Source organism: Xenopus laevis, chromosome 3S, assembly GCF_017654675.1.
Source record: "Xenopus laevis strain J_2021 chromosome 3S, Xenopus_laevis_v10.1, whole genome shotgun sequence".
Lineage (NCBI taxonomy): Eukaryota > Metazoa > Chordata > Amphibia > Anura > Pipidae > Xenopus > Xenopus laevis.
Genome location: NC_054376.1, coordinates 37,382,509 through 37,454,597, shown reverse-complemented (window position 1 = coordinate 37,454,597; position 72,089 = coordinate 37,382,509). Strand labels below are relative to the sequence as shown.

Below are 72,089 nucleotides of genomic sequence, written 5' to 3'. Positions count from 1 at the left end.
AAATACTTCGTATTCTACTCACGGAAACCAATAATTTTTTAGTTGAAAACCACAAATTAATTTCTTGTGATGTTTCGTGTGGGCATAGTAATAATATTTTAGATATAAAGATGCAGATAAGACATAATAATAAGTATAGGATTGGCACCACATTAGAAACACCCGCACACACAACTCAATGCACTATAAGATGGAATACCAGTAATCATGAAATCTGTTAACTCTTATAAATATAGTTCCCATTTACTGCACTCTCTTTGATGCAAAAGTTACCATTATTTATCAATTAGAGCCAATAATCACACAGTTTTTTCTAAATTTGGATTTACTAGAAATCAGTAAAGAGAGGCATATTAAATTTTTTTTCATACAGGAAAATACCGTGCCATCTCAGCCTACTACACGTTAATTTTGCGCATTTTCCAAAAATACCTATGTCTGCATCATTGTTATCACTGTATGTTACCTGAAGCCCACTGGGTTTTATCCATACGGTCACATTCTGTGCATAACTCCTCTTTGACTTGGGAAGCAGAGGGAAGGGACTTTTGTTGTCTTCTTCTCCATATGGATTTTCTTTTGCATCTTTTTAAAGTAAAACATCCCATAGTAAATATATATATATATATATATATATATATATATATATATATATACACACACATACACACACAGTTCAACGTATGTTCATGTTAGTATAGTTAAAACACTGCTATAATATACAGAAGAAGAGTTTTTCTTAAGGCAAAGGCTCAAAAAGACTTGTTTGGGAATAGTATGTTCTACTTTTTCCCCTTACGGTAGGTAAATTGTTGTGGATGGGGTTCCAGTCCCCTGAAACTATAACAGGCTAATTTATTAGTTATTAATAACACATTTATTATGTGGTTTGAGAATGTGTTTTAATGTTTTTAACACTGCTATATTTAAAGAGGACCTGACCAAATTGTGTGTTGCAAAGGAAGCAAAGGGGTATTTAAACCCAAAAATCTCAAAGCCACGGCTATAAAGTATGGTATTAACCCATGGTCAAGATAGCCATTAATGACCTCCCTGTGATCATTAAAAATGTTTAGTTTTACCTGATATGGGTCCCAGCTGAATCATTTTTCCAAGCCAAGGCAAAGGCTCAGGCCCAGGTTCAAAAAGAGACATCATTAAGTTAGATTTCTTCTTGCTGTCTGCTTGGGAATAGAGTATTCCATGCCACTCCGGACTAGGGACAAGAAGAATCAGAGGCTTAAATCACCCATAGGATAGGACTTCATCAGATTTTCTCTTCTCCCTTTGTTGCTTTTATTAGGAATGGAGGTCATATTTTACTGAACTTACCCCAACTGCACTAAAGCCACCATCCCTTCCACTTTAAGGCTGCCATGGAGGAGGACACAGAAATTTGGAATTTTCCCAGCAATTTGATTGGCTGAATTCTCATCCTCGATATCATCAGCAAGACCAGTTCCAACTTCATCTCCCTCTATTCAGCAAAGGACAAGACAGATATTTTATAGTTGTTTTATAGTCTTCCATATTAACAGCACCAGTGGGGGGTTGGGTCCACCAGGGTTGGGCCCTCAAAACCACCCTCTATGGCCCCTTGCCCCAGCCACAACCCCATTCTGCCTTTTACCCCCCGCAGGCTCATGCACCTTTTATCTTCTCTTCGCAAACAGGGTGGGGTGGGACAGCAATCGTGTGCAGGCAGCTCACAATCTAATGCTCCAATGAGGAGCAGGTCCGGTCCAGTCTGACCTTGAACATAACATACTGACACACACACTGCACACAAGATCCAATTTGCTCACCTTTGTTTAAGGCAATGGGTAGGACTAGGTGACGGGACAGGACAGGAGGACTGGAAATATCAGCAATATCAATGAATCCCACAACTTCAAGGTCTAAAAAAAGATGAGGACAAGTTAAACCAAGTTTATTTAAAACGCAGAATTTTCATCCAACTCTGGTGTCTGTACCATTGTGGCATTCAAATCAACCACCATTTAAAAAAGTCATAATACAATACACGAAAAGCAGTCTGTGTCAGTTAATCAGCTCTCATATCTGACAATACTGAAATGTAACAAATGGGTACATTAAAGGAGAATTCAACCGTTAGGGACATTCTGGACTATTTATGCCAATAAAAAAATATTTGTAATTTTTAATTTCCCATGAAATATGCCATGGTCAACAGGACACACAACTTAATGTAACTTTACGTCTCTAAGATTAGATATTAACCATTTAGCTGATGCATTCAGGTCCAACCGTTTACCTGTGTTAATAGTTTTTGGGACAGGATCAATTTCTTCATCTGTGATGAAAGGTTCAGGCCTGGGAAATACCTGCACATCTGACGAAAGGTTCCCACACTTAAGTACAGCATGAAACGGGGTGTATGCCACATCTATCAATTTCCTGTAAGGCCAAAGAGCTGTGTGTGTCAATTTTAAGCACTAACAATACTGAATTGATATTTTTGAGGGAACTTAAAGCAGCATTGTAAAGACTAAGATACTTAAATTATAATAAAACAGGGTAATGTACTTTACGTTGTAAGCCAGCAAAACAGTTCAGACTTACCCCTGTTCCACTCACTATAACTATCGGACTGCAGAGGATTCAGTTTCTATATTCATGCAGAACTCCTAATACTGCGTTCATCCAAAGCAAAAAATATATATGGTACACTGCCTGAGTAAAAACTACTGTTTATGGAAAAAAAACCCACAGATGGCTGCTGTGAAAGGGAAACCAAAAGCGTTTCGGGAACACCCCTTAATCATAGGCTCATCCCACAGCAGCCCCTGTGTTCTTTAATGTTTCAATAAACATTTGTTTTTACTTTATGAGGCAGTGTGTCAAATATATTTTTTTCTCTTCGCTTCTGATGTACTTTACAGGTAAGAAAATTACCATTTTGTGAACCAGGATTCCCATGTTAATATAACAAGCCTTTTGCCAGACTTTAATTTAATAAGTCTCGGACGAAATGAAAATTGAAGAGGAGGCAGCCAAAAATATACTCACCCAAACATGGATTGTACATTCTTGAGACAAAGAGGCCCATCAATAGTGAAGATCTGACCCTCTCCATTATTCAGATCAATCAGCCTCTCAAGGTAATCTAAAGAATCTGAGCTCTGCAGCTGTGGAGGCAGAGCAAAGGGAAGGGTCATTTTAACATTCACTTTTAGTTTTATTTGGAGACAATCAACACTAACAGTTGACTTAAAGGTGAACTATGCACAGCACACTGTGCTCTACCATTCAGTTTGCCCCAAAGACTTAGTAAACAGAACAATAGGAACATCATTTATTTATTTATTTATTAAAGGAGAAGGAAACCCAGTCGGCGCAAAAACCCTCCTCCCTCCCGTGTGTTGCCCACCCTCCCTCCTCCCCCCTGGCCTACCTGTCCCGCTACTTACCCTTCTGCGCAGGTCCAGTCCACGGAGTTCACAGGCACCATCTTCTTCCACGCGATCTTCTTCCTGCTTTGACCGGCGTTTTGGCGCATGCGCAGTAGGAGCTTTTCTCCGGTACGGGTCTACTGCGCATGCGCCAAAAGTCACGAAGTTTTCCGATTTCACTTCGTGACTTCTGGCGCATGCGCGGTAGATCGTACCGGCGAAATGCTCCTACTGTGCATGCGCCGGTCAAAGCAGGAAGAAGATCGCGTGGAAGAAGATGGCGTCGGTGAACTCCGTAGACTGGACCTGCGCAGAAGGGTAACAAGTTAGGGGGCATTTGCCCAGCGTGACGGGTAGGCCAGGGGGGAGGAGGGAGGGTGGGCAACACACGGGAGGGGGGGAGGGATTTTGCGCCGACTAGGTTTCCTTCTCCTTTAACGGTGAGTATTAAAAATCCTGTTTTCTCTGTCATCTTAGGGGGACACAGGGGACTTAAATCAGTCCCAGAACAGCAGGGTGGGAAAGAGCTTAGACACATTAGTGCAAAACGGACTGCAACACTCTGCGACTGAGGGAGGCCTCAGACAAGGAAAAGCGTAGAGTCTGTAAAATCTTGTAGGTAATGCGTAGACCACCAGGTAGTCGCTTTGCAGATCTGGTCCAACCTCCTGGTAGCAGAACACTTGAAAAACTGAATCGTAGAGCACAGTGTGCGGGGTTAAGCCTAACAGGGCACGCCCCTTAATTAATTATCATCAAGTGTCCTGCCTCCTGGATGGTGGAGCTTAAACCCATCGTCCCTGTGTCCCCCTAAGACGACAGAGAAACTTTATTTCTTCCCATTGTAAACTTTGCCCTAGAAAGATCTATTAGAAAAACAACCACAGAATTTATTGTATGGGCCCTTAATATATACTTATATATAGTGATTACATATCCACAGCTTTCTTTCCAGTGTAGACAATGCCAGCTTGACCTGCATTACTTTAAAGCTTACAAAATCCATATCCTTTGGTGGTTTAGTTGCCCTTCTCTGGATTCAATATCAGTAATGGCCCTTTTTGCATTCTAAAACTCCATTTGTGGCCTTCCTAATGCTTTATAAAGGGTAAGAATGAAAACACCTGCAGTGATTCTATATTCCCTTTAACAATCTTGCTAGATCTAGCTACTTAAGACTGGTACTGTCTGCATATTATATAATGTATACTCAAAATAATTAAATTCATTAAGAAAGATCTAGCCCAAAAAAAATCGCTGCCTGGTTTCTTGGGTCACTGACATTAGGCTGGAGAAAGAGAAGGAAATATCATTCAAACAATAATTTTAAAAAAAAAATAATAAAAAAAACAAGTGCTTGAATTGTCTTAGTCTTCTACGTGCTAAAACCTCATTTTAGGATTTTTTGCCAATTTTACAATAAAAATAAGCTAAATGTTGCCAACAGGCCCTAGTACTTATCCAGGGAAATACAAATTCACAAGGTTTAAACAAGGCCACATATAGTACCATGTGCATTGGCAGCTATTATAAAGCCTCTGGACCTGCTCACTTACCTCTTCCAGATTTGCCATGCACATTATATAGAGCTTGGAGGGAAAAGGAAAGGGCAAAGGGAATCTGTTGCTTTCACCCCGCTGATTAAGAGTTGCTAGAGAGTGTTGCAATGAACCTTTCCCAATGCCGAGGCAGCCATCAGTAACCAGCACAATCTGAGAAAGGAAAGATTAGGGATCTCAGCTCAAGTGAAACAGTGGTTGCATCCTTAAATGCAGATCAGTTTGGCAATAAGAGTCTTTAAAAAAGAGTAAAGCTGTGCTTCAACAATTGAACATTTTCAGATCAAACCAATACATTTTTATTTCAAATATTTACATACATAAGAGCCATGTAAGTTTGAAAGTTTGAATGATGGTTGGGAACCCTATTCTGCAGTGCACATCATCACTCAACTGCTTCCAATAAACTGCTCTCAGACTGATAGGAAAGATTAAACAGTTTTATTCTGCCTGCTAGTCCAGTGCCATGACTCAATGCTTTAACACCTTGGTGCCTCTGGTCAAAGTCCCCAATGGAGACTGACCATCCATTACTTTGGAAAAATATAGGAGACAATATAAAAACAAAATATAAACATTTTTATTTGGGCAGCACATAAACAGGCTTTATAATCCTTAATTTAGGTAAGGGTTTTCTGACTTCTTGAATTCAGGACCCCAGAGAAATCCAACACTTATCTCTGTGTAGCTCACAACAGGACTAAACATAAACAACAAATTGGTGTCACCATGCAATAGTGTTCCACAGACATGCAAAACAGCAAATTAGCATGTATTCCAAATGTTATTCTGATTACCTTTCAGGTTGTATCACCATGTAATGGTTTGTGGCCCTAAGAGACGTTCTTCAAGTGCATGTACCACCCATGTACATAAAATGCTATCCTAGGAGAAGCATCTCAGAAATCAGGATCCAACCTTTTATGCTTGAGCCACATACTTATAACACTTTAAAGGAAAAAAATGAAAAGGCTCAACCACTAAGGGTGGTATTTTGTTAGGCACTCCCCCCAGTGAGTATAGTCGCTAACCTCAGATCCCTGGGACCAGTACTCAAGCATTCTTTCCCGATGTGAAAAAATACAAATTTTTTCTTCTAGTTTCTGAGCTACAAATGGTTTATTAGTGTGCTTAATACATGGCATTAATTCAAGTGAACATAATGCTTAAATCAGGGAGCTATTGCAGGTGAAATATGTTAGCATCTCACAGCATAAAGGCTGAACTCTACAAGCGTTTTCCATAGGATCGCGTCGGAATGGCGAAACGCAGACGACAAGTCGAATGTAGTGGCACGAGTCAAAATAAAATGGGACTGAATGAAAAATTGCAAGTATAAACTACTGGCGATAAGACTGTCGGATGAACATGCAGCTTTGCTGCATTCTCATCTGACAGATGTGTCATGTTGAATGAAATGTAGTTTATACCTGCAATTTTTCGTTCAGTCCCATTATAATTTGGCGGGTGCCACTACATCCAATGTGTCGCCTGTGTTTTGTCGTTCCGACACGATCCGACAGAAAACGCTTATGGAGTTCAGCCCTAAGGGTCTTGTTTGCTGTCAGAAAATAAAGTCATATCAAAGCATGAATGGCAAAAGAAATATCTGGTGTGAAACACATATATATTAAAACGTCTACAACAATTTAGTGGATATTTTTTAAAATTATCCACTAAACCCTTTAAGCAAAAATGATCAGCCCACCCTTATTTTTCCCCAGTAGCAATCAGTAATAGCAAATTACCTGGGAGGGAATAGATGCACCCCATTCCTGCTGCACAACACTGGAAACTCCTTGCAGAGCTGATTCTAGACAAGTTTTGTCATGGTCATCTATGTTACTTAAAGCTTCCTGATCAACAGAAATAAAAGCGATTGACTGGACACAAATTACTCATAATCTCAGTGGCAAACATATTGTTTTAATTAAAAAAAAAAAAAAACTCAAGAGTTTCTTTTATTTCTTGAGCTAAACAAGGAGAACAGGAAATTGAAACGACTCCATGTTTGATCCTTGAGAGGTATATAATTAGATTACCAGTGCACAGTGAATCCTGCTAGTAAACTGTACTTTTAATATAATCACACTTTTTTCAAATAAAAATGTAAGCTCTATATATTTCAAGTTTCTAAGCAATTTTCATGACCAATATTTAAGGTTAAAGAATGAAAGAGAGTTTAATCGTTACCTGGTATGAAAATAAGCATTTTCAACTCTGACTACCATTGAAAGCAATATTACATAATACAATCCAGCTTTCTAAACATTTGTATGAATGAATACATGTATGTTTACTGAACTACAAGGAGAAACCTGGTTACAACACTGTGACTGCTAGTCAGCATCAATCCAGCCACCCCCAGTCTGAATTTTAGAAAATCTAACTAGGTGTAGGCCAGCAGAAGAGGTATATGCCTACCGTCCCCCACAGTTTCGCTCAAAGCGCACTGCTCTGCTGTTAAATGAAGAAATGCAGTACCTGAAGGGTGTTATAATCCCTGGTAAAAGGAACCATTAGTTCCCACAATGAAGAGAAGACGACCATTGAAGTAAACTCCAGTTTGTAGTTAGTGGCCATGTGTTCAAAAAGCATTGTAAGGCCATGAACTGCCAGGTGTTTGCGCTGGAATTCTTCTGTCCCCTCCACTGGGACTGGCCTTGTCATTGAAAGGGACACATCCATCACCACTACGGTGGGCATGATGGCTCTGATGTGATTGAAAAACTGCAAGAAATAATAAATGACTGCTTATTCAAAGCAAAAAAAAAAAGTACACAGCATTATACACACAAAAACTATGTATTTTAAAATGAATATAACAAAAACTTGGTTTTATAACAGTGAATGTCTATAGCATTTTACAGCCAGCCCTCTGGTATTTGGCAGAATGTGGAGATGGCTAGTTTAGGCCTGCCTATCCACTTTCATCTTAATCCATTAGGCACCTCTTTGGACCAACCAGGACAGAAAAAGTGCTGCCCACTACAAATCAGGTAAGGGCTGGTTGCTGGGCTCATCCCCCCATCTCAATATATAGGGTGTACGTTGGGTGAAGTCTTTAACTTTTAATATGGTATGTATGGTGCTGCTACAAAAGAACCCCAGGCTGGTGCAGTTTTCAACAAAACATTTCACCGGCTCATACTATCTAGTAAGTAATTATTAGAGATGCACCGAATCCAGGATTCGGTTCGGGATTCAGCCTTTTTCAGCAGGATTCGGATTCAGCCGAATCCTTCTGCCAGGCCGAACCAAATCCAAATCCTAATAATAAATAAATTAGGGGCGGGGAGGGAACTTGTGTGACTTTTTGTCACAAAACAAGGAAGTAAAAAATGTTTTCCCCTTCCCACAGATTTGGTTCGGTATTCGGCCGAACCTTTCGCAAAGGATTCGGGGGTTCAGCCGAATTCAAAATAGTGGATTCGGTGCATCCCTAGTAATTATAATGTGTGTGTGAGAGGGGGGGGGTTCTGAACATTTGGTACCGCAGTGATTTTACTTGCCCTTTAATCCAGCCTAGGGTTTCTAGCAGAGGCATAAGCGGATCAGTCCGTTTTAAATGTCCCAAAAAAAATAGTTGCCGTGCTGAATGTTAAAGGGGTTTTTCACCTCTCAGTTAAAGGAGAAATAAACTCCTTACCAAAAAAAAAAACCCGTAACCTAAAACCCCAAAGACATGGAAGATGGCTGCGGTGAACTCTGATGCTCTGCACCAGAGGGCTAAATGAAAAGTTAGGGGCATTTCCCTGGCAGGCAGCTAGGCTAGGGGGCCTACGTGGGGTGGGGGTAGGGTTTTTTTGGTAAAGGGTTTGTTTCTCCTTTAACTTTTAGTATGATGTAGAGCAGGGGTCCCCAACCTTTTTTACCCATGAGCCACATTCAGATGTAAAAAGAATTGGGGAGCTACACAAGCATGAAAAAAAGTTCCTGGGTGATAAATAAGGGCTGTGATTGGCTATTTGGTAGCCCCTATGTAGACTGGCAGCCTACAGGAGACTTTACTTGGCACTATACTTATTTTTTATGCAATTAAAACTTGCTTCAAAGCCAGGAATTAAAAAATAAGCTCCTGCTTTGAGGACACTGAGAGCAACATCCAAGGAGTTGGAGAGCAACATGTTGCTCACGAGCTACTGGTTGGGGATCACTGATGTAGAGAGTGATATTCTGAGACAACTTGCAGTTGGTTTTCGTTTTTTATTATTTGTGGTTTTGGAGTTATTTAGATTTTTATTCAGCAACTCTCCAGTCTGCAGTTTCTGCATAAGGGTTGCTAGGGTCTAAATTCCCCTAGCAACCATGCACTGCTTTGAAGAAGAGACTGGATTATGAAGAGGAGAGGGCCTTGAATAGAAAGATGAGTAAATAAAAGTAGCAATAATAATAACAATAATATGTAAAGCTTTACAGAGCATTTCTTTTTAGATGGGGGTCAGTGACCCCATTTGAAAGCTGGAAAGAGTCAAGAAAAAAAGGCAAATAAATCAAAAACTATAAAAAAAAAATAGATAACGAAGACCAATTGAAAAGTTGCTAAGAACTTGCCATTCTATAACATACTAAAAGTGAAAGGTGAACTACCCGTTTAAGGCTGAAATTTCTTATTATTTTTGTAAGCGTTCCATCATTCCGACTGCCTAAAACTCTATGACAAGTACAGCACTGGGGGGAGCTCAGCCTGAATCATTTCTATTCACTGGCATCTGCTGCACAATCACCACATTCCTACCGAAACAGTCGCACGACCGCCAGATCACTAAATACAGACCGACAATGCCGATTTTGCTTTCGCAAATGTCCAGCTCCCTGGCTCCTGGCGGACGACTAATCCAGACGGACCAAATCTAATCTCGCGAGACTATGACAACGCGTCCGTAGTTTTAGTTTAGTAGCGAGTTGGGGCGCAGTACCTCAGTGTTACACAAGTAGCCGCTGCTGGCAACTGGGTCTGTCATAGGAAAGTCCGCTCACAACGTCTATTCTCTGCTTGCAGCTGCTAATTATATCAGGGAGAATAAAAGAGAAACAGTTTTAAAGGAACAGTTCAGTGTGAAAATAAAAAACTGGTTAAAGGCGAAGGAAACCCTTTCGGCGCAAAACCCCTCCCCCGTAGGTCACCCTCCCTCCTCCTCCTGCCTACCATCCCCCCTGGGCAAATGCCCCTAAGTTGCTACTTACCCCTCGGCGCAGGTCCTCTCCCTAGACTCCTGTGGAGTTCGCAGGCGCCATCTTCTCCCATGCGATCTTCCTGGATTCCCCGGCGTTCTGCGGTGCATGCGCAGTAGGAGCATTTGCCGGTTGGAAGCTACTGCGCATGCGCCGAAAGTCACAAAGTTGGCGAAAAAAGAAATCGGAAAACGTTGTGATTTTCAGCGCATGCGCAGTAGAGCTGAACCGGCAAATGCTCCTACTGCGCATGCGCCGCCAAACGCCGGGGAATCCAGGAAGAAGACCACACAGGAGAAGAAGGCGCTTGCGAACTCCACGGGAGAGGACCTGCGCTGGGGGGTAAGTAGCAACTAAGGGGCATTTGCTTAGGGGGGGAGGTAGGCCAGGGGGAGGAGGGAGGGGGTTTGCGCATAAAGGGGTTCCATCTCCTTTAAATAGATAGGCTGTGCAAATATATATTTTTTCGAATAGAGTAAAAATGTAATATATAAAGGCTGGAGTGACTGGATGACTAACATAATAGCCAGAACACTACTTCCTGCTTTGCAGCTCTCTAACTCTGAGTTAGTCAGCGACTTGAAGAGGGGCCACATGGTACAGTTCAGTGAGTTTGCAATTGAGCATTAGCATTCAGCTCAGATTCAAAAGCAACAGATATGACCCAATGTGCCCCCCTCAAGTCTCTGATTGGTTACTGCCTGGTAACCAGGGTAACCAGTCAGTGTAAACCAAGAGAGCTGCAAAGCAGGAAGTAGTGTTCTGGCTATTATGTTAGACATCCAGTCACTCCAGCCTTTATACATTACATTTTGGGCTAACTAACTATATTAGAAACATTTTTTATTTTGCACAGCCTATCTATTTATACAGTTTTTATTTTTACACTGAACTATTCCTTTAATTTCGTGGTGATTTCCAACCATGCCCATTGCGACCAGAAACTCAGCTCCTAATATCTGAACAAGACTAAGACATTAAGTGTGTGATATTACACATCTTGGTGACAGGAAACCAGAAACACTTTTTCCTTGTGGATTCCTGCATTAGTTCAACATCTGCCACTGTAGTCTCTAGGGTTGCTATCTGTTTGGTTTTAACGAGAACAGTTAGTGTATTTTTATAGGGGTGTTCAGGTTTCAACCCTAATAATAATCTGACCAATAACCACCTCTGATGTCAAAGCTCCGCCCAGTGCCTACAAGAGGCACAAACGCCCCAAATGTCGCTGCTTCACCATCTAGTGGTGTAACTTACTGGGCCCCACAGCAAATTATATTTAGGGCCCCAACATATCCATAGGTTTATTCATTAATTAGGGCCCCCTATACCCCTGGGCCTAGGGTTGCCATCTGTCCGGTTTTGACCTGGACAGTTTTTTGAAGGGCTGCCCAGGTCAAAACTGCCTGCAAATTAGGAAAACCGGGCAGGATTTCCAGTGATTGACGCGGCATCTGACCAATCGCCATATCATAGCCCTGCCCCTGACGTCCCAGCCCAGTTGTGTCATTAGCTTGCCCCTGCTGTGTTACGGCCCTGGTTTCTTAGGCTGAAAAGGTGGCAACCCTACCTGTGCCCCCTGCAGTCACAGGGTCTACTTTCCTTTGCAGTCACGCCCCTGCCGAATACAATCATTCCACCCTCATTCGGTTTTTGTGGGTCTCAAAGGTGCCAATCCTAGGGTCGTACTGGGCCCTAAAAAACCCAGTGGGGCCAGGTCCTTGTGGGCCTATCAGCACAGAAACGCTCCTGCCTCATACTAATTCCATTGCCCCCACGGCTCCAATTGCAGCTGTAAGAAAGAAGGTATGTGCAGGAGGGCCAGAGGGGGATTGCGACTGCGGAGGGGGGCCCGGTAGGGGTGTGGGGGCCCTTGAGACACCAGCCCAATGGGTCCCAGGGCCCCAGTCCTTCTTGTTAACAAGGGACAATTTATGGACAGAAAAAGGGTTAATTTAGCAGAAGACAATGGGTGAAATTAAAAAGTATTCTTTTATTCTTCCTTTACTCTGGTCTTAATTTAGGAGTATGCAGATTCCCTGTCCTGCGGCAGAAAGTTCAAGGGCTCAAAAGGGCATCAGATGAAGACTAGCACCGGCGGGGGGCTCCTCCTGTTTCACAGAAGGTTGGACAGAACTAGCTGTCACCCACAGTTACGCCATGGACCGTTTTTTTGTGAAGACTAAGGCAATATTTTTTCACAATTTAGGGACAAAAACATGATTGCAAATTTAGGAGAATATAATTAGTGACTACCAAAAGTAATCTTGAGTTTTTAGATTTTTTTATTGACTTTGGCATTAGAGGGTCCTGGCTCTATATGTTCAAACTAGAGCCAATTGTTTAACAATTCAGGGACAAAAAAAGGAGGGGGGATTGAGAACACAATCTGTGAAAATCACTTTTAAAGGTCAAAAAAGTTACATTCACAAGGTGATTGCCAACTGTTAGTGATTGTAATATAATATCTTGATATTATCCTGATACCCTGGGCTCCTGTTTGCTGATAAGTGCCCGGCGGGGGTTCTTTTGTAGAAAAATGACATTAAAGCGCACCTGTTGGGTAAAAATGTTATCCCCAACCAAAGGTTTTTTTTTTTTTAAACATGCCCCTGTCATAGAGAGCTATATTGTTTTGTTAAGCTACCGCCTGATTGCTAGAGTTTATTTACCCTACCAACTAGGCAGTAGTTTGGAATTAGGAATGGTAGATGGAAAGTATTAAAAATTAGAAAACAAAAAAAACCTCAAATCTTATCTTTTGTTTCCTGGTTTAAGTGACCCAGACAAATAAGAGGGCATTATAAGTTGCAGGCTAGAAGCAGGCAGAAAATTAAGGCAAAAAAACTAAATAATAAATCAAGACTAATTAAAAAATGAATTACAATAAGTCCATCTTTATCATAATACAGTCTCTGAACAGCCCTGTACACAGTTCATGTGTGTTATGACATGTGTTTGGTTTCCCTGCCACTTGTGGGTCCCCCTAGCAGTCAAATGGTTCTATTCCTGTAGAGTCAAACATTTATGCTCAGTCTACTTAGTTTCAGTAAAGCAGTGGTGGTTCCTAGACTGTGTTTAGCCTTCTTCCATTGGCATGAAGCATAATTTTTATTAGCCAAGATGGCTAAATAGAGACTGGATAGAGCTCTGCTGTTGGGCATATTGATGTAAGAATACAGCAAGCCAATGGTAAAGGCAGGTAACATAGAATTATGAGGCAAGAGAGCACACAATAGTCCTTTAGGCAGGCTAAAGGTCAGGGCAGGCGACAAACAATAGCAAGTCTGTTTGACAGGCAAGATGTCAGGCCAAGTGGCAGACAATAATAACTGCAGGCAAGAGGTCACACCAAGAGGCAGTAAAGATAGGAAACAGGTCACCTAATAGCAAGTCCATGTGGCAGACAAGAGGTCAGGCCAAGTGGCAGAGCCGCCGAAGTTCAGACACATATGCATCTTTTTTTTATTCTCCACATGCACATCAGACGCGACTTTGACATCACTTCTTTTTACTTCCTGTCCCCTCACCTTTCTGTCACACATGGCTGCTGTGTTTTAGTTTTTTTTTTGCACCGTTCCTGTCACTATTTAATAATGCCTCCTATGCTATGCACAGGGCAGCCATCAGGGGGGACATGGGGGAGAGTTGTAGGGCGCCCCAAGGATAAGGGGGGGCCCGGCCACACCACACTTACTTGATTAGTCGGGCCCCCCATCTTTCTGAAAGCTGCTGACTTCGGGATATTTTTTGTTTTTTTACTGTGTGGTGGGGGGTGGACCTGTGGGGTGGGGAGGGCGGACCTGTAGGTGGGGCTTGCGGTGGGTGCAGCCCAGGTGGCCCAGGAAATTTTGTCGCATGGAGCCCTGCAATTTCTGATGGCGGTCCTGGCTATGCACATACATCTGCAGCACCTCCACCCTTGAAAAAGTTGGAAGAAGCAGTCGAAAACACGTTGGGTTTCCAATTACTGATGAACACTTATTTAACTGCAAATCTGTAAGTGAAATATTTATATATGTTGATTAAAGTGCTTAAATGGTTTTACACTATGGGAGCATGCCCCTTCTTTTATGCTTGATTCACCAGCAGACATTAACAAGCATGTTTGCCAGGCAAGAGCTCAAGGCAGACAGCAGATTAGTTTGGCAGAGGTCAGAGAATGGGGCAAAAAAAATCCAAAGGACTTTGGATAGGGCTAAACAGCCAAGGGAACTTAAGAATTAAGCAGTGTAGGAAGATGTAGGCTTACGTTAACTATTTTAGACCCAGGAGAAACAAGTAAAGGGTGGGTGTGCCAAGCTTTAGATCACATAGAGCTGGAACTCCATATCTGAGATAGTTATTGCTATAATTACAGGGTTTGTTTAATATGTTATCAACTGTACTCAGATAAGACTGTTTTGTTCCTGATGATTTGTTCCTGCACCATACTGCTATGCCAGTTTGTGTCTCATGTAACTACTATTTCATCTGAGACTAAACCCCTAAGCCAGAATACCTCTTTGTCCGGACGCAGCAAGCTCTACTATTAAGTAGGGGCTACCAACCACAAACAAACAAAGGATTCAACACTGCATATACCGGGCAACTACAATTACGACCAAACACCAGAGGATATTGCAGTCTACAGCATTAAGATGATGATTATTTTCAATCTGCCACCTTCCATTACAGAGCAAATAGTTTAAAGCCTATGCGGTGTGCAAGGTGATTCTCAACTGTAGATTAGAGATCACCATAAACCTAGAGATGACAAGTTCTATACAAATCCCCATAAGCTGTCTCCAGTCTAAATGTAGAAAATGTTTCAATAAAGAACAATTCTTCTCAATTCCTCCCACATGCAGCAGCATCTCCCCTGGGAGCGAGGAAAGTACACTGTTTTATATAATCTTCTTAATACTGCAGGTATTAGTGTGGATTGGGAACTCCTCTTGCCGTGTGTCCTTCATACCTGACCCTCAGCAGATTTGAGCTGGTGGAGATTTGCTGGTGATGGGGACATTACCTACTCACTTGTTCTTAGCCTTTCAAGTCCAAGTCAGTTCACTGAAGACTGCGGAGGCAAATGGTTCCACCAAATTACCTGATAGCTGCTATGTTAAGGTATGTTAGAGAGTCTTGGCCAAGGATCACAGGTTTTATTAATGCATTGCACAAAACAGTTGGCTGAAGTTTAACAAATGTTATAGAAATGCTCATTTATTTTACTTGATAGATTAGATAGATTCTGTAGATAGATAGATAGATAGATAGATAGATAGATAGATAGATAGTTATCGTGGGGTTTGTAGTTCAGCAGCATATGCAGGCCCATGCTGTAGCACATTAGTCTTAATATTATGAAAATCTGGCAAGTATGTAAAATTTTTAGTGCAGAAGAGACTGATTTCCTAACACAGGTGTTAAACTGCACCACTGCTTGTAACAACCAATCAGATCCTTGCTTTTCTTAACTAGTTCAAAAAATACAAATTGCTTATTGGTCGATACTGACAACTTCACTGGTGCATTTGTGGTAGTAAATTAACCCCTCAATTTCCTTGCCTACTATTACAATAATATTGCTGTTCAAATGGTCTGTGCACAGAACTTTGCTCTAACCATGCTAAAAAACATGCCGCAATAAGGCAAATCCAGTAAAAAAACAAAGCTTGCTAGTGACATTAATCTTTTTAATTAAGTGGTTCATTTTAGGGCCAGGCCAATGACAATAGCAAATTTCTCACTGCTTAAGTGTCTTACTGACAGTGATCTGTTTAGGGAGTTATTGCGTCTTAGGATCAAGATGCACTAATGCCAGTGGTGTGTCTCAGGGATCAGTGCCTATTAATATGATAGCCTAACAATTACAATGATATGTTAAAGGGATACTGTAATGGGAAAACATGTTTTAATAGTTAATAGTGTTACTCCAGCAGACTTCTGCACTGAAATCCGATTCTCAAAAGAGCAAACAGATTTCTTTATGTTTAATTTTGAAATCTGACATAGGGCTAGACATATGGTCAGTTTCTCAGCTGCCCCAGTCAGAACGAAAAGCCGAACTTTAACTAAAAAGTCGTCTATTTTGTTTAACTGCACGTGCGTTTGCCCTGGGAAATTTGAAGAAAGAAGAAGCTGGAAGAGGAACGCTCCGTGGTGCTCACTGGTATAACCCCAGGCCGGTGCAGTTTTCTGCTGAAAGGAGCACTGGGCCGGGGTTTCAGGTAAGTCAATACAATCACTTGGGGGTGCCTAACATTTGGCACCCCAAGTGCACAAAGCCTTTCTTTCTCTTTTAATATAGTTTTAATTATTTTAAATACTTATAATATAATTGCTTAAACTCTGGTAATCAAGGGAGAAAACACAAAGAAATGGATTCATATTTAATTGAAATAAATTAAAACAAGCAAAAAACATATATATTCAATATACAGTATATTAATTGTATATAAACGAATATTAAGTGCAAATTGTTACATCACAGACGCAAGGAGGTCCCTGTCCGTAGAGCTTAAGCTAGGCAATAGTAGAGTTTCTCTTTTCTCTACTGTGCACTATAATTTTCCTCCATCTTTAAATAACAGGAGTTCTTAAAAACTGTTTCCCTTCCATCAATCACACTTTTTCCATAGTCAAGAATACTACTAAGTTAGCAGTGCTCTTTCACCATGTGAACCCAATTATTAATCCATTGGTCAACTGGCTCCGAGAGGAGGGCCATGAAAGGAGGGACTTGAAAGGAGCATGTACTGCCCATGATCCAACCAAATCCTTCTCATATGCCTGCAAGCCCCAGCACAAATCACAGTTTTACATCTCTTAGGGCTCCTTATGCCACATAGCCCCTGACTGCAGTACCCCTCATGACAGCCCTGTTTTTGAGAGCCCGGACCAGATTGACTTTTGCTGTCTGAGAAAGCCTTTTATAACTAAGCAAAATGTTATACCTTTTATAAACCAAACAAAAAAAATTACATAACTATACAAGTACATGTACAAAAGAAAAGGGAAAAACTTCCTATTTAGACAAAGTTACAGCTATTACTATGCCAATACCTGGGGCTTGGAAAAATTGGCTAAACATTATGTTATACTATAAATAGTAAGCCCTGTTTTATGCAAGACTTTGCTTTAATAGCCACACAATGGCAATGCCTAGAATTGGACAACATGTTATCTACAAAAATCACCAAATTCTTCCAAAATCCAGTGGGAGAGGAATGTTTGCAACAGGGGAGGGGCCTACATGGCAGGGGTTAGGACTCCATGTCTGAGGCGGTGAGCCTTTGGTTGATGACCCAGAGTGTGCCCCGTGCAATCAAGTCTGAAGTAATATGTTTTATATCTGAGAAATATGTTGTACAGATGATAAGCAATGGAGAGAATTGTAAAGAGAGAATTTCAAACAACATAACTCTGTTACAACTTTACAAAATTATGTTTCATAAATGGCATACAGTTGCCATATAGCTGTCCAAATGTGATTTATAAACTGAAAAAATGTTGTCAACACTGTGAGGTACTGAATTATGTTTTGTTCTCCAGGATTTCCAGTGATGCCTGGCTGATATCTACAGATCTGACAAGTAGTATGACCCAAGCGTGCAATGCAGCAATACAAAGACAAGAAAATATGACAAAACATCTATAACAAAAGACGTCCTTGTATTGAGCAGCCTGGAGAATACTGCATTTTCCCCTGCAAAAAAGCTGCTATAGTCCACAAACTATTAAAATGCCTTTCCGAAGGAGAAAAAGGCTGCAGTGGAACAGAATTTTGTTCCTAGTATCTGTGATGTTTCTCTGCTCACTATACCAGCTGTCTGTCAACCATAATGTAGATACAGGACCTTGGACAGAGAAGGAACTAGATGATCCCATCTCTGTGAGGGAGATACAAGAAAAGGAGCTTATTAGTGTGTCTGTTAAAGACCTAGGAAATCAGTCAGTCCCAATAACCGCCACTACTTCTACTACCTCTACCCCTACTCCAGAAAAGATAACAGAAAGGACTAAAATTAGGCACTGTATTTTATGGGACCCAGATCCAATAACACCCCCCATCAAACCAAGACCTACTACCACTTTAACACCAACCACAGAAAAGACTAAAAGTTCCACAAAACCCCCTTTGCCTCATGCCAAGGGAGAGTACCCAGCGGACTTGTTCAGCATAGAGGACCGCAGGAAAGGTTGGGTGTCACTTCACATCTTTGGAATGATGTATGTATTTGTGGCCCTTGCCATTGTTTGTGATGAATTCTTTGTCCCAGCTTTGGGGGTGATCACTGAGAAGTTACAGATTTCTGAAGATGTTGCTGGTGCAACTTTCATGGCAGCTGGAGGGTCTGCACCTGAACTCTTCACATCTCTTATTGGTGTATTCATTTCTCACAGCAATGTTGGCATTGGCACCATTGTGGGCTCTGCTGTTTTTAACATATTGTTTGTTATAGGCACATGTGCCCTTTTCTCAAGGGAGATCCTTCGTCTGACTTGGTGGCCCCTCTTTAGGGATGTCTCCTTCTATATCCTTGACTTGATCATGCTCATCATTTTCTTCCTGGATAACGTGATCGAGTGGTGGGAGAGCATGCTGCTGCTACTTGCCTATGGGCTATATGTTGGCTTCATGAAGTTAAATGTACAGGTGGAGTCATGGGTGAAAGGGCACCTCTACAAACAAAGACGTCTTGTTAAAGTCATGGCCTTGGAAGACACATCCAAGGTTTGTCAGGTTTGTTAGTTTTATCATGTAAACTATAATACTATATTAATTACAAATAATTTGATGTTTGAAAAGGATCAATGATGTCAAATTGATGTCAGATTATTTTTCCATAAAAGGTTTAGTATTTATTTTAGGATAATGACTGGAAAATTTTGATCCGGTGCCTTTGGCACCCAAACATCGGCAACTGTTAATGCTGAATTGTCAGATACAAGTAGAATTCTATTGTTTCTACATGTATATCTGATGATTCAGCTCGAACACATTTGAATTGAAAATTAAAAATTGTATTTGTAATCATCTGTCGCCTTTACTCCCTGCTATTGACATGACTGGAAATTGCCTGTCATATACTGTAGATTCCTTCTATATTTAAAAGAGTATCATGCATTGCACATTCCTGTTTTTCACATAATATGTCTACTTTAACAGAAACACCCTGTCTATCTTTGGTCACAGGTAGGCTGTTTCAGTTAAGCTTATGGAATATACATTTCTAATAATGTACAGGATAAAAACATCTGTAGAGAAACGACATTTCTCTTATGTGCCCACAGTAGGGCTGTATTTACAGTTTCTGCTGCTCTAGGCATTCTTGATTGATGGTGCCCCCTACCCCCCTCAGTTTTGACATTGTTTTTGCTATGAACCTACAGTTAGATTATCTGATTCTCAGAATGAAAATTGTAAAGGGAAGAATTGTGGCGCCGCTGCAATTTTTTTAGGCCACACCCACTTTGGGAGACACGTCTCCTATAAACCACTACCCATTTTTCAGATACACCCTCAGGAAATATATGAATGAACGCAGTGGCAATTTCATGTATAAATAACCCAAAACTCACAGCAGGATGGCACAGAGAATATTTCATGTACAAATACCCCCAGATCTTATAGCAGGATGGCACAGAGACAATTTAATTTATAAATACACCCAGAACTCATAGCAGGCTGGCACAGTGGCAATTTCATTTATAAATACCCCCAGATCTTATAGCAGGATGGCACAGAGACAATTTTATTTATAAATACACCCAGAACTCATAGCAGGATGACACAGTGAAAATTTAATTTATAAACACCCCCAGAACTCATAGAAGAATGACACAGAGGCAATTTCATTTATAAACACCCCCAGAACTCATAGCAGAATGACACAGGGGCAATTTCATTTATAAACACCCCCAGAACTCATTGCAGAATGACACAGAGGCAATTTTTGCTAATTAAGACAATGAAAAGGTTAACTGTATTACAGAGGGAGAAATGAGAAGAACAGCAAAATCCCTGTATTTTTCTGCACTGATAAGGAGGGGAGAGAGGGAGAATCTCCAGGATCCATCCATTCTTCCTACTTGTCTGTCAGCCAAGTCCTGGATGCTTGTGTAGCAATACTGGTGCCTTTTTGGCTCAAATGCTATAAGTTTGCCTCTAGCCGATTTCACGCAGGGCACGCACAAAGCAATGTTCGTGCTTGAACCCCCACCCCCTACCCCCCTTCGTTTTCCACCTGTTTTAGGCTCTAAATCCAGTGACCATCCACGATCCACTCTAGGCACAGGCCTTTTTGTGTCTTATGGAAGATACAGCCATATTGTATTTATCAGGTTCCTCTAGCTAAACATGCACACACTTGAGGTGGCTATATACAGGGTCCACCTGTGCACCCAAGGGCAGTTCAGCTAAAATATGCACTCCTGAGCATTTTTGGGCTAAGGGAATGGTCAAGTTGCGCTTCTTGAGTTATGAAGGATTTTTTCCCCCTCCAAGGCAAGTTAGAGACTTGGCATATTTTTATCTACTATGCAGTATATGTAACTTTGACAAGCCAAGAAAATATGTAAATTAATTCCTTACCAGTGCCAGCAGGCTTGGGTATTCTAACACCCTAGGAATAATGCCACTAACCCTGCTGCATACATACTATATGATCCACAATACACTGTTTACATACTGCTGTATAATTGTTTCTTACCATTACCATTACTATTTTAACTTTCTATCACACATTACTTAAGAAATATCTTATTTTTCATCCTATATATAAGAGGCATGTTTATTATGTTTTGAGTTCACCACAGTTTGCCAGAGAAGAAATCCACAGCTCACCATGTACTTGTGTAATATTTTTAGTGGTATATTCTAAATGAAATGCAAACAATTTACCACAATTCACCAGAACAGCAATCTTAAATCCCATTGTACTGTAACTGTGATTTCCTAGTGTTGGGCCTATGTGCAAGTTGGCACAAGCTGGAAATCCTTCTGATTAATTCAGAGCCACTGATGCTCTGTAGGCTTCAGTGTATATATATATATACTGATTCGTCTGATAAGTCACGAGTGTGAATATAGCCAAAGTGGATTAGCATTAAGTTCCATGCAGGATATTTATAAAAATGCATGGGGTGGAGTTGAGGTTGGAGATGTAGTTGAACAGCAGCCAGAAGATGGAAGGTTTAAAGTCCCTACTGAGTGCAACATATATTCTGAGTACCTCAATCCTTTAAAACATCTATTTTTTAGGGATGCACCAAATCCAGGATTCGGTTCGGGATTCGGCCAGGATTCGGCCTTTTTCATCAGGATTCGGATTCGGCCGAATCCTTCTGCCTGGCCGAACCGAATCCGAACCCTAATTTGCATATGCAAATTAGGGGCGGGGGGAAATCACATGACTTTTTGTCAGAAAACGAGGAAGTAAAAAATGTTTTCCCCTTCCCACCCCTAATTTGCATATGCAAATTAGGGTTCGGATTTGTTTCGGTATTCGGCCGAATCTTTCACAAAGGATTCGGGGGTTCGGCCGAATCCAAAATAGTGGATTCGGTGCATCCCTACTATTTTTAAATGCTCAGTATATCGACAGATAAAATAAAATCTAAGGGGCAGATTTATCAGATCAGAGCTCACCAGAGAAAAATTCACCCACTCTCTATTTATTCTTATGGGATTTTTAGAAGTGTACTGTATTTAGAATTAGTGATAGAAGTGTTTTATTTTGCCATTCATCGGCATTCATACAGCTTTAATTTACAAGGGAGCTGTGGATTGAGGGTCTTTCCTGAAGGATACTAATTTCCTAAATAATTTTGTAAACCTGAAGCTTCAGTTTGAGTTAAAGGAAAAGTAACACCAAAAAATAAAAGCGTTTTAAAGTAATTTAGATATGTTACTGTTGCTTTGCATGGTGAAAGTTGTGTTTGCTTTAGCAAGACTACTATAGTTTATATAAATAGGTCACTGTGCAGCTATGGGGACAGCCATTCAAGCTAAAAAAAGGAGAAAAGTTTCAGGTTACTTAGCAGATAAGAGATAAGCTCTGTAATAGAATACAATAGAATTCTACAGAGTGCATTTGTTATCTGCTATGTAACCTATGCTTCTCCCATTGCTACACAGCAGCTTGTTTATATGAACTATGGTAGAGTTTCTGAAGCAAACACATCAGTTGTACCAGTGCAGGGAAACAGTACATTATGGGGGTTATTTATCAAAATCCGGAAAGTTCTCACTATTTTCTGAAAACAACTCCAACCAAATCAGCAGGGACTTTCCTCCCTATTTAACGATAAATGTATCCGAAAATTTCTTGTGCACGATAAAATCTTGAAAAAAATCGTACAAAATCGTACAAAATTTTGGGATTTGTCGCTGAAAACTGAGACATTTTTAGATTTGATGCCTGAAACCTCTGACTTTTTCGGATTTGACGCCCAAAAAAACGCAAAATCTTCAGATTATTGAACAAAACCCAGCGCAGATCAGGATATCAATGGGCCATTGGCTTCTACATGAACTCGGCTGGGCTGAGTTGGATTACTTTTTTATTCAGACTTTTAACACCATCAGAGTTTAATAAATCTCTAAGGTTTTTTCCTAAGAAAAAAATGGACTTTAATAAATAATCCCCTGAATATCAATTACTTAATTTTGTGGTGTTACTCTCCCTTTAAGATGGCCATACACAGGCTGATAACAACTGTCGACTTCTCCCCACTTAGAGTTGGCAACTTATTGGCCTGTGTATAGAGCAGTCCTGATGTCAGGAGATATTATTGATATAATTGTGTGGCTTAGAACATCCCAGCAGACAAGAGTTCTATCATTTATCTGGTCAGCTTTAGATAATCGTGGCTCAGGGACCATCACACAAACAATTTCTAGAAATGTATGTGTTTTTTAGGGTTGCCAGGTGATTTTAAAAAGTTCATCTGGGTTTTAGAGGTCTGAAATCGGCACAAAACTCTACCACTGGGACCCCCAACATCATTGCTCCTGACGGCTGCCCCATCACCATTATCACTCCCACCCCCTTGCCGTCATTGCCGGGTGAACGGTGGCACAATTTCTATTTTCTATTTGATTAACCAGCTCCTAAATGGATTTATTTGTTTACTATTGTTTAAACCTATCCGATGGGCTAAGTGTTAAAAGTCATTTTTTATTTTATCCACTATGCAGAAAGGCAATGGAGCAGTTGCACCGGAAGAACCAAAGCCGCCAGAAGACAACAACAGGTTAAAAGTAAGTAGAACAATATCCACAATCTGTCATGATCTGTCCCAATTTAAATTAAATGAAGGGTTAACTACTAAATCTTCTTCATTGCACCTATTAGTAAATAATGGCTAGTATAAAAAATACACATTATGTACGTACATATAACTACATAGGACAAAACAGCATTTCAGAACAATGTGTGTTTCATTTCTTCCTAGCTGAAACCATTCCTTACTAGAGGTGGGAGCTCAGCCTCACTGCACAACAGCACCATGCGCAGCACCATCTTCCAACTTATGATCCATACCTTGGACCCTCTCGGAGAAAGTGAGTGGGCTAATTCTTGTACTATTTACCACTATCTTCATCATCTTGGCAACTAAATAGACAGTTTGTTCCTATCCTGTTTATTCAAACTTAGATGATCTATTCTGGACCTCAGTTAAAAATAAATTGTGGTTAGCCAACAATTTTTTAAATATTTCTAAACCTTTACTGTTTATTTAAAGTGGCATTATATGTCCTTTTAGACCTGGTTTAAATAAGTATTCAAAATGTCAGGGGTCTAGATAATATTGATAACTTTCTGGCATTTTTCCAAAATATAGTAACTGTGAATAGCAATGTATCATACGTGATAAGAAAACCACTCACAAAGGGTTTGTGTATATTAGACTTCAATATGATATGTGATTCAATGTAACTGAGAATGAATTTCAAAAATTAAAATAAGACCAATTGAAATTAGCCCCACACCTTGCAACCTGCATTTTTACCCACTCTTATCCACTTTTCAACCCAATGGCTTTGCCTGCAATAGGCTTAAACTACTCCCTGCCAAGAAACTCATGATGCCATCATAAACACAGATGTGTTGTCATCCAAGGATGGGCAGAAGACCATTAAGGCAAGGAAAAATATACAATTTCAGAAAAGTAGAACACCGTCTGACCTGTAATCCATAACCTACCAGCACATCTCAAGTGGAGATGACATAAAATGGCATAAAAGGCTTGCAGTTGAATGAAATCATTGTTTATTGAAGCATTTTATGTTGGTGGCACATATATATTTTATATATAAGAGGCTAGTTATTTACATTAAAAAATAAGCAATGGAAAGGGGTGAAAACATAATTATGCCTCTTTATAGGTCCCTGGTAAGTCCACACCTGGAGTATGCAGTGCAGTTTTGGGCTGCAGGACAACTTAAGCTTGTTGTACATTATCTTTTGGGCTTCTGTACCAGCCCAAGGCAACCACAGCCCTTTAGCAGTAAAGATCTGTGTCTCCAAAGATGCCCCAGTAGCTCCCCATCTTCTTTTCTGCTGATTCACTGCACATGCTCTGTGCTGTCACTTACTGAGATTAGGGACCCATTCACAATATACAGTACACATAGAATATTAATGTCACAATATAAGGCTGATTAGTAATTAATACAGATAATTACTACATGGCAGCGCAGAAACCAGTGCAATTAGCATCAGAATTTAATAATCGCCCTTGTAGCATCAGCTTATATTATAGACCATCCTCATTTTCTGCTTGATAATTTCTGACGACCCCTAAGCTTAGCTTCTCAACAGCTGCTCAGAGCCCACTGAGCATGTAAGTGTCGCAGACACTTTCCTAGATGGTGACCCCCTGTGACAAGTTTGAAGTCCTGGATCATTGTTGCTATTGAGAACCTGAAACTTTAGGCTGGTGCAATATGTTCACTATTTAAAATATGCCATTTTTAGCCATATTCATTTTTAGGGTTTAGTTCTCCTTTGTGCATAAGTAGTCTGTTAGCATTAGAAACTCTAACTGACAGACTGAGATGGGACAGTCAGGTGGGCAAAACAGTCAGGTTTAGGAACTTCAAGTAAAAATTACTTACAAAAGCTTGTCTTGGCCGTAGCAGGTGAATAAAAGGGAAGGATTTTGGCAATATTGTGTAAGAAAAAATGACAGGTTTTGACAGTGGTGTTAATATGATCAGAGAAAGAGAGAGATGAGTCAAAAATTACTCCCAGATGAGATGTCAGGATTAATGAGCATGCCATCAATAGAGATAGTATATGGAGGAGTAGGACCAGTCTTAGGTGGAAAGATGATTAGTTCAGTTTTTTTTAGGTTGAGTTTGAGGTGGCACTGGTTCATCCAGTTGGAGATCGCTAGAAGGCAGTTAGAGATTTGCTTCAGCTGTTAATGAAGGGGTGGATAAATATATTTGTGTATCATTAGCATACTTATGACAATTAAAGCCAAATGAGCAGATGAGATCTCCCAAAGACAGAGTGTACAGGTAGAACAATGGGCCAAGTACAGAGCCTCTACATTAAGAGGAATTGGAGATGAAGTTTTGTTAGCATAAGAGACAGTGAATGAACAATTAGAGAGGTAAAAAGAGAGCCAAGATGCAGCCTGGTTATGAATACCAAGCGAATAGCCTATAAGTGAATCAATGTTGGAGGATGTGATTATACTAACTTACAGGGTATCAGGATCAGACATCTCCCTAAAGGAGGAGAGATTGGACCTGAAAGACTGAGCTAAGGCTAGAAGGTCAATGGTGTGTATTCTGAGGGGGAAGGTGCAGGTGGGGAAGGAGAGTGAGAGATGGAAAATGTAACCAAATGATGATCAGAAAGGAGGAAGGGGTCACTGTAAAAACCAGAGAGAGAGTTTTTAGTAAAGACTAGTTTCAGAAAATGTCCATCCTTATGGGTAGGGGGGTGTGGAGCTCAAAGGAAGAGGTTAGGTGGAGAAGACAAGAGGGCCAGGGTTGTGAAGCTTCATGAATATGGAAGTTAAAATCCCCAAGGATGATTGCAGGACTGTCAGTCCAGAGGAGGATAGAGAGCCAGGTGTCAAAGTCAGAAAGGAAGGTAGCAGAGGAGGAGGCTGATGGGGGTCTGTAAATGACAGCTACCTATTCAGAAAGAGGGTTTAAGTTCTGAAGGGCATGCTGAACCGACAGCAAGAGGAGTTCAAACTCCCCCACCACGTCCAATGGTTCAGAGGGTGTGAGAGAATGAGAGACCACCATGAAAGTGCAGCCTTAGCGGTGGTATCATTCTATGAAAGCCATGTTTCAGTAAGTGCAAGAAGACTAACGGGGGAATGTAATAAAAGTCGGTAATGGAAAACTATTCGCAATGTGAAAAGTTATGACTTTGCGCAAAAAAATTTTGCTTTGCGAGAATTTAATATAGCTTTTGCGAACACGGAAACTGTTTTGCGACCACTTCCGACAGTGAAAGACCGTTTGCAAATTTTATAGTTTGCGCCAATGCGCAGTCAAGGTAATAAAACTTCTTACTGAAAAATTCGTTATGTTCGCTCCAAAAGATTACGACACCTTCAAGCACTTCTTAAGAGTGCGCAATTAAAATCCGCAATGCGCAAATAAAATTTGCAATGCAATAACAGTTTAAGGAACAATATTACATTGAGAGATGTGGATTTTTATTCTTATTGTTTTAATTACATTCCCCCGAAAAATGATTTAGAGCAAAACAGATCATGGACAAATGTGGATTTGTTAGTCAAAGAGCACATGGGACAATGATACTGTATTTCTGTACTGCTGTTAGAATATTGTTTTTATTTTGTGTTCAATAATATTGAATATTTAAGGTTATGCTTTATTTTGGTTTATCCATGGTTTTTGGTTTGATTTCTAGTTGGCATACAGTATGTACCGGTAGATCAAATGATTATACTGTATATTCCATAAGTGGGTTACACTGCTGATATCCTGACTATCTGCACCAAGTCATACTGACATTCTGTATTATATACTGTATTATATACTGTAACTCCTGTGTCACATCCTCGGGATGACAAAGCATTTATTCATTTTCTCTCCCTATATTAAGTGCCATCAATGTCAAAGTCTCTCTAAGTGCCTCCTATTGAAGTATCTGGCAAAAAGACTTCCCAGTGCTCTTTTTAATAAGACAGGCCCAATGTTGGTGGGGATCCCAAGGGCCCACTAGAAAACCATAGAGGAGACATATAGGATAAATAAAAAACATATAAGGCGACATATAGGATACAATAAAAAAACCTCTAATTTTGTAGACAATTATAAGTAATATATGGTGTTGCTTTTACATGGTGCTAAAAATTTATATTATCTTTAAAAATAGCCCCTTTATTGAAACTCCTTATAGATGTTCTCTGGTCCCTGTCTGTGTTTCAAATGAGGGGTGGGTGTATCCTAACGGTCCCTGCCAGAAGCACAGTAGGAGGGGGCAGCCAATCACAGCCCTGCAGTCACACGAGCACAGACAAGCTACAGTTCCCTATCAGGTCCTGCTAGCTGCTGATTGGTTCCTGTCCTACTGTGCAGTGAGCTAATTCAGGGAGCAGGAAGTGGAAGAAAAGGGAGGGTTTTATCAAAAATATTCAATAAATCAGCCTGAAACACTACTTTTTTAAGCACAATTCTTCTATATCTAAATGAGTATAATGCACTAGTACATTCTTATTTTTTACACAAAATGTCTCCTTTAACATCTTTATTCTCTTTAGTCTCTTTTATTTACTTCTTTTAATCTGCCTTGCCTCTTTGTTTACATAGAGAAATAGGTAATGACCATGAAACAGGCCAAATGGTAGAGGGATACACCCAGTATCAGTGGTATAACTACCTACACAGCAGACCCTGAAGTCATTGGTGAGGGTGGGGTAACTCGGGGGTCTGCTGAATTGTATATCCCCTTTCCCAGCCCCTCTCATAACTTTAGTATAGTGGTGGTAGACGCAAGCGGGCTGGGAGGGGGGACAGAGGGAGTGTTCACACTACGCCCCATTAGAAGGTTTTTTGTGGGGGGGGGCTAGACGCAACCAAGTTACTGTACTGCCTGGAATGCTGGTAGCCCAGTCTGACACTGGTCAGGCCAGCAAAAGAAGGCTACTGTAGCAGCAAATAGAAAAAGATTAGGTTTACATGACAAATAGGATTGCCACCTGGCCGGTATTTGACCTGCCTGGCCAGTAAAAATGATGGTTAATCTCAATGTTATTAATAGGGAAAAAACATAACTATATAGGAAGGCCGGTATTTTTTTCCAGAAAAGGTGGCAACTCTAATGACACACCATTAAAGAAGGTCTGAATTTGTCTGACACAATTTGTCTAACACATGTTTAAGATACAGCAAACATTGCTCATGTCTAACATGCATACATAGAAACTGTTATGACTAGTCAAGGAGACCTTCACATAGAGCTTTACATTTCTTTTTCCAGTAGGTCAAGCTGTTCAGAGGCAATCGCTTTTAGTGGTTCTGTGCTTTTCCCTTGCATCGCATCTTGCTTGCTTTCTGCCATGGTTCCGAATTCTGTTTTTCAAACTGTGACAGATTTCTCTGTTGTGGATTTGCATATTGCATGTTGGAATTATCCCAGCAGCTAAGAATTAACTCTTACTTGCATAAAGGGATATAAGGGACTTTAGTTGTAGGCACAGCGTTAATAATGTAAACCTTAGTAAGCAGCAGCCATCAGGCGCTCTGGGGTTTTAAGGGCCCTATGAGGCATTTTTAACTTTTGCATTTTGCATATATATATATATATATATATGTATATATATATATATATATATATATACATATATATATATAGTCCAATTTGTTCAGCACACCCCTAACGATGAACATCTGACCCAGGTGCTACCATCCGAATGCTGTATACAAAATTCCAAAAAATGAGGTGCACTCTGGGAGCCTTTTCAGAAGTAAAAACATCTAAATTTTATTTAATACAAGTTTAAAAGCAGGTCAATGTTTCAGTCTATTCCTAAGACCCTTATCAAGACCAATAGCACCCATTAAAACATCATGCAAATAAATAAGTAAAACCAACAGCACTCACCCAATCACGTGCCGCCCCATGGGACATGTGATGAGAGGTTCCACCCCACTGTAGAGGTTAAACCACCTGAACCATATCAAAAAAATGAAAGAAACACAATCAACCTCATCAGCAACAATATTCAAAACTACTATGTGTCAAAAGCATTTCATAAAAGTAACAAAAATCTTATCATAAATATAACTAATGACATATGACATATGACATATAATGAAGCAACGCGAAGTGTTGGATAAAAAGGTTAAACACTCTGGCGACAGCAGGATTAAATGAGCATTGCTTCTTCCTTTGTTTTTTGAATCAAAGATAAAAGTTACATTAATAGGAAGTGAAGTGTTACCTTGTTATTTGTCACATGTCCCATGGGGCGGCACGTGATTGGGTGAGTACTGTTGGTTTTACTTATTTATTTGCATGATGTTTTAATGGGTGCTATTGGTCTTGATAAGGGTCTTATGTTGACCTGCTTTTAAACATGTATCAAATAAAATTTAGATTTTTTACTTCTTTTTACCACACAAACACACACACTAGGAGAAAAGTCTCATTTCTAGTTCTCATACAGTTTGTTTAAATGCCCTGCTGTTCACTTATTGGTACATTGCCCCCCTAAACACCCCCCCCCACACACACACACACTGATCCAGAAATATCTGAATTACAGGAAGTTTATTTTAGGCAAATCATTTAAAATTTTTAATTGATTGTCTATATCTCTGTAATAATTAAAAAAGTACCTTGTATCTTTCTTAAACAAAGGCTAATGGTGTGGGGTGATTAAGCCCTGTGGCCAGGTCCCAAGAAATACTACCGTGCAGGGAGGTGCCAGCCTTTGAACAATATGACCATAGGTAAATTGATAAGACCACCACATGGGATTCATCCTAATGTGCTATAGTGGCTTGGAAATTTTATTAACATAACCTTGTTACCAAAAAAAACTATTTTTGAAAATATATTTACTTAAACTAATACTTAATACCTTATGAAACTGGGGACCAGGGAATGTGCATTGATCAAATCCCAGGTGCAAACTCTCTACCAGTACGCTAATTCACTATTATGCGAAGTAGCGTCCTGGGCGATGAACGCTGGCGACTTTTCATTAGCTTTACTTTGGCATTGCGAGCATTTCATAGCAAAGATGCGCTAGTGTTCGTTTGTGCCTAGCAAAAATTCGCTAGTGATCTTACACTTATGGTCAATTTGAATAGGGCTGGTAGTTGTATGGACGTCTTTATTGGAGATGGTGCAAATGCTTGAAGTTACCACTTTTTATTGCAAATGTCCAAGGAACCTTAATAAAGACAAAAGAGTTAATATTATGCCCTACACATGAGCCCACTGTAAAATTAATGTTCCATATGTTCCATGTGTTCTCAAATGTCTGGGGAAAAAGTTTAAGTCAGGACTTTTGCAGGCAATCCCGCTTAAAAAAAGGAAAAAGTCGCCAGCATTTTTTAAACTTTAATCCAGGGTAGGACTGGGCCAGCGGGACACCGGGAAAAAACCGACGCATGTGCACACACTCGGCTCGCGCTGGCGCATCCGCATACCCGCATCGCCGGCTCAACGGGGGGGGGTGGCGGTGGGGGGCCCTGGGGCAGTTGCCCAGGTAGTCCGCCAGTCCAACCCTGTTTTAATGCATTTTCGGCAGCCAGGATATGATGTAAGTGACATCAGATTGAAGAAGATCTAGCTTCATTTTAGGAGTTCGCCTGGTGTGAGGTGGTGAAAGTAAACTCTGGCGAAAGAGGTAATGTTCAGTAAAATCCACACTTTACTGAATTTGCGGATCAATTACCATTCGCCTGGCGATAGATTGCGAGTGAATGCAAGCGAATTGTCATGAGCGTCTATTAGAGAATTGGTGATGTCCCTGCGGATTGGAATTCTGGCGAAAAGTCGCTAGAGTCAGCCACTTCACCTTTTAGTGAATCTGCCCCTAAGAGAGAAGAAAGGGTTGTTAGACTAATTGCATTTAGCTTTCAGTCTTCAATGAATTATGCATTCCTACTTATTTATTATGCCTGAGATAAGCATTACCCAAGGGCAGGGAGCTCATTAATCTCTCCTCACCCACAGTGATACTGCAGATTCCACTGGGAACAATGGCATTACACAACTGCTTATACATTGGCATATAATTGGTCTTATAATGCTTATATATAGTGAATAAAGTACCCCCTCTTGTAAAATATAAGGATATTATAAGTTACCGAGGAGTTTCATGACCTGTTTTTATACAGGTCATGGAACTCCTCGGTAACTTCTAATATCCTCATATTGTGCAACTGGGGGTACTTTATTTATTATAATACACAAGTTTTGGTGAGTCATGTGACAGATATGACATCAGAAGTCACTGTTTATAACTGATGACATCAGAACTCACCGTTTATAAGGATATCATTTACAAGATAGTTATGGCTTTTGTTGTGTATTATATAAATATATACTATAGGCTGCCCATGAGGACAAGTGTAGAGATAATGGACTAAGGTTTTATGCAGAGGAAGTCCCCTGATTAGATTGCAACTGGGCTAAATTATTCCCCCTGTATCCCTTCAGTTTTATACTTTATCTTTATAACCCTTTACCAGCCCTCACTAATGATGAGCTAGGATTGACACCTGTCCGGATTTCACCCAGACAGCCTGGTTTTTGGAAGTGCTGCCTGCGTGAAAAGTTCCAGTCTGGATTTCCAAATTAGGAAATCCAAACAGGACATTTAAGTGATTGACATGGCGATCAGCCACATAATCGGCCCGCCCCCTACACCACCCTCCCTCCCTCCCCTGATGTCACCTGGTCGGCCCCCGTCATCACCCGGCCGCCTCCGATGTCACCCGGCCCACCCTCTGCCCGTTTTCCCAACACACTAAAGGTGGCAACCCTATGATGAACAAATCTGTCGCCGAAAAATTTGCAAAACTGTGGACAAATTTGCAAAACGCATTGAAGTCAATGGGTGTCAATTTTTTTTTTTTTTATGAGCAACAATTTTTTTTGCCCACAACAATTTTTTTCTCAATCCAAATGTGTTAATGGGTCAATGGGTCTTTTTCTTGTGTCGACTTTTTTGCCTTGGTGTTTTTTGTTGCAGCAAAATTTTCCTTCTGGATTTTTGTTGCAGATTCAGAAAAAAATTCACAGATGGCAAATCCATGCCTGGCTAAAAAATTCGCTCATCACTTATCCTCACACATCGCTCCTCCTGGCTTTTGTATCAGCAATTAACAGTGTTCAACAGTGTTGCCTAGAACTCACCATAGTACACAACATCAAGGGACCCTCTCCCTCAATATGGGTGGCAAATAAGGATTTAGGGGAAATAGACCAAGGCTAGGGCCTAGGGCGTCCACCAACATTCTCTGGTTCTCTTACAGGCCTATCCAAATGTGTTATTCAGGAGCTAAATAAACAGCCTGTTTAGAATATGGGATACGTGAACGTAAATATGAGTGATTTGCATGTGTCCATTACAATTTGTGTGCTTTGTATACCTGCTGTGTCTATTATCAGATGTACTGCATGTGTCCTGGGGCATATGCATTGCATTGTTTATTTCACAGTAGATGTGCCTACAGTGTGCTCTGTATATATGTGTGTATATTATTAGCGGCACTGCGCATATCACACAGAATACAGTACAGGTATGGGATTTGTTATCCGTGGGGCAGTTTCTGTATAAAGGATCTTTATGTAATTTGGATCTCCATGCCTTAAGGCTGCTAAAAATAATTTAAAGATTAAATAAACCCAACAGGATTGTTTTGCCACCAATATGGATTCATGCAGCTTAGTTACCATCCCGTACAAGCTATTGTTTTATTATAAGGGATTCACTGAATCCAAATCCTAATTTGCAATTTGCATATGCAAATTAGGGGCGGGGAGGGAAATTGTTTGAAAGTACATTTTTTCCCTTCCCACTTCTCATTTGCATATGCAAATTAGGATAGAGATTCGGTTCGGTATTCCGGAGTTTGCCCGAATCCAAAATAGTGGATTTGGTGCATCACAATTTATTATTCCACAGCAAGAGGAAATCATTTTTAAAAATTAGAATTATTATATGGAGTCTATGGCAAATGGTGGCCCCACAGGTTTCAGGCTAAGGGATCCCATACCTGTACATGCAAACACAAACATACAGTACAAGAGAATGTCGGCACAGCATGAGGGCATATCAAGGAGGGTGGCGTCTGTGTGGGGATTGTGCCAATGAGCAAACACATTAGGCATGCGTGTGTTCTGTACATGAGTGCCCAGTAAGTTCCTTTTTTCATTTGCAGCAAAATTTAAAGACAAAGTTGAAATCATGAACAACATGGCCCAGGCCAAGGTAGAAACAGAGGCCAAAAAAGGACTGAAAGCCAAAGGTGAGAAATAAAAGGGAATCTGACTTTTTCTGATCTCCCTACCACAATAATGACACTTGTTAGGCCAGGGCTGCCAACAGAATTCACGGTAAAGAAACCATGTGCACATGACAACCAATAGGAAACATGCAGGTTTCCAACTCCCACAAGCCAAACCCCAGCAGGAATTCACCTGCTCCCTCCTCCTTCAGGGGTTCATGCAGTTAACAACATAAATCACACACATACACACACCCTTAAATTATGTTTTGGGGTTAAAAATCCCTAAAGCACGTTCTTTAGGGATTTTGGTTCTCTCCTAGATTTAGGCAATGGTGATTATTTTCCCACCATGCCGTTTGATATGCCCCAGCATGCTGCAGGTTAGCAGAGTCCAGGAGCTTAGTATTTCATTAGCTTTTACGTTAGCACTACTCCTGCCATGTGTCAAACATTCTGTGGGCATTCTAGCCTGCTGTTTGTGCATACTATTCATTTTTAGATATTTATTATCAGCAGTCATGATCAACAGAAAGCCTTGTCCAGTATCAATATAGTATCATTTTCTCATGTTTTTTCTACATTTCTTCATAATTGTAAGGTACATGGATTCGGATGCCTGCAAAATCCATACAGCTAAATGTATTCCTGAACCTTATGCTTATTGGGCTCTGCTTTCCTCACCTGCTCCTCTTCCTCCTGCTTGTAGCCTTGGAAAACTATTTTGTCTCTTGTAGAAGGACTTACATGCAAAGAACCAAATACTGACATAAAGAACCAAATGAGCACATTACTTGGGTCAGTGCAAATTAATGGTTATTATCCCATTGCCTTTTTGGTGCAGCAGTGAATGGGTTAATTCCATGCTAGCAAACAGCTGATGAATCCTGCTCAAGTCACTCTAATCCAGCAGCCAAGGTGTCTGTAAACATAAGTATTCCAATCTTGGGGCATAACAACGGAGGAAGCAGACCCTGTGGCTGCAGGGGGGGTCCAAAAGGTAAAGGGGCCCCACAAGGCCCTAATTCATATACAATTTCAATAAATATTGGTAAAACCAGTCAACCTCTAGACATTTTGGGGGGACTATATCTAGTTACGCCACTGCAGCCTCTGTTTCTTAGGAGAGTGTAGCAGTCAATGATTTGTGTTTTTGTGTAACTGAGTTTTTTGATCTTATTGATTCAGTATATCCTTGCTCATTTTCATGTACTGCTCTCTACATTGGCTTTCCACACACAGGTACAACTAGTTCCTTTCATTTATAGAAAAAACAGAAATAATATAGGCTAGCACTGGAAATCTAGCATTATGGTGTCCATATAATGGTTGCCTTATAAGAAAGATCTTCTATCACTGTAATATTATCCAACTATCCATGCAAAGAGGCCACTGTCTTTATTATAAAGCTTTTATCTGTGCTAATCCAGGAGGTAAAGGCTTGAGTGAGGTCACTAGGCTTGAGTGAGGTCACTAATTAACTATTTCAGTTATATATATAATGTCAGGCCAGGTCAGTGACAGCCAATAGTAGTCAGAATGCCTGCTCATGACGAGATCCTACCAAATGTGTAAGCTTGAAACTAGCTACCCAGGAGAGACAGATGGACAACTGTGACCCAATCATCCCATACTATAAAAACTAAATCCATACATAAATCCAAAGATCCAAATTAGGTGTCAAGTAGAGGATTCTGAACTAGTGCTCTAACCCCTGCGTTTTAGTAGGACGGGGCTGAGAATTGAGGGCTCTAGCTGGAGCTGATCACTCAGTGACCCTGGTTCTACTTTGGGGTTAAATAATTATTAGTCACATCTTCAACACAATAAAAGATTCATGCAGTGCTACTGTCAGATTATAGAATAAATCAATGGGGAAATCACAGGGAGGCCTGAGTTTGTTCATGGTTCACTGAGTGGTCAGTAGTATTAGAGAGCAGTAAATTATTATAGAGGCCAATCAGGACACCAGACTTTCTCTTTGTGTTCATAGTCACACAAACCTTCATGGTGAGAATGAGGTCTCACCAAACAACAACTAGACAAGGAACCAGAGCATGCTGAATGCTGAGGTGTAATTACAGGTTAAAGCGAGCCCTGTAAGGTAAAAAACCCCAAATTTTTCTGACTTTTTGGTCAAAAATCCCCGAAATCATCGGATACTGGCACGGACAGCAGTGCAGACACTGGGACCTTCCCCATTGACTTATACAGGACCCCAAGAGCTTTGAGATGCCGGATTTTCGGATTCGGGTTTTTCAGACCATCAGACTTAAATAAATCCCGAAAAATTCAGACTTTTTTTTTTTGGTCCAAAAAATACGAATTTTTCGGATTTCGGATATTTGGCGCTTGTTAAATAACCCCCTAAAACTCACAGAATTGCTATATCATGCAGGTACCCAGCCCAAACCCGCTCAGGCAGAAAATCATCTGCATATCCTAGCAAATTCAATCAGCATACAGTGTGATCAGTAATAATACCATATCTCACAACCCAGGCTAAAAGGCCTCCGATTGTCTGCTTATTTTATCCAGAGTTATCCACAGAGCACAGACTTTTTGGTTCTTCCCTTTGCAGATGATAAAGATGACCCTGATGTCCCCAATACTGTGAATGTACAAGTGACACCAGCCACTGGCTCAGAGCCCTCCAGAGATGCAGAGCATGAAGAAATGGACAAAGATGATGTTCAGGTAAGATATACATATACAGTACATATATATCTATAATACAGAAGAGCCATTAATATATTTTAAATGTTATAGTGAATAAAGTACCCCCTATTGTAAAATATAAGGATAGTATAAGTCACAAAGGAGTTCCATGACCATATAAAAGCAGGTTAAAGCATATATAGATCATGGAACTCCGAGATGACTTCTAATATCCTCATAGTTTCCAACTACACAAGTTTTAGTAAACCATGTGACAAAAATGATATCATTAAGCTATAACTGATGACACCACTAGTCACCGTTTATAAGTATATAATTTACAGGATATTCATGGCTTTTCTGTATTATATCCTTATAAATTGTGCTTCCATCTGTTATAATCAGTGCTTCGTTATTATTTGTGTCACATGATTTAGTGAAAAAAGTCACCTTGGAGTTCCATAACCTGTATAAAAGCAATTGGCCTTTGGCCTTGAACCTTTATATGGACACGGAACTCATTGATGACTTTTAACATGTTTAGCAATTATTATTATTATTCTATCTATCAATCTCTCATGCACTTACACTTCTGTAGTTCCATCAAGCATTTTGTTTTCTTCTATAGAAAAGCACAGGAGAAGGGGGTGGTGGAGGGGACAGCTCTGGCAGCAGCGGTGATGACACTGATGATGATAGTGATGATGAGGACAGTGATGAAGATGATGAAGAGGAAGAAGTGGATGAGCCTCTGTCTCTGGAGTGGCCAGAAAATAAGAGAAAGCAGATCACTTACCTGTTCCTTCTGCCCATAATCTTCCCTCTGTGGCTGACACTGCCTGATGTGAGGAGTCAGGTGAGTGGTGGGATTAATCTTTATGGTAAATCCATAGATATTGCAGCACTCCCAATTTGTTAATTGTAAAACCGCCTTTATTTCACATATAGCATAGTGATATTTCGGACCTTGCTAGTCCTTTATCAAGCTAACAAAGTACTTGAGAAAGTGAACACATTATGCTGGGTGCACCCCACTAGTGATGGACGAACTTGTCCCTTTTTGCTTCCCCCGAAAAAATTTGTGAAATTCACAAAACGGCGAAAAAATTGGCGAAACGTCAATTTTGATGCTCACATCAATTTTGACACTGGCGTTAAAGTCAATGGGTGTCCGAATAATGTTGACGCACGACAGTTTTGATACGAGCAACTTTTCTGATGTGCGTCTAACTTTTTTTGCCGTCGAAACTTCGAAACGTCGAAATTCGCCCCAAAATCGCCCATCACTACACCCCACTAAAAGATATCTTCTATCATAAAGGTGCTGGATAATTGATTATTTGTTGTATAAATCTCAATGCTATAAGTCTCCAGGGTACAGAATGGGAAAAGCAGAAATCCATCTGCACCAGTGTTTTTCTCCTTCAGGCGTAAATGGTGTCAGCACCCCATGTTCTAGAATAGTTTTTACTTAACCACAAGTGAGGTGACTTGTGTTCAGTCATTCTGCTGTGTGATCTGTGTTTATTTTCTGACTTTGTGTAGAAATATAGGAAGTATTTTCATCTGACGTTCCTGGGATCCATAATGTGGATTGCTGTATTCTCATACCTGATGGTATGGTGGGCCCACCAGGTAAGTAGCAATATTCCTACTGTGAATGTAAATAGAAAGGGAGCATGGCAATTTGCCTTACTAATGCTGAATCTGCAGTGAGCGCTATATATTGATGCCTCAGTAACTAGTCACTGTGTGTCATATAAGTCACTGTGTGTCATACATTTTTATTCCTATAAATGTTATAGAGGTAGCAATAGGTCATTAAACTTTGAGAATTCTGTGGGTGACAGGAACTGATCCTCAAGCCTTGTAAATCCTGTGGGTGCCAGATAGTAACTGATCCCCACGCCTTGTGAGTCCTATGGGTGCCAGATAGTAACTGATCCCAAAGGTTCGTGAATCTTATGGGTGCCAGATAGAAACTGATCCCCACGCCTTGTGAGTCCTATGGGTGCCAGATAGTAACTGATCCCAAAGGTTCGTGAATCTTATGGGTGCCAGATAGTAACTGATCTCCAAGCTTTGTGAATCCTATGGGTGCCAGATAGTAACTGATCCCCAAGCTTTGTGAATCCTATGGGTGGCAGATAGTAACTGATCCCCACACCTTGTGAATCCTATGGGTGCCAGATAGCAACTGATCCCCAAGCTTAGTGAATCCTATGGGTGCCAGATAGCAACTGATCCCCAAGCTTAGTGAATCTTATGGGTGCCAGATAGCAACTGATCCCCAAGCTTTGTGAATCCTATGGGTACCAGATAGAAACTGATCCCTAAGGCTTGTGAGTCCTATGGGTGCCAGATAGTAACTGATCCCTAAGGTTCGTGAATCTTATGGGTGCCAGATAGTAACTGATCCATAAGGTTTGTGAATCTTATGGGTGCCAGATAGTAACTGATTCCCAAGCCTTGTGAGTCCTATGGGTGCCAGATAGTAACTGATCCCCAAGCTTTGTGAATCCTATGGGTGCCAGATAGTAACTGATCCCAAAGCTTTGTGAATCCTATGGGTGCCGGATAGAAACTGATTCCTAAGGCTTGTGAGTCCTATGGGTGCCAGATAGTAACTGATCCCCACGCCTTATGAATCCTATGGGTGCCAGATAGTAACTGATACCCAAGCTTTGTGAATCCTATGGTAGTAAGATAGTAACTGATCCCCACACCTTGTGAATCCTATGGGTGCCAGAAAGTAACAGATCCCAAAGGTTTGTGAATCCTATGGGTGCCAGATATGAAGTGACCCCCTAGCATTGCCAGATAGCAATAGATCACTGTACCTACTAGATCACTACATCCACAAATAGTAAGAGATCCAATAGCCAGGAGGTGTATTACATATAAGTTTTGCTTAATTAACTACATTTTTCCATAAGGTGGGAGAAACAATAGGGATATCGGAGGAGATCATGGGACTGACCATCCTGGCAGCCGGCACATCTATTCCTGACCTCATCACTAGTGTCATCGTAGCACGGAAGGGCCTTGGGGATATGGCAGTTTCCAGCTCAGTGGGGAGCAATATCTTTGACATAACTGTGGGGTGAGTATCTGGTGTAAATCAGTAACCAGTATCAGCAAGTACCCCAATCCCACACAACTGCCATTCATTATTTGCAAGGACAATATTCATTGAATGAGATATTATAGGGGTGCTCCACCCAAAAACTATTTTTTTTGCCCAGTAAAAGGAAAAAGCAAGCATTCTAAGCTACTTTCCATAACAATCATTGCACATTTAAGGATTGAAAGTTATTTGAAAATTGAATTGCTATTGAAAGCATCACCTGTCTGTTTATTTGCTCTGCACTGCTGGACTCTTGAAACAATGTAGCAGAAGCCAACTTTAATGAGAGCAGACTACTGATACATTGTCAGAACCTGAGGCGAGTGCAGAAAACAAAAGTAGCAATAACATTTACAAATATCTTTGAAACCCTTGAAATGTGTAATGATTGTGTTTTGGAAAGTTGCTTAGAATGATATTTTCTTTCATCAGGGGAGAAAACCTGTTTTTGGTTGAGCTTCAACTTTATTTTTCAGTTGACAGTTGTGTCAATGTTGCCAAAGATGCTTGACTGCTTTGAGCAGGTGAACAGATTTTCTAGGGGGTGTTAGTACTCAGTGCAGCTTAGCAAAAATGCTGAGCACTCACACCCACCCAGATCTGTTAACATCGCATTGCCTTACCCAGGCCGATCAGCTGCACTTTCCAATGGCCTGTTGTGAACAGATGGAGAGTATACAGGCGGCACTTGCCATGGACACCTTTCTATTGTTTCCAATCATTTGGGCAAAAAGCAAAACAATCAGAATTGCTGGAAGTGAAGACAAGCTGTGGTTCATCTTCACTTCCTCATGTGCCGATGCACCTGACACTGGCCAACATGCTTCATTGGAAGATTTTCAGACCGATCTTTCAATATTATTGGCAGGTGCATGGCCAGCTTTAGTGAACTGAACCCACTGATACATGGATGATGTCTACACTTACAGATTAGATTGAAGAACTTTGATAAAGTTATTAATGCAAGTCCCACCTTAATGTTTGGTTAGAGGAACAATCAGCATTGGGAGCAACACAATTCCTTCTTTTTTTCCCCCTCAGATTGCCAGTTCCATGGTTCCTGTTTTCGGTGTTTAATGGCTTTAGCCCTGTACCAGTCAGCAGCAATGGCCTCTTCTGCGCCATTGTCCTCCTCTTCCTCATGCTCCTCTTTGTCATCTTCTCCATTGCCACCTGCAAGTGGAAAATGAACAAGTTTCTGGGCTTCACCATGTTCACGCTGTACTTTGTGTTTGTCATTGTCAGTGTCATGCTAGAGGACCGGATCATTGTGTGCCCTATTTCCATATGAACCAACCCCACCTGCACGCTCACTAGCCACGGGTTGCAACTCTGTTCAATTCTTTTCATTAGAAAGTCCATCAGTTGATTTAATTATACAAGCACCACTGTATTTTGTGCAAATTCTTTAAGTTGTAGGACTGACTTTACAATGAATATATTTTCTTATTTCTTTATATATATATATATATATATATATATATATATATATACGTATATATATATATATATATATATATACAGTATAACTTGTATTCAGCGCGTGCACTCTTACCGGACTGTAGTCAATGCGGGTGCGTTTGGTCAACTTTGTTGTACATATCAGTAAATGGACTCGCACTCCATCGTCAAGTGAATAAATGTGTCTTTATTCTTTAATGCGTATCCGACGTTTCGGCCCACATTAGGGCCTTTTTCAAGGATGAAGTGCATGTGAATAAGTGCATACTTAAATACAACTCTAAATTGGCGCCAAGTATGACGTCATAAGCAGTAAAGGCTGTACAAAAAAAAGACTGTATAAATCTAGTTGCAGTACCTGCTTTTCACCACACGGTGCCATTGCAGTGCAAGTGTACCACGTGTCCATATTCAATGTAACAAAAAAGTGTCCATTTAAAATAGAAAATTGTCCATTCCAGGAAACCTGCAAATTCATACAGAATAGATACTTAGTTTCTTTATGACAGATATGCATCAGTAATCGTTACAATTTTACCAATTTTACAAATGACATATATGTATCAACAATTCTTAGTCATTCATGCAATAAAGGAATATCCTATAAATCTGTCTGTGTACTTTTCATATAAATGTTGCGTACTTATATTCGAAGAGAATAATTAATCAGTTCAAGAGACAATTAAGCACCAGCTGGCCATTAAGTCCCTTAGGTGTTACACAATCGAGCTCATGAATCCAATAGGCCTCCCTTCTTAATAGGGCATTATCAAAGTCCCCACCCCTAACTCTTGCAGGTACGTGTTCGATGGGCATACATCTAAATGTGGCTGGGCTGTGTTTCGCCTCTGACCAATGTTTTGCCACCAATTGCTGTGAGATGTCTTGCTTCTTATTTTTTGCTTTCTCTTCTCTTTCTGGATCTAGGGCAGCTCTGATGCTAGATCTGTGCATCCCCATCCTTTCCTTAAGCATCCTTATGGTTTTCCCACAGTAAATTAAACCACAAGGGCATTTAATGATGTAGATCACCATCGTAGTGGTGCATGTCATCCTCTGTTTTATGTTGTATTTCTTGCCTGTTCTGGGGTGTAGAAAGCAGTTACCTACAATCAAACTGTTACAGGTGATACAACCGCTACATCTATAAACCCCTGGTTGTTGTGTAAGAAAATGCTGTGGGGGTAATCTTATGTATTTGTCAACAGGATCAGAGGGACTTAAGATTTCCTTCAAAGATCTCCCTCTTCGATAGCTAAATTTAGGTTTTTGTGGCAATTTTTTGGATACATTATCATCACTTTTAACCAAGGGCCAGTATTTTAGTACACATTTACGTGTATATCCAGAGCTTGGGTTGTATTGGCTCACATAATATAGATCATTTGTGTTACTTTTTCTGTTTGATTCCACAGCATCCGCTATGATTGCCTTTTTACCCCCTTCTATATTTTCTTCTTTCAAACCAAGGTTTAAAGCCCATTCTTTGGTGGTATTTATCAAATCCTGCGGATAACCTCTAGCAAGAAACTTACTACACATGTTATCAAGATCTTCAACCATTTTTTCTTTGTCGCTATCAATACGTATCACCCTAAGCATCTGCGATTTCGGGAGCGAATTTAACAAATGCCTTGGGTGGTTACTCTGGTAATGTAGTATGGTGTTCCTGTCCGTGGGCTTCGAATAGATGCACGTCTGCAATTTGTCCTCCCCCTTATAGATTTTGACATCCAGAAATTCTATGCTGTTCGCATTATAATTTAGAGTTAATTTTACTGGGGTGTCCATAGCATTAAGTTGATTCACTAGTCTCTCCAATGTGTCAGCCTGGCCTGACCAAATAAAAAAGATATCGTCTATATAGCGCCTGTAGAAGGCGCCATACATCCGAAAAAGGTCATGGTTCAATATACATTCTGTTTCATATACATGCATATAGGAATTGGCATATGCTGGGGCTACTTTGCTTCCCATAGCGGTCCCAGTGCATTGTAAAAAATATTGTTTTTCGAACTTGAAGTAGTTTTTATACAGGATAAATCGAAGTAGCGATAACAGAAACTCACATGGGGGCCCTTTGTATTGCTCATTATCAATAGGGATGTAGCGAACGTCGGAAAAAAAGTTCGCGAACATATTCGCGAACTTGCGCAAAAACGCGAGCGGTTCGCGAACGGTTCGCGAACCCCATAGACTTCAATGGGAAGGCGAACTTTAACATCTAAAAAAAAAATTTCTGCCCAGAAAAATGATTTTAAAGTTGTTTAAAGGGTGCAACGACCTGGACAGTGGCATGCCAGAGGGGGATCAAGGGCAAAAATGTATCTGAAAAATCTGCCTGTGTGTGCTTGGAAGAGATAGTGTAGGGGGAGAGCTGTTAGTGATTTCAGGGACAGATGATAGTAAGTTTGCTGGCTAGTAATCTGCTTGATACTGCTCTGTATTGGAGGGACAGAAGTCTGCAGGGATTTGAGGGACATTTTAGCTTAGGTAGCTTTGCTGGCTAGTAATCTACTGTTCTCTTTAAACAACTGCCATACGTTGACCTTGTAGGCATTGTTTGCCCAGTTTTTTTGGACGCAGCCACTGAAGCACAGTTGCCAGAAAAAATATGCCATATAAATGCTGAAAATAGTCATTTTTCGCCATACGTTGACCTTGTAGACATTGTTTGCCCAGTTTTTTTGGTTGCAGCCACTGAAGCACAGTTGCCAGAAAAAATATGCCATATAAATGCTGAAAATAGTCATTTTTTGCCATACGTTGACCTTGTAGGCATTGTTTGCCCAGTTTTTTTGGTCGCAGCCACTGAAGCACAGTTGCCAGAAAAAATATGCCATATAAATGCTGAAAATAGTCATTTTTTGCCATATACGTTGAGTCAACGTATGGCAAAAAATGACTATTTTCAGCATTTATATGGCATATTTTTTCTGGCCTCTGTGCTTCAGTGGCTGCGGCCAAAAAAACTGGGCAAACAATGCCTACAAGGTCAACGTCGTTGACCTTGTAGGCATTGTTTGCCCAGTTTTTTTGGCCGCAGCCACTGAAGCACAGAGGCCAGAAAAAATATGCCATATAAATGCTGAAAATAGTCATTTTTTGCCATACGTTGACTCAACGTATATGGCAAAAAATGACTATTTTCAGCATTTATATGGCATATTTTTTCTGGCCTCTGTGCTTCAGTGGCTGCGGCCAAAAAAACTGGGCAAACAATGCCTACAAGGTCAACGTCGTTGACCTTGTAGGCATTGTTTGCCCAGTTTTTTTGGCCGCAGCCACTGAAGCACAGAGGCCAGAAAAAATATGCCATATAAATGCTGAAAATAGTCATTTTTTTGGTCGCAGCCACTGAAGCACAGTTGCCAGAAAAATTATGCCATATAAATGCTGAAAATATGCATTTTTTTGGTTGCAGCCACTGAAGCACAGAGGCCAGAAAAATTATGCCATATAAATGCTGAAAATATAAATTTTTTTGGTTGCAGCCACTGAAGCACAGAGGCCAGAAAAATTATGCCATATAAATGCTGAAAATATGCATTTTTTTGGTTGCAGCCACTGAAGCACAGAGGCCAGAAAAATTATGCCATATAAATGCAGAAAATATGCATTTTTTTGGACGCAGCCACTGAAGCACAGTTGCCAGAAAAAATATGCCATATAAATGCTGAAAATAGTCATTTTTTGCCATACGTTGACCTTGTAGACATTGTTTGCCCAGTTTTTTTGGTTGCAGCCACTGAAGCACAGAGGCCAGAAAAAATTAAACCAGTAGGGTTTGCACCCTAGTTTGTAACGGTGGCGGAGGGAGGAGGAGGACGCTAAAGGACAGCTGTGTGTGGAGTCATGAGGCTTGAAGAGAAGGACAGCTGCATAGAAGTCAGAACAAGTCTTCCGGCGTGCAGTAACCCTCCGAGATCCACCCCTCATTCATTTTAATAAAGGTCAGGTAATCGACACTTTTGTGACCTAGGCGAGTTCTCTTCTCAGTTACAATCCCTCCTGCTGCACTGAAGGTCCTTTCTGAGAGCACACTTGAGGCTGGGCAAGACAAGAGGTTCATGGCAAATTGTGACAGCTCTGGCCACAGATCAAGCCTGCGCACCCAGTAGTCCAGGGGTTCATCGCTCCTCAGAGTGTCGATATCTGCAGTTAATGCCAGGTAGTCCGCTACCTGCCGGTCGAGGCGTTCTTTGAGGGTGGATCCAGAAGGGTTGTGGCGCTGCCTTGGACAGAAAAACATTTGCATGTCTGACGTTACAGACTGGCCAAAGGGCTTTGTCCTTGCAGGTGTGCTCGTGGCAGGATTACTGGCACCTCTGCCCCTGGAATGTTGATGAGTTCCTGAAGTGACATCACCCTTAAAAGCATTGTACAACATGTTTTGCAGGCTGGTTTGTAAATGCCGCATCTTTTCGGACTTGTGGTATGTTGGTAACATTTCTGACACTTTATGCTTGTACCGAGGGTCTAGTAGCGTTGCGACCCAGTACAGCTCCTTCTCCTTAAGCCTCTTGATACGGGGGTCCTTCAACAGGCATGACAGCATGAAAGACCCCATTCTCACAAGGTTGGATGCAGAGCTATCCATCTCCGCTTCCTCATTATCAAGGACTGCATCATCCACGGTCTCCTCCCCCCAGCCACGTACAAGACCAGGGGTCCCCAAAAGGTCACCACTAGCCCCCTGGGAAGCCTGCTCCTGTTGGTCCTCCTCCTCCTCCTCCACAAAGCCACCTTCCTCCTCTGACTCCACTTCTGGCACCTCTCCCTGCGTTGCAGCAGGTGCCTGGGTTCGTTCTGGTGATTCCGACCAGAAATCGTGCGCTTCCAGCTCCTCGTCACGCTGGTCTACAGCCTCATCTGTCACTCGTCGCACGGCACGCTCCAGGAAGAAAGCGAAGGGTATTAGGTCGCTGATGGTGCCTTCGGTGCGACTGACCATATTTGTCACCTCTTCAAAAGGTCGCATGAGCCTGCAGGCATCGCGCATAAGCACCCAGTAACGGGGGAAAAAAATCCCCAGCTGTGCAGATCCAGTCCTACCACCCAGTTCAAAAAGGTACTCGTTGACGGCCCTTTGTTGTTGCAGCAGACGTTCCAACATAAGGAGCGTTGAATTCCAGCGAGTCTGGCTGTCAGAAATCAAACGCCTGACTGGCATGTTGTAGCGCTGCTGAATGTCAGCAAGGCGTGCCATGGCTGTGTAGGAACGTCTGAAATGGGCCGACACCTTTCTGGACTGGGTGAGAACGTCCTGGAATCCTGGGTACTTGGAGACAAAACGTTGGACTATTAAATTTAACACATGTGCCATGCAGGGCACATGTGTTAAATTGCCTAGTCTCAACGCTGCCAACAGATTGCTTCCATTGTCACACACCACTTTTCCGATCTGCAGTTGGTGTGGGGTCAGCCACCGATCGGCCTGTGACTGCAGAGATGACAGGAGTACAGATCCGGTATGGTTTTTGCTTTCCAGGCACGTCATCCCCAAGACAGCGTGACAACGGCGTACCTGGCACGTCGAATAGCCTAGGGGGAGCTGGGGGTGCACAGGTGTGGAGGAGGAGAAGGAGGACCCAGCAGCAGAGTAAGAAGAAGAAGAAGACGAGGTAGAGAGCGATGGAGGAGTAGAGGTGGTGGCAGAACCGCGTGCAATCCGTGGCGGTGACACCAACTCCACTGTTGTTGTTGAGCTACCCATTCCCTGCTTCCCAGCCATTACCAAGTTCACCCAGTGGGCAGTGTAGGTGACATACCTGCCCTGACCATGCTTGGAGGACCATGCGTCAGTAGTCATATGGACCTTTGGCCCAACACTAAGTGACAGAGATGCGGTAACTTGGCTCTGCACATGTTGGTACAGGTGTGGTATTCCCTTTTTAGAAAAAAAATTGCGGCTGGGTACCTTCCACTGCGGTGTCCCAATTGCTACAAATTTGCGGAAGGCCTCAGAGTCCACCAGCTGGTATGGTAAAAGCTGGCAGGCTAAGAGTGCAGACAAGCCAGCTGTCAGACGCCGGGCAAGGGGGTGACAGTCAGACATTGGCTTCTTACGCTCAAACATGGCCTTCACAGAAACTTGGCTGGTGGCAGATGACTGGGAATGGGAACAGGTGGTCAAGGTGGAAGGCGGAGTGGAGGGTGGTTCAGACGGGTCAAGGAGAGCAGAGGTAGAGCAGTAAGATGCTGGACCAGAAGGAGTGTGGCTTTTAGTTTGCCTGTTGCCTTTGAGGTGTTGCTCCCAAAGTGCTTTGTGCTTGCCGCTCATGTGCCTTCGCATAGAAGTTGTACCTATGTGGCTGTTGGGCTTACCAAGGCTCAGTTTCTGACTGCACTCATTGCAAATTACAATGCTTTTGTCAGAGGCACACACATTAAAAAAATCCCACACTGCTGACTTTTTGGAAGTGTGCGATCTGGCGGTAACAGTAGAAGTTGGCGGCATTGGCGGCAATGGCGGGTGCGTTGGCCGGCTGAACACAGGTGCCGATACATGTTGTTGCCCTACTGATCCCTGCGGGCTGTCCTCCCTGCTTCTTCTAAGTCTTATTCTCCTACTGCCTCTCTGACTCTCCGTCTCTCCATCTGAACTACCCTCCTCTTGCTCTCTTCTACTAGGCACCCACAAAACATCAATCTCCTCATCATCATTCTCCTCAGATGCATCAATTTCTTCTGACACATCACAGAAGGAAGCAGCAGCGGGGACCTCCTCCTCATCACTCATTATGTCCATCTCTGTCGTGTTCTCTGCCAGAATTAAATCTGGTGTAAGGTCCTCATCTCCTTCATCTTCTTCTGGCAATAATGGTTGCGCATTACTCAGTTCAAGAAACTCATGGGAAAATAACTCCTCTGACCCCAGTGAAGAAGGGGCACCGGTGGTGGAGGAAGTGTTACGTGGGGTGGCCATAGCAGTGGAGGATGAGGAGGATGTTGTGGTAAAGTTAGAAACGGTAGAGGATGGGGTGTGCTGTGTAAGCCAGTCAACTACCTCTTCAGCATTTTGGGAGTTCAGGGTCATTGGCTTTTTAAAACTGGGCAATTTGCTAGGGCCACAGGATTGCATAGCAGCACGGCCCCTAGCACGGCCTCTGCGTGGCGGCCTGCCTTTGCCTGGCATTATTTTTTAAAAAACAACAACAACAACAAAAACTCAGTTGGTTTTTCTGGAAACGATAATACACACAGCTAGATGGCGGGTTGAAGAAAACAGTGTGCAAATAATGCCTACAAGGTCAACGTATACACTACTACAGCGGTGGATACGGATTACGTAAAATATATTATGGCTGCTTGAAAAAAGTCACTCCGGTGTTTTTTCTGGAGACGGTAATATTATGGATATTTAGACATAATGTGAACAAGGTCACACAGCTAGATGGCGGGTTGAAGAAAACACTGTGCAAATAATGCCTACAAGGTCAACGTATACACTACTACAGCGGTGGATACGGATTACGTAAAATATATTATGGCTGCTTGAAAAAAGTCACTCCGGTGTTTTTTCTGGAGACGGTAATATTATGGATATTTAGACAGAATGTGAACAAGGTCACACAGCTAGATGGCGGGTTGAAGAAAACACTGTGCAAATAATGCCTACAGGGCAAATAATGCCTAAAAGGTCAACTTATACACTACTACAGCGGTAGTAAAATAAAAAAAGTAAAATAAAAAAAAATGAATATTAAAAAAAAAAAATTAAAGTTGGTGCTGCTGAACTACTAGGAGCAGCAGATTAGCACACCAGTCCCACTCCCCAACACTGCTAGACTAATAGCACTGGGCTCTTATAGTAGTAGTAGTAGTAGTAGTAAAACAACAAAAAAATAAATAAAAGCAGTCCTTACAAGGACTACTGTTATTGCAGCAGTCAGCAGATGAGATCAGAAGCAGGACAGCTGCCCACTGCAGCTACATACAGAGCACTGCAGTAGAAGGTAGATTACTAGCCAGCAAAGCTACCTAAGCTAAAATGTCCCTCAAACCCCTGCAGACTTCTGTCCCTCCAATAACAGAGCAGTATCAAAACGATTACTAGCCAGCAAACTTTCAACTGTCCCTGAAATCACTAACAGGCAGCAGCTCTCTCCCTACACTATCTCTTCAGCACACACAGGCAGAGTGAAAAAACGCTGCAGGGCTTCGGTTTTTATAGGGAAGGGGAGTGGTCCAGGGGAGAGCTTCCTGATTGGCTGCCATGTACCTGCTGGTCTGGGGTGAGAGGGCAAAAAAAAGCGCCAACAATGGCGAACCCAAAATGGCGAACGTCGCGCGACGTTCGCGAACTTCCGGCGAGCGCGAACACCCGATGTTCGCGCGAACAAGTTCGCCGGCGAACAGTTCGCGACATCTCTAATTATCAATAATCATTCTGCGCACTGATTCAATTCCTCCCTCATGTGGAATGCAAGTATATAAACTTTGAACGTCCATTGTTACAAGCAGAAAGTCAGTGATAGGGATATCTATGCTCCTGATGACCTTCAAAAAATCAGTAGTATCTTTCAAATAGCTCCCCATTTGTTGTATACATGGTTGGAGATGGTAATCAACAAACTCAGCTATTTTCTCATTTAAGGAACCATTTGACGAAATTATAGGACGCCCTGGGGGTTTAATTGGATTCTTGTGGATTTTTGGTAAAGTGTATATGGCAGGCCTGACTGGATATTTAGGCAGAAAGTAGTCCATCATTGTTTTAGTGATCCAGCTATTTTTTACTCCAACATCCAATATGGCCTCAAGCTCATCATGGAAAGCACTCGTGGGGTCAAACATCAATTTCTCATAATTTTTCACATCATTTAGTTGAGACAATAATTCCTCCCTGTAGTACTTATAATCTAGCACTACCACACCACCACCCTTATCTGCTTTCCTAATTATTATATCTTTGTTGCATTTTAGTGATTGGAGTGCATTTCTGTGTTCCACCGACAGATTACCTCTGCGTTTATATCCAGTCTTATGCCATGCTGCCATATCCATATTAAGCATACGATTGAAGGATTTAATGGAGGCATTTGTACTTATGGGATCAAATGTGCTTTTTATCTTAAACTTTGTGGTCGTATCACTAGAGGTATCAGGGACAGAAACATTAACAACATTATGTACAGCAATATTGGACACATCCATATTAATATTTGCACTCGCTTGATCACAATCAAATAATGGTAAATCAACCCCCTTAGTATGTCCAAAATGTTCTTTTAAGCGTAAATGTCTAGAGAATTTGTAATTGTCAATACAGTGATCAAATGGTTTAGAACTCACCGTGGGGACAAATCCTAGTCCTTTATGTAGCACAGCTTTCTCCGTCGCTGTCAGATGGTAGGCAGATAAATTGAAGATCATTTCTTCTTCCTGTCCCTGCTCGGATGTATTTGCGATCTGGTCTGTATTGAAGCCGCCTCTCTTACCCCTACGGGTGGCTTTCTTGCGCTGATGCTGCTGGTCGGTGCCGGTTCCTCGTCGCCGCTCACTGTGCGCTCTCCTAAAAAAGGCCTCGCGCTAGGTGAACCGGATCCGCTCCTCTCACCCTCACTGTCCGTGGTCCTGTTTCCTGTTCTACGCGAGGTCGCTCTTCTTGGGCGCCACTCTGCTTTCCTCCCTCTGGGTCCTAGTGCGCCTCCTTGCTAGAGGTTATCCGCAGGATTTGATAAATACCACCAAAGAATGGGCTTTAAACCTTGGTTTGAAAGAAGAAAATATAGAAGGGGGTAAAAAGGCAATCATAGCGGATGCTGTGGAATCAAACAGAAAAAGTAACACAAATGATCTATATTATGTGAGCCAATACAACCCAAGCTCTGGATATACACGTAAATGTGTACTAAAATACTGGCCCTTGGTTAAAAGTGATGATAATGTATCCAAAAAATTGCCACAAAAACCTAAATTTAGCTATCGAAGAGGGAGATCTTTGAAGGAAATCTTAAGTCCCTCTGATCCTGTTGACAAATACATAAGATTACCCCCACAGCATTTTCTTACACAACAACCAGGGGTTTATAGATGTAGCGGTTGTATCACCTGTAACAGTTTGATTGTAGGTAACTGCTTTCTACACCCCAGAACAGGCAAGAAATACAACATAAAACAGAGGATGACATGCACCACTACGATGGTGATCTACATCATTAAATGCCCTTGTGGTTTAATTTACTGTGGGAAAACCATAAGGATGCTTAAGGAAAGGATGGGGATGCACAGATCTAGCATCAGAGCTGCCCTAGATCCAGAAAGAGAAGAGAAAGCAAAAAATAAGAAGCAAGACATCTCACAGCAATTGGTGGCAAAACATTGGTCAGAGGCGAAACACAGCCCAGCCACGTTTAGATGTATGCCCATCGAACACGTACCTGCAAGAGTTAGGGGTGGGGACTTTGATAATGCCCTATTAAGAAGGGAGGCCTATTGGATTCATGAGCTCGATTGTGTAACACCTAAGGGACTTAATGGCCAGCTGGTGCTTAATTGTTTCTTGAACTGATTAATTATTCTCTTCGAATATAAGTACGCAACATTTATATGAAAAGTACACAGACAGATTTATAGGATATTCCTTTATTGCATGAATGACTAAGAATTGTTGATACATATATGTCATTTGTAAAATTGGTAAAATTGTAACGATTACTGATGCATATCTGTCATAAAGAAACTAAGTATCTATTCTGTATGAATTTGCAGGTTTCCTGGAATGGACAATTTTCTATTTTAAATGGACACTTTTTTGTTACATTGAATATGGACACGTGGTACACTTGCACTGCAATGGCACCGTGTGGTGAAAAGCAGGTACTGCAACTAGATTTATACAGTCTTTTTTTTGTACAGCCTTTACTGCTTATGACGTCATACTTGGCGCCAATTTAGAGTTGTATTTAAGTATGCACTTATTCACATGCACTTCATCCTTGAAAAAGGCCCTAATGTGGGCTGAAACGTCGGATACGCATTAAAGAATAAAGACACATTTATTCACTTGACGATGGAGTGCGAGTCCATTTACTGATATATATACAGTATATATATATATATATATATATATTTATATATATATATATATATATATATATATATAATATGACTACTTTCTGTAGAAACCAGAGAATTAGTAACCCACTCTAGTAACATTCTTCTTGGAGGCCTTAGCTTATTGAATCCCTCATTAAGTTTCTTTAGAGCAGGGGTCCCCAGCCTTTTTTACTTGTGAGCCACATTAAAATGTAAAAAGAGTTGGGGAGCAACACAAGCATGAAAAAGTCCCTTGGGGTGACAAACAAGGGCTATGATTGCCTATTTGGTCGCCCCTATGTGGACTGACAGCCTTCAAAAGACTCTATTTGGCACTAGACTTGGTTTTAAATCCATTAAAACTTGCCTCCAAGCCTGGAATTCAAAAATAAGTACCTGCTTTGAGGACCCTGAGAGCAACATCCAAGGGGTTTGAGAGCAACATGTTGCTCACGAGCTACTGGTTGGGGATCACTGCTTTAGAGACACTTGGGGAGGACAAGCTGAAGGTGTCTGGCAGTTGTCTTCTCCTGCACAGCTTGAAATCCAAGTAAGTGGAGTCTATCTGCTCCATACACAAACAGGAATCCACATCATCAAATTATATTTATATAGAGATTGTGCATTTTTTTTTTTTTTACTATCAGCAAGTGCAGCACAATCACCATGTTTACTGCTTGGGCTCTAAATGGAGACACCAATAGAGCAGGATAAACAAGGTCCTTCCCCAGAAACAAGATGTGCACAGCAAAAAATGGCCAACTATTGCTTTAAAGGTAACCGATGAGTTTACATAGCTGAGGGTGTACTTTCAAGGCAGCGTGCTTGGGGAATGTAAAGTTTATGGCTAGAGATATTTCTCAGGGTATCTGCACAGGCGGTGGTTTTGGACTTCTAGAAGTACTTTGCCTGCACTGTATATTTCTATTACCAATAAACTACAATAAAAACCAGTTTACAATATTTTCTTGTCTTGCAACTGATATGCTTTTTTGTTTTGATTGTGGGTTAACACCTCTTATATGGTGTCAGCATATTCACAGGGTTTTAATCTATCTATCTATCTATCTATCTATCTATCTATCTATCTATCTATCTATCTATCTATCTAGCTATCTAGCTATCTAGCTAGCTATCTATCTATGTTTATGGGGTGTGGGAAGAAATCGTAGTCCCCAGAGGAAACCCACACAGACCAGGACTCGGCCAAGATGACTGGGAGGCCACCTCGCCCCCCCCTAGCCCCTGTGAGTGTTGGTGGTCAGAAAGGTCAGAAACTGACCAGCAAGTGGCAATGCTGTCCCAAAATTACAAAATGGCTTAGAATAGCACCCTCAGATTACATTTTCCATATACATGTGAGAATGTGACACAATGCAGATTTCCTTATCAGATGAAACTTGGGTTTGGGTTTTGGGAGAGTCAACGCAATACTAGAAAGGCACAGGGTGTCGGGGAGACGTGAGCACAATGAGAGTCTTTGGAAATGCAGACGGCCAACTGTTCAGGTTAAAGAAGAATTCAACCCTTTAGCAAAAAAAAACCCTACCCCCACCCCACGTAGGCCCCCCTCCCTCCCCCCAGCCTAACTGCTGCCCGGGGAAATGCCCCTAACTTTTTACTTAGAGCCCTCGTTGCAGATTCAGCCATTGGAATTCCACACAGCTGTCTTCCGAGTCTTTGGTAATCTGAGACAGAGACCGGTGAAGCGCAGTTGGAGCAATTTACCGGTTTGCGACAACTGCACATGCGCCAAAATTGATGGAAATTGCCGAAGCACCAGAAGAAGACACGAAGACCTGGAAGATGGCTGCCGTGAACTGAATCTGCGCCGAGGGGTAAGTAAGTTAGGGGCATTTCCCTGGGGGGGGGGGTTAGGCTGGAGGAGGAAGGGGGGTCTACATGGGGTGGGGGGTAGTGTTTTTTTTGCTAAAGGGTTGAATTCTCCTTTAAGCACTCACCTCATTAGAGGAAATGTCAGACCACATGGAACATGCCACTGAAATTAAAAAATAAAAGGAATTCTATCATAAACTTGTCCTTTTCTCCGTAAATTTTCTTTGGAAAATGTTACAAAATCTACACAATATACAGAACTTCAAAGTACCATGAAAGCTGCAGACTTACATGGTCTTTAGTTAGAGAGCTTGGTCAGTCTCACGTTCCTCCAGCTGGGGCAAACTGTCCAACCCTGCACCTGCCGACTAGCTGAGGATGCTGGGAGTTGTCTTTTGCATTGGTCCTTATGTAGAAGCCATATTCCAGTGCTGGTTAATGTCCATTTCTCTTACAGTATGTGCAGTGATAAAAATGAGCTGTAGAGACGCTGTGTCTCTATCCCTGATAACAACTGCATTAAATTCTGCTCAGCAGGGCCAAATGTAAGAAGGTGAAAAATTACACTTCTGGTTTAAACTTCAATATCAGGAAAACGGTCACGAAAAGAAAATAGAAAGTAATTGAAAAAAGTCTATTTCTGGTGAACTACCTAAAACCAACTGAAAAAGGTATTGGAAGGTAAACAACCCCTTTAGAATATCTTTAGAAATAACTTAACTCTCCATATGCATGCTTTACCGTCTGTATAGCAGTCTATCCAGCACCCTTTTTCGTTCTCTGAAATCACCCAGGAACTCAAAGCCTAAGTAATACTGAAAAGATGTGTTATCAAGTTTACATTTATGGATGCCATATGGAAAACTTATACATTTAATTAGGTCACAGACATTCTTATTATTATTCCACCGGCAGTTGGCATTCAAGCCTCTTTGGCTTAAACGGGTTGTTCACCTTCCAAACACTTTTTCAGCTCAGTTGTTTTCAGATTGTTTCCCAGAACACAAAGACTTTTTTCAATTGCTTTTCATCTTTTATTTTTTACAGTTTAACCAAAATTGAAGTTTTCAGTTTAATGTTCATGTGACCATCTTAACTGTAACAATTTGCTTTATTTAGTTGATAAAATTAGTTGATACATTTCTCAGCCGTATCTGTGGAATATCAGCAACAATTGTATCAATTCTAACAGCTGCCTTTAATGAAACTTTAATGATTCTGTTCAGCAGGGACAAAGATAACAAATGTATCAACTAAATGTATCAATTTAGAACAATTAAAGAGTTGACGACCCCCCCTCTCCCAGAGCTGCTTTAAAAGGTGAAAAATTAATCTTTACACTTCAATATTAGAAAAACAGTCACGAAAACTCGAAAATAGAAAGTAATTACAAAAAGTATTTATATCTGAAACCAACTGAACTGGGAAAATTGTTTGAAGCACCCAGGTTAAAGTGTAATAAGTCATTCCTTTGACATTACCTTATTAGTCCCGTCTCGGCTAATAAATCTTGTCCAGAATGTGCCTAATACCAAAATCAAATACCTTGACAAATTGGGCAGTTAATTCCCCTGCTACTAGGAACATATAAGATCATTCAACTTCAAAACTTATCTGCGTGTTCTGCTATCCACATCCCTGACTGCTTAGGTGATTAGCATTGGTGTAAAAGTTACACGCTGCTGATGTAAGTTTTGCAATAGACTGCATCAAGGCAATGAAAAGTTATATTTTAGTTTTTAGCAAACTGTCAGTCTTTCTCTTCCTTCTATAAATATTCCTCTTAGTGATGCGTCAACGTTATTAAAGTGTCTAGACCCTGTTATCTCTCTGATGTCTGATAACCCCTGGTGTAAAAGGAGTTATTTGTATGTCTTGTATTTATTTTGCAGACAAATATCTGAACTGAAAGCCAAAAAAATAGCCAAGAAGCAACAATTCAGCACAAAATAAGCAAAACGAGTGTTTTATACAAATTAGGAGTCATCAACTATTTATGCTCTTTAAACAGGAAAAGAACATAAAGCAGATATGAAGTGGATTAAAGACTGTTGCTGATGGGAGCAATCTTGAAGCAATAGTCAATTGCAAGAAGCAATTCACAAAACACTGCAAAAAAACTGTGTCTTTGATTAAATACACTGCACAGTATAACGAGTTACCTTTTTTTTTTTTAAAGTAACTATTTCTGATTACACCCTTAAACTTGAGGGTCAACGTCAAAACAGTTTTTTTTTTATTTTATTTTTTTTATTTAATACCTTTTACATGGAAACTAGAGATGCAACAAATCCACAATTTTTGATCGTTGCTTTTGAAACACTTCCAACATTTATGCACATTGCCCGACACTTAGGAAACAACCACCCCCCTCGCACCCTGTCATAGATGTTCTGCACCCCCAACTTCCAGATCATTCCTCTAGTAGTTCATGTCTTCCGCTCCTGTTTAGTCTCTTTGCTACTTTAACTTTCACCCTGCCTACAATGTACAGTAATATTATAAAAAGTAACCATGTTTAAAAGCATTATATTCTATATATTTCCTATAAATGCTCAGTAAATCTTTTGAACTTAGATTTTCAGACTATTCCCATGGACAAGTCTCTGACGCCACTCATGGTGCCATTGTGGCATCTCGCTATTCATACTGACAGCTCTTATTTCCTCAGTGATGGAAACCCCTCTTGTTATTTTAAACACTGACATCTCTCAGGGTGTTTTCAGTAGGTCAATAACAAGGAGAAAATCAGATGGCACTCACAACAGCAAATGGGCTACATCTTTCAGGTTTATTGATACCTCCACACAATGTTTCAGGGTATCCTCCCCGTTTCTTAAGTGCTCTGGAATCAAGAATGCTTAGCAAAGTGGCTGGGGGAGTTCCACAGAACTTGGATCTCCTGAGGAAGAGGTTAAACAATGAGTAGATCAGCAAAATAAGATGAAGTATATAGTGGTGACTATCTCTATGCCAGGCAGCTCTCTCTCATCCAGTGGCATCTGTGCCAGGCAGCTCTCTCATACTATGCCCTCTCTATTCCAGGCAGCTTTCCCATACTGTGCCTCTCTGTGCCAGGCAGCTGTCTCATACTGTGCCAGTCAGCTCTCCCATACTGTGCCCTCTCTGTGCCAGCCAGCTCTCCAATACTGTGCCAGGCAGCTCTCTCATACTGTGCCCTCTCTGTGCCAGAGGCAGCACTCTCATAAAGTCTCCTCAGCATCTCAGGCTTCTGTGTGTAACATGTCACTTGCCTGATGCTTCTGAAACCTGCTCACTCTCTGGACTGACAGCTCAGACATACGGTCTAGGTACTCTGTAACCTGTTGCTCAACAGCCTCCCTGGCATACCACATTCATTAGAGAGACAGCAGGACTCTGGAACTGTCAGTGCCAAGCTGCCTTCTCCTGCCTACCCTCCATTGAAGCTCTCTGGTGGTACAGTCTCTGCTCCTGCAATGCCATACAGTCTCCCTGAGAAGCCCCTGTAATGAGTATCCCTGTCACAAACACCTTGCTAGGAGGGGGGAGTGCAGCTGGACACGTGACTCAAAGCCAAGAGGGGCTGCCTGGGCCTTCCTAGCCCTGACAGTGCCAAGTCATACGGTGTCCTTTTTAGGACATTTATGTTTAAAATGTCAATGCGTAGTGCTCCCTCTTTAGTCTAAATTCTCAGTTACAAATAATTCTTTGTTGCTCCTGCCCCTGGTTAAACTCTGGGTAATCTCCCAAAGTGTAAGCGATTATTCCGAGCAACAGCATCTTTTAGCCAGGCGACTAATCTCCCCGAATCTGCCTGTGTGTCTCTGCCCTAAATCAGCTCTTTGGTGGGAAGATCTAATAAAGTTTACCTGTGTAAACATCCCATATCATCTGGAAAATATCTTTCCAATACATAACAGTATGGGGCAAATTCACTAAGATTCGTAGTTGCGCCAGGCGTAACTTCGCCACACTTCGCCACACTTCGCCAGGCGTAGTTTCGCTAGCGCTCCGCAAATTCACTAAAATCCGAAGTTGCGCTCAGGGGTAGCGTAAGGTTGCGAAGTTGCGCCAGCGTTGATTCGCTAAGCGAAGTTATGCTAGCGATGGTTAATTTGCATATGGCGCCAAATTCTAATTTCAATGTAGGAATACGTATCAGCACTACAAATGCCTGGGAAACCTTCAAAACATCAAATAAAATTTTTATTTTGCCTTACACATGTGCCCACTGTATAGTTAAGTTGCCATGAGTTAGGAAATGTAGGGGGGAAGGAGGGGAGCCACAAAAAAATTTTTCGATCTTTTTCAGCCTATCACCCATAATATAGAAAAAACGCCAGCGTTTTTTGGGACTTAGAAAAAATTTGAACTGTTTTGAAGCAATCCCTATCTACTCTATTGCGCTTCGCCTGGTCTGAGGGGCGAAGGAAGTCTAGCGTAAAAGGTAGCGTTCAGTACAATGCGCAAGTTAGTGAATTTGCGTAGTTACGTCCGTTGCGCAAATTCGCCAGGCGTAAGGGTGTGAAGTAACACTAGAGAATGTACGTCAGCGTTCGTTAGTGAATTAGCGAAGTAACGAAAATGACCAACGCTAGCGAATTGAAGCTAGCGTTAGGCGCTTCGGCGCTTAGTGAATTTGCCCCTATATGTTTAAAATTTACAGTGCACACATGAAAACATGCATTAACACAATTTTAAGCAAAGAATTCTAATGTTTAATTTTATTTCCTTATTTTATGTAATAATAAAACAGTACTTTGTACTGGAGGGTAACTAAGCTCCATACAGTATATCCATATTGGTTGCCAACAATCCTATTGGGTTTATTTATTAGGTAAATGATTTATAGCATACTTAAGGTATGGATGTCTAAATTACAGTAGGATCTCTTATCCAGGTTCCATACATTCAAGGGATCTGTGGATCATTAGTTTCTACTCAACTATAATTTGCTGCCCAGCTTAATGTTGGGGGAAGCTCTCTAGTGTAAATTCTGACATGCAGCATCAGGGATGGGCGAATTTGACCCGTTTCACTTCGCCAAAAATTCGCCGCCGGCTAAATGTCGCAGACGCCCATTAAAGTCTATGGGCGTCAAAAAAAAATTTGTCGCGCAAGCCTTTGAAACATACTGAGATTACATTAAGGACAAAGGAGGAAGTCTCTCGGCACTCAGGGATCCAACAGTTTTTGCTCATGTGCTTGCCAAGTGGTCTTGGGCCATACTAGGATGAGCCCTGTGTTGGGTGCAGGAATTTGCTTTGTATAAAACAATAGAAAGCAGCTGGTAAAGATGTTAATCAGGGGGGAACAAGGAAAATTTCAGAATCACACCTACAGATGGGACATGAAGAGCTTACTTTCATATAATGTAAACAGTGATAATTGATAAATGATAAGGCAGTTTACAGTTGGTCTTAAAGGAAAACTATACTCCCAAAATGAACACTTAAGCAACAGATAGTTCATATCATATTAATTGGCATATTAAAGAATCTTACCAAACTGGAATATATATTTAAGTAAATATTGCCCTTTTACATCTCTTGCCTAGAGCCACCATTTCGTGATGGTCTGTGTTCTGCCTCAGAGATCACCTGACCAGAAATACTACAACACTAACTGTAACAGGAAGAAGTGTGGAAGCAAAAGACACAACTCTGTCTGTTAATTGGCTCATGTGATCTAACATGTATGGTTTGTTGGCAGGGCCGCCATTAGAAATCACGGGGCCCCGAACAACAAAATTTTTGGGGCCCCCTGGGCCCCGCCCACACTGACGACCAAGCTCCGCCCCATATCCCGCCCACATCGCAGTTAAAAGACCACACAGACATCAGCGCTAAAAAAGTAACCCCCCCCCCCCACACAAGTTGTAAAAAGCTATTGATGGTCAGGGCCCCCTTATAAAAAAAATTGGGGCCCCAAAAAAAAAAAAATTTAAATTTTTTTTTTTTAAAAACATTGGTGGCAGGGGCCCCCTGTTAAAAAAAACTTGGGGCCCCAACAAAAAAAAATGTAAAAAAAACTAAAAAATAAACAAACATTGGTGGCAGGGGCCCCCTTCTAAGTTAAAAACAAATTGGGGCCCCAAAAAAAAATTTGAAAAAAAATTAATTTTTTTTTGAAAAAAAAAAAAAACATTGGCGGCAGGGGCCCCCTTATAAGTTAAAAACAAATTGGGGCCCCAAAAAAAAATTTGAAAAAAAATTAATTTTTTTTTGAAAAAAAAAACATTGGCGGCAGGGGCCCCCTTATAAGTTAAAAACAAATTGGGGCCCCAAAAAAAAAATTTGGAGAAAAAAAAAATTTTTTGAAAAAAAAAAAAAAAACATTGGCGGCAGGGGCCCCCTTATAAGTTAAAAACAAATTGGGGCCCCAAAAAAAAAATTTGGAGAAAAAAAAATTTTTTTGAAAAAAAAAAAAATGGTGGCAGGGGCCCCCTTACAAGTTAAAAACAAATTGGGGCCCCAAAAAAAATTTAAAAAAAAAATAATTTTTTTTTGAAAAAAAAAAAAAACTGGTGGCAGGGGCCCCCTTACAAGTTAAAAAAATTTGGGGCCACCAAAAAGAAAATTAATTTTTTTTTTAAAAAAAAAACCCAAAAAAAAACAATGGTGGCAAGGGGCCCCTTACGAGTTAAAAAAAAAATTGGGGCCCCAAAAACAAAAGTTTTAAAAAAAAGATTGGTGGCAGGGGCCTATAGAATATTAAAATAATACATTGGTGGCCAGGGGATTAAAAAAAAAAAAAACACAAACTGGTGTTCAGTAGAATTGAACTCATGGCTTCAGTACTTCAACTTCGCCTCCTTTCGTGACTTCGGGTCTTTTCACCGCTTCAGGACTTCGGCTTCGGCTGTTTTCGTGACTTCGGGTCTTTGCGCTGCTTCAGGACTTCGGCTTCGGCTGTTTTCGTGACTTCGGGTCTTTTCGGCGCTTCGTGACTTCGGGACTTCGGCTTTTTCCGTGACTTCGGGTCTTTTCGTGGCATCGGCTTCGGCTTTTCGGCACTTCCGCATTCGGCACTGAAGAGGCAAGACGTACGGCTCGGGCGCTCGTAAGGGGGGCCCGGATCTTCAAAAAAATGCAGCGCTGCCGGGCCCCCCTTCATGCCCGGGCCCGGTACGCTTGTCCCCCCTGTCCCCCCCTGATGGCGGCCCTGTTTGTTGGTATGTTTGAGAGTACAATGAATACTACAATGTCAGGGGGCAGCCCTTATTTTTTAAAATGGTAATTTTCTATTTATGATTACCCAATGGCACATACTACTAGAAAAGTATATTATGAAAATGGTTTATTTACATGAAGCAGGATTTTACATATGAGCTGTTTTATGCAATATCTCGTTATAGAGACCTACATTGTTTGGGGGGTATAGTTTTCCTTTAACATTTTTGTTTTTAATCCATTAGATTTTATTTAACAGATTTCCAATTCAATTTGGAAATTCAGCAGCTATCTGGTTTCTGGGGCGAATAGGAGAGGGCCTGAACAGAACAATAACCTTGGTCCTTGGGTGGGCACATCGGGAAAAGATCCACTTGTTTGCAAATGAGCAGATTTTTAACCCAAACTATCGTTAAAGAACTATGCAGTTCTGCCAGAAATATCCCCCTTTTCTTCCACTGGGAAAGATCTGACAATTCTTATAAAATAGGCCCCAGGAACTGACTGATATGACTTTACATAACCCATTTCAACTGTCAGCACAGTCATTTCTAGGGAAGTGATTACACTCAGTGCTTTTATTTCACAATGTCTATTTCCTGAAATATTTATATATCTACTGTAGATATTTGCTCTAACGCATTTCCTATCGCTTGTCAACTTGAAGGGCAAGTGGCTGCAGCTAGTGATGGGCAAATAAATTCGGCAGGTGCAAAATCACGGCAAATTTCCATGTTTCGCCGCTGGCGAATAAATTTGCGCAAATTCTAGAATTTTTCGGGGGAAGCGAAACGGGATAAATTCGCCCATCATTAGCTGCAACTACTCTTGTGTTTCAGGCGACTGTTACTCAGAATCGCCCAGTCTGACAATGCCCTTCCTGTCTAATGAACCAACTCCATTTATCCACCTGCCCCTTGGCTTGAGTCATCTGAATGGACCGAGCAGACATCTCTGATTTGAAACATTTCTAGACATGTAGGAAAGGCATTTTTTTTCTAAGCATCTCATAGATCATAAATAAATAATTATGTTAAAATGAATACATTATCATTAAAACGCAACATTTTTATGCATAGTAATGATAATGTTACAGGCAGTTTTATCCTTAGATAGGGAGGGTAATGATTAGATTTTCTTCCCTTCTCTTAAAGAGCAACAGCTTTTTTTGTCATTATTTATGTTCTACCTAAACCCACTCTTCACAATACTGTGGATACTGAGCACTTGCCAGGATTTATGAGCAGAGTGATAGGGGCAGATTTATCAAGGGTCGAATTTCGAAATTAAAAATACTTCCGACCATCGAATTAAAATACTTAGAATATCAAACTTTTTTTCATCTAATTCCAAAAAAGTACTTCAAATTTAGAATTTTTTTACTTAGAAAATTCCCTCTAATTCACTTCGACCCTTGATAAATCTGCCCCATAGTGTCAGAAAGCTTAGCATTAGCAAAGCAACATACAACTGCATCAGCTGTCTTCTGCTAAAATGTTTCAAAAGTCAGACCAACCAGGGCATAGAACAGAAAGGGGCAGATAGAAACTACTTTGCAGTTGCATTTACAGATAAAACCACAGTTGCTTAAAATTAGAATGTCTTTCATTAAGCAAAATGTAATTTTTGGGGTGTTACATCTCCATTAACAGTTCACTCTAAGGGGCCAATTTACCAAGCTCGAGTGAAGGATTCGAAGTAAAAAAACTTTGAATTTCAAAGTGTTTTTTGGGCTACTTCAACCATCGACTACGACTTCGAATTGAAGGATTCGAACTAAAAATCGTTCGACTATTCGACCATTCGATAGTCGAAGTACTTTCTCTTTAAGAAAAAACTTCGACCCCCTAGTTCGCCATCTAAAACCTAACAAACTCAATGTTAGCCTATGGGGAAGGTCCCCATAGGCTTGCCTAAATTTTTTTGGTCGAAGGATAATCCTTCGATCGTTGGATTAAAATCCTTCGAATCGTTCGATTCGAAGGATTTAATTGTTCGATCGAAGGATTATTCGCTAAACTATTTGCGCTAAAATCCTTCGACTTCGATATTCGAAGTCGAAGGATATTAATTCCCAGTCGAATATCGCGGGTTAATTAACCCTCGATATTCGACCCTTGGTGAATCGGCCCCTAAAAGTAACAATTGGTGTAAAATGCCTGTTTAACCCAGACAGAGGCGAGCCAGGCAGTAGTGGCGCCTGTGCGAATCTACGCTCGGGTGCGCATGCGCGAACCTGTGCTCGGGTGCGCATGCGCGAAATGGAGTTTTTGCGCATGCGCAGAATCGAAAAAGAAGCGATAACAACCAGACAGTCAGGAACCGGACTTGGGGTAGGCGACAGAGGAGGTACGTGCCTGGCGCCCCCCCAGCTTTGCGCCCTAGGCACGTGCCTACTCTGCCTACCCCTAGTTCCGGCCCTGAACCCAGAGGTTCTCTTGGCCACACCCCATCATATCCCGTTATAACCCTGACTGTGCTCCCACCCAGGGGTGATCCTGGCCCATCCGCTGCCTGAGGCAGCAGCAGTTGTTGCTGCCCCCCCATGTGCTTACCTTTTTGCGCCTGAGGGGGTCCAGGGGGGTACACAAGGCAGCAGACAGGGCCAGGACGCTAGCGCAGAGAGCCTAGAAGAGCCGAATTTCCGGTTTGAAAACAGGAAATTCAGCTCTTAAAGTAGCAGGAGGGGCATTTTTGCCGCCCCTGGTACCTAGTGAGTCGCTGCCGCCTGAGGTGACAGCCTCAACTCACCTCATTGGCGAAGCGCTGATTGTTTCTAAGCAAATTCAGGGCAACTGCAATACTTTTCAGTGGTGGGGGTAAATATGCATTAGGGAATCGCTGATCCACGAGTTTGGTATTTGGCTAAATCCTGAATCCTTTGTGAATCCTAGAATCCTTCGTGAAAGAATCGGCTGAATACTGAACTGAATATGCAAATTAGGGATGGGAATGAGGAAAGAGAACCAATCGTGTAGTTAAAAAATGTTTACTTCCTTTTTGTTTGATGAAAAGTCATGTCATTTTAAGGATTTGGTTCTGCCAGGCACAAGTATTTGGCCGAACCTGAAAACTGTTGAAAAAGGCCAAATCCTGACTGATTACCGAACTGAATCCTGGATTCATTACATCCTTCATATTAATTTGGGTGATTGGGCTGTTCTGTGGGTGAGGCACGAATAAAATTACACTTTTTTCACTAAAATCGGAGTGCTGCTGAAATATCTTCTTGAACATGGATTAGACCTGGGCAGATAGAGTCATGGTCGGCACCCGAAATCCATATAATTCAAATATTTATATCTTCTTTACCATCATATATGTGTTGTTCAAGGGGTTGTTCGCCATCTAAACACTTTATTTCAGTTCAGTGGTTTTCACATTGTTCACCAAAAATAATCCAACAGAGCGTGAAATTGAGATGGCGGAGCTCACCCAGCAGCACATCTCTTCATGATCGCTGCTCTCGCGAGGTACCAGTTACTTTGCTCGGCTTCATATCGCTCGCTTCTGAGCGCTGATCAAACACAAAGGAGTCATGCTAATATCTAATCTGGCTTTATTAATATCAAAGGTACAGTAGTGGGTAAGAACTAACAACTAAGAAGTTCTTACCCACTGCTGTACCTTTGATATTAATAAAGACAGATTAGATATCAGCACGACTCCTTTGTGTTTGATCAGCGCTCAGAAGAGAGCGATAAAAAAATAATGACTTTTTTCAATTGCTTTCCATCATTTTTTATATTTTTCTTTTTTGAGTGCATAAAAACGTGGACCCATGCACAGTTCTCACCAAATGATAGCAATAACCCATACAAACAATTGATTCATGTTTTAGTCTGGGAAGTCCATATTTATGCATATTTATCAAAGGTCAAGTTATAGAGTTTTTTTTTACCTCGAATAAACTCGAATGACCTCAAAACTTAAATAGTATCTTATTTTATAAAAAAACTCAAACGTCTAAAACTCGAACAAATATTACCAACCTGAAAACTCGGTTGAAATTTTTTTTTTTGTATTATACAATAAAATTACCATTATCAAAAGATTTTCTGATGAGTTGGGCCAAAGTCTGTCACATTGTTCAGTCCATATGAATGGTACATTTTCTACTTGGAGTAAGCTTCTTAGAGGGGGTCCACTTTTATTTAACTTGTTCGTTAATGAGGTTATTGTAAGTAATGTATCAGTGTTTGCAGATGATACAAAACTATCCATCCCAATTAATTCCATCACGGATGTGGCATCCTTGCAACAGGATCTTGACAAACTGGCAATCTGGGCAGCAAAGTGGCAAATGAGATTCAATGTTGATAAATGTAAATTCATGCACCTGGGATGTAAAAATAGCCAAGCCACTTATACCCTTAATGCAGTGATCCCCAACCAGTAGCTCGTGAGCAACATGCTGCTCTCCAACTCCTTGGGTGTTGCTCTTAGGGTCCTCAAAACAGGTGCTTATTTTTGAATTGCATGATTTAATTGCATAAAAACTTAAGTAGTACCAAGTAGAGCCTCTTGTATGCTGCCATCCACATAGGGGCTACCAAATAACCAATCACAGCCCATATGTGGCACCCCAAGGGACATTTTCATGCTTGTGTTGCTCCCCAACTCTTTTTACATTTAAATGTCTCTCACAGGAAAGTCTAAAAGGTTGGGGACCCCTGCCTTAATTGGACTGCACTAGGCAAATCCATTATGGAAAAGGACCTTGGAGTCCTTGTAGATGATAAACTTGGCTGTAGCAAGCAATGCCAGTCAGCAGCATTAAGGGCAAACAAGGTCTTGAGCTGTATTAAAAGGGGCATTGATTTGTGGGAGGAGGGGGTTATTCTTCCACTGTATAGAGCACTGGTTAGGCCCCATCTAGAATATGCCGTACAGTTTTGGTCTCCAGTGCTCAAATAGGACATTATTGTATTAGAGAGGATCCAGAGAAGGGCAACTAAGCTGGTAAAAGGTATGGAAAATCTTAGCTATGAGGAAAGACTGGCCAAATTGAGGATGTTCATGCTGGAGAAGAGGCGCTTAAGGGGAGATATGATAAGTATGTATAAATATATAAGGGGATCACATAATAATCTCTCTAATGCTTTATTTACCAGTAGGTCCTTCCAGCTGACACAAGGTCACCCATTCCGATTAGAAGAAAGGAGATTCTGCCTAAATATTTAGGAGGGTTTGTTTTTTTTAACAGCGAGAGCTGTGAAGATGTGGAATTCTCTCCCTGAATCAGTTGTACAGGCTGATACATTAGATAGCTTTAAGAAGGGGTTGGATGGTGTTTAGCAAGTGAAGGAATACAGTGTTATGGGAGATAGCTCATAGTACAAGTTGATGCAGGGACTAGTCCGATTGCCATCTTGGAATTAGGAAGGGATTCTTCCACTTCTGAGGCAAATTGGAGAGGCTTAAAAATGTTTTTTTTTTTTGCCTTCCTCTTAATAAACTAACAGTTAGGCAGGTTATATATAAACTTTAAAGGTTGAACTTAATAGACACGTGCCTTTTTTCAATCTAGTTTACTATGTTACTATGCAAGCAGTTTTACAATTTACATTATTCATTTGTAAATGTTTTTTTCAGTTTTCCCAAACATTGGTAGTTGTTACACTGCTTAATATATTAAATTTGAAACAAGAACACCACCTGCCGGTCATTATAGCAGAAAATGAATTTCCTGAGAATAGAAATGTCTTGTCATTGAGATCTTAATCTCATCAGCCAGAGGTGCTCAGACTATTGTGCTGGGAAGGTCACAACTACATTGGCAAAAGAGTTGTGTGACAGTTTTTGGCAATTTCCATTCATCCTGCTTACAAATTGGCACCTGAAACACGTCTTTTTTTCCTGCCCTGCTCAGTTCATGGAGGTGGGGTTCAGGCAGGACAGAGTTATGCAGTTTCTAGGTCCCTGATTCAGTATTCAGGTTGCTGTGGAAAGCTATAGTTTCTGATTATCCCCAGACGCCAACCTTCTATCACCTTCCAAAGGTGCATAAAAGGGAAAGTACCACAGAAAGGCAGGCCCATTATATCTGGGATCTCCTCATTGAATGAGGGGCTGTCAGAATTATTGGACAAACTGTTACAACTATTAGTTAAAATGTTGGATTCCTATTTAAAGGATACAAGAGATGTATTAACAAAATGACAAGGTTTGGAATGTAGCTGATTTACAGCTGGATTTATAAACTGTGTACCAGACAACCTTAGGGGCTAAATTCAGTATTCAACATTAGCTGCTATTTTTAAAGAGTATCAAATGGATAACTCAGGGATCACTAAAATGAATTAACTAGGTTTTTACAAGTGCAATTCACAACATTGTCTGGCGGGATTTGTACATACCAGGAATTGTCGGGGTGAATCAACTGTATGTGAAATTAGATACTATGTTTCCAGTACAGAAGAATTTACAGATTTGTGCATAGAGTTCTAAATTTTACCTTAAAGGAGAAGGAAAGTATTCTTTCACTTGGGGGTGCCAAATGTTAGGCACAGGGCCAGATTTACATAGTTGGCACCCCTAGACCCACTGCCGTTTGTCGTCCCTGTCCCCTCCCCTTTTTTCATGCAAATTTTCATCATCTGGACCAATGTGGGTGTGGTTGTGTAGCATGCTGCACCCCTAAAATCCTGGCGGGCCTAGATGGCCTTTCCACAAATCCAGGCCTGGTTAGGCACCCCCAAATGATTGCAGCGCCGATTCTTACCTAAGGGTCGCCTGAGGCAGCTCCTGCAATGCCGCCCCCCGCCGTCGACTTAGCTGTCGGGAGGGGAGACAGGAACACTAATGCGGAGAGCGCAATTGCGCTGTATCGCATTAGTAAAGCCGAATTCGGCTCTTAAAGGTACCAGGAGCGGCTTTTTGCCTCAGTTCGCCTCATTGGCGGTGCGCCCCTGAGTGATTGTATATACTTACCTGAAACCCCGGGTTGGTGTTCCTATCAGCAGAAAACTGCACCGGCCCGGGGTTATACCAGTGAACACCATGAAGCGATCCTCTTCCAGCTTCTTCTTTCTTCTCGCGGCTGCGCAGTAAAAGTCGGCTATTTCATTCTACTGCGCATGTGTCTGCTCCGGGGAAATTTGAAGAAAGAAGAAGCCAGAAGAGGACTTTCCTTCTCCTTTAAGATGTAATGAACTTTATAAGAATTTTAATTGTATGAATTACTTTTGTATGAACTGTCGTTTGGTATATAATTGATTTTAATTAATTTGATTGTATGTAAAACATTCTCTTAATTGATAATTGAATTGGATGACACCCAACTCTACTTGTCTACTCCAGATCTTTCTAATTCTGTCCTTTCCCAAGTCACAGACTGTCTCTCTGCTGTCTCCTCCTGGATGTCACAGCGCCACCTGAAACTGAACCTTTCAAAAACAGAACTCATCATATTTCCTCCAAGATCTTCCCCTGTCCCTCAGATATCACTCACCGTAAACAACACCACCTTTCATTCCACCACACAGGCACGCTGCCTAGGAGTTATCTTAGACTCACATCTGTCTTTTCACCACACATTCAAACACTTGCAAAATCTTGCCGTATTCAACTGCGCAACATTGCTCGAATACGACTATATCTCAGTTCAGAATCAACTAAAACACTGATTCAGTCTCTCATCATCTCCCGCCTTGATTACTGCAACTTTCTCCTCACAGGTATTCCAACAAGTCACCTTTCACAACTCCAATCTGTTCTAAACGTGGCCGGTAGACTCATTCATCTAGCTCGCCGCTCAACATCAGCTGCTCCCATATGTATGTCCCTTCACTGGCTCCCAATCTCTTCTAGAATCAAATTCAAATTACTTACACTCACATTCAAGGCCCTTAATAAGGAAACCCTTCCCTATATTTCATCTCTAATCTCCAAATACACTTCTTCACGCAACCTTCGCTCTGCTTCTGATCTTCGCCTCACTTCTCCTCTGATCACTTCTGCCCATTCTCGTCTACAAGACTTCTCTCGGGCTTCTGCTTTTCTCTGGAACTCTCTGCCACAAGCTGTCAGACTTTCTCCTTCTTTCCAAACTTTCAAGCGCTTCTTAAAGACCCACCTGTTGAAAGAGGCTTATTCGATGTACCTTAATTAATCATTGCTGTATAAAAAATGACAAAGTGTTTATATAATCCTAATGTCTCAATTGTACCCTAACCTTTAGTTTGTAAACTCTAATCTCTAGGTCCTTCTAACCCTATTGTTCTCTGTAATCCTTGTTTGTTATCCACCATTAATTCCCTGTTTGCTATAACTGCAATAAAGCACTGCGTATCTTGACAGTGCTATATAAATAAATGATGATGATGATGATATGTTCATTTTATAGGAGAGTTAACTGGGGTTTAAATCCCGTGCATAGTAATGTGGGATGAGGTCTGTAAAGGAAGTGCATAGACCTCAGACGCTTGTTTGTATATGTGATGCATTAATAAAATATACATCCTTTTAACCTGAACCTTGAGTTTGGCGGTATTCTGTGGGGGTCCGGAGTGCGCTGCTGCAAATACTGGCTTCTAAAGGAATAAGGTGAATTAGCTGCAAAGATCTATAAACTGAATGCAGTGATATTTCTTTTGGATAAATATGCCACCTAGTGGTTATTTGCTATAAAGAAAGCTCTGTCACCAAAAAAAGTTGTACAGCAGCTCCAAAAAGGACTTTACCATTTTCATAAAAAACTAGGAAATCTCTCATTTTTGGTCCTCCAGCTATAGTAGAGCTACATCTCTCTCACAAGGGGCAGGTGGTGGGGGGAGACATGACTGCTTCTGGGTGTTGAGGGTATAACTGTGAAGGCCAGTACCAGGTCCAGACTGAGAATTAAAAAAGGCCTTGGCATTTCAGGTACACATAGGCCCAATCAGCCCACATAGAGGCCCAAACAGCCCCCACCAGCCCACTAAATACTGACTTTCTAAGGGACCTTATAGCAGCCCCTCTGGCATTTGCCAGAACCCACAGATTGCCAGTCCGGGCCTGGCCAGTACATTGCCAAAAGGATTATAGCTCTGGCCTTAGATGATGCATTACAATTTAGGGCAGTGAAATCCCAATCGATTTATATAATGTACCCATCCACTGTCTACAGTACATTACAGGTATGCCTTGTTTTTACAGTGCATATGGCCTACCAAGTCCAGACTGAGCATTAAAATAGGCCCTGGCATTTCAGGTACACAGAGGCCCAAACAGCCCCCACCAGCCCACTAAATACTGACTTTCTATGGGACATTATAGTAGCCCCTCTGGCATTTGCCAGAATGAACCCACAGATTGCCAGTCCGGGCCTGTGGCCTACATAGGGAATCCAGGATCTCACTGCTCACATGCTTTTGTTGAACTACAACTACCAGTTATAGCAGACTACTCTCAGCAGCATAGGGATATTCAAAATCACTGTCCTGCAACTTCAGAGCAAGAGGTCACGACCCTGTGTAATCTGGAACAATTGAAAAAAATGAATCAGATGCTTCCAACTTCTCTACCTAAAAAAAAAACAGAACAGCATTAATAATCCATTAGAAAAAATAATAATAACGTACTAATATTTTATGACCCTTTCCTTGCCATAGTAGCAACCATGATAAAAAAAAAAAATAATCAGGTTCCACCGAGATTTGAACTCGGATCGCTGGATTCAGAGTCCAGAGTGCTAACCATTACACCATGGAACCGCGTGTTAGCGCACTGCCATTTCGAACTTTATATGTTTGTGACAATATTTTCTTTTTATATAAATAGATTCATACTTCTTTTCTCAATTAGTTCTATAGTTAACTTTAGCCTGCGTTAACACCGCACTGTCTCTGTCTGTACATCTCCCATTACGGCTTTCACCGCCCAGGCCAGTCAGCCAAAGCAAGCGGATCCGCCATCTTGCTACTCTCAACTACCATCCTGCAGTGCACGTAGGGGGACGCAATGGCTTTTCAGTAAATACAACGCATAACTCGTTCAGCAACGATAAGATGACTTATATATGAAGTGTTTTCCGTCAGCAATATAGAGAATAAAGGAAATGAGACTCGCACAACAGCACTCAGTTGACAGGTAACCCGGATGTGACGTCAGGGCCGTTTCCGTGCAGGAGTGGGCGGAAGTGCTGCTCCTGTTTCTGGGAGGGGTTCGGATACCGCCGGGCTTCCTGGAGATCTGACGATTGCTGCTTCAGTTCTCCGCAGATTCTGAACGTCAGAAGTGCCGCGACGATGGGTACCAGGGACGACGAGTACGATTATCTCTTCAAAGGTAACCGGAGGGTCCGGGAGGGGGAATGGCAGCCGGCGCTTCACACTTTGGAGGTTAAACCTTTTGGTAGCGACGTTTATAGGGAGAATCACCAGCTGCGTGCGAATCGATCAGGTGACGGGGCTCCCAAGTGTCTAGAAGTTTTGCGGCGTCTTGAGTCAATTAAGTCCTGGTGGGGAAAGCGGGCTCAGCATGGGGGGATTTTGTATTTTTAGCAATTGTACATCCCTTTCTTTTCTCCGGGAAGTCATTGGGAAACCGTATCAGCAAGAGGAAGTCTCACAGCTACATGTCATTGCTCAGGGACACACTGGATCCAATTCATTCAATAGTATTCGGTGGAATCCTTAGATTTCCTTGGCTCATGTGACACCAGTGACATCACCAGGCTCCGGTTATAAGCCACATGACGTCATAAAACTGTTGAATACGGCGATCATGGCTCTTGTACCTTTAGAAACAGGGAGTGATGATGCAGTGGGGAAACTAGTAGTTACAGGGCAACACGCCTAAACTTTGAGAATGTGGGGCTATTCATTAACATTTCCTGGAACTTGTTCCTCTGTTCTTGCGCCTATGTAACGATTAGGGGTGGGGAAATATGGTTTCTTCCCCCCCCAAAAAAAATAATAATGGGGATGATCCCCTTCAGCCTGACAAGTAGTGCCCCCTGTTTTATTGACACCTAACTCCCTAAAGTTATATTCAGGACAAGGAAAGGTAGAATCGGTAATGATGAGTTGTTAGGCACCCCATTAATTCAGGCCCATCCATCTCCAAAAATGTATCTATCCAGGGTACAGTTCTTCTGTATTCCTAATGGGGAATCCGTGTAATTGATTCCTGTAAATCCAAGCTGAGCCAGAGGGACTTGCCCCAGTTCCAAAGGCAGCCAGAATGTAGAAAAGTATATGTCCCAAGGTTTAATTAGTAGTT

At 41.4% G+C, this 72,089-nt stretch overlaps 3 protein-coding genes and 1 non-coding gene across 7 annotated transcripts in view; 2 read left to right on the top strand and 2 right to left on the bottom strand.

Moving 5' to 3' along the window:
• The window catches only part of ints14.S (integrator complex subunit 14 S homeolog), an 11,802-nt gene extending 1,904 nt beyond the window's left edge, over positions 1 to 9,898 (bottom strand). The window contains exons 1-10 of one of the 2 annotated variants that reach the window (XM_018255249.2): positions 9,750 to 9,898; positions 7,457 to 7,702; positions 6,721 to 6,828; positions 4,970 to 5,125; positions 3,031 to 3,149; positions 2,276 to 2,418; positions 1,806 to 1,898; positions 1,333 to 1,477; positions 1,083 to 1,216; positions 467 to 585 (exon numbers count right to left, since the gene is read on the bottom strand). In XM_018255249.2, coding sequence (XP_018110738.1) covers positions 467 to 585; positions 1,083 to 1,216; positions 1,333 to 1,477; positions 1,806 to 1,898; positions 2,276 to 2,418; positions 3,031 to 3,149; positions 4,970 to 5,125; positions 6,721 to 6,828; positions 7,457 to 7,678 — 1,239 coding nt within the window. In that variant the 5' untranslated portion in view covers positions 7,679 to 7,702; positions 9,750 to 9,898. Of the gene's footprint in view, positions 1 to 466; positions 586 to 1,082; positions 1,217 to 1,332; positions 1,478 to 1,805; positions 1,899 to 2,275; positions 2,419 to 3,030; positions 3,150 to 4,969; positions 5,126 to 6,720; positions 6,829 to 7,456; positions 7,703 to 9,710 lie in introns of both variants that reach the window. The other variant, XM_018255250.2, reaches the window with a different exon arrangement.
• Positions 9,899 to 15,111: 5,213 nt separating this feature from the next.
• LOC108712804 (sodium/potassium/calcium exchanger 1) lies at positions 15,112 to 40,833 on the top strand. Of its 3 annotated transcripts, none has more exons than XM_041588195.1 (10): positions 15,112 to 15,256; positions 17,684 to 18,875; positions 23,334 to 23,396; positions 23,591 to 23,699; positions 33,540 to 33,626; positions 36,187 to 36,302; positions 36,892 to 37,119; positions 37,809 to 37,898; positions 39,200 to 39,366; positions 40,432 to 40,833. In XM_041588195.1, the coding sequence occupies exons 2-10, from the start codon at positions 17,874 to 17,876 to the stop codon at positions 40,679 to 40,681; spliced, it is 2,112 nt and encodes a 703-aa protein (XP_041444129.1). In that variant the 5' UTR covers positions 15,112 to 15,256; positions 17,684 to 17,873; the 3' UTR covers positions 40,682 to 40,833. The 3 variants fall into 3 exon arrangements, with proteins under 3 accessions (XP_041444129.1, XP_041444131.1, XP_041444130.1); XM_041588196.1 differs by having other exon boundaries at positions 15,113 to 15,256; positions 17,684 to 18,866; XM_041588197.1 differs by lacking the exon at positions 33,540 to 33,626.
• A 29,674-nt stretch (positions 40,834 to 70,507) lies between these two features.
• On the bottom strand, positions 70,508 to 70,579 carry trnaq-cug. The gene has a single exon. It is a non-coding gene; the product is annotated as a tRNA-Gln (tRNA).
• Positions 70,580 to 71,095: 516 nt separating this feature from the next.
• The window catches only part of rab11a.S (RAB11A, member RAS oncogene family S homeolog), a 14,848-nt gene continuing 13,854 nt past the window's right edge, over positions 71,096 to 72,089 (top strand). Inside the window, 1 exon segment of the mRNA NM_001094296.1 lies at positions 71,096 to 71,153. Within this exon segment, the coding sequence (NP_001087765.1) occupies positions 71,114 to 71,153 (40 nt within the window). The 5' untranslated portion in view covers positions 71,096 to 71,113.

Bases quoted from the DNA above. Each gene is read 5' to 3' on its own strand.
- LOC108712804 (XM_041588195.1), top strand. From the start codon at position 17,874: ATGCCTTTCCGAAGGAGAAAAAGGCTGCAGTGGAACAGAATTTTGTTC. The intron at 23,397-23,590 runs GTAAGTAGAACA...ATTTCTTCCTAG, and splicing joins AAGACAACAACAGGTTAAAA to CTGAAACCATTCCTTACTAG. The intron at 39,367-40,431 runs GTGAGTATCTGG...TTTCCCCCTCAG, and splicing joins ATCTTTGACATAACTGTGGG to ATTGCCAGTTCCATGGTTCC.